General features: G+C 48.6%; 1 protein-coding gene across 3 annotated transcripts; it reads right to left on the reverse strand.

The window, feature by feature from the left end:
* Positions 1-20656: 20656 nt before the first annotated feature.
* SNX19 (sorting nexin 19) lies at positions 20657-60125 on the reverse strand. Of its 3 annotated transcripts, XM_027699327.1 has the most exons (12): positions 58102-60123; positions 57603-57741; positions 56747-56847; positions 56506-56625; positions 56116-56246; positions 54889-54985; positions 54458-54644; positions 52035-52164; positions 41409-41593; positions 40537-40624; positions 39550-39717; positions 20657-20883 (listed from the first exon to the last, which is right to left on the reverse strand). In XM_027699327.1, the coding sequence occupies exons 1-11, from the start codon at positions 59623-59625 to the stop codon at positions 39594-39596; spliced, it is 2826 nt and encodes a 941-aa protein (XP_027555128.1). In that variant the 5' UTR covers positions 59626-60123; the 3' UTR covers positions 20657-20883; positions 39550-39593. The 3 variants fall into 3 exon arrangements, with proteins under 3 accessions (XP_027555128.1, XP_027555127.1, XP_027555129.1); XM_027699326.1 differs by lacking the exon at positions 20657-20883 and having other exon boundaries at positions 34929-39717; XM_027699328.1 differs by lacking the exons at positions 20657-20883; positions 39550-39717; positions 40537-40624; positions 41409-41593 and adding an exon at positions 50048-50264 and having other exon boundaries at positions 58102-60125.
* Positions 60126-63533: the final 3408 nt, after the last annotated feature.

Raw genomic sequence — 63533 nt, forward strand, 5'->3', positions numbered from 1 at the left:
GGAATCTATTGGCCCCTCATTGCAATGCAGAGGCATGAGAAGACATCAGTGACCCCAGCTCAGCCCTGAGGTCTGTCCAGCCTGGGAATACCAGTAATTTTGCATGTTCTGTGGCTTCTTGCCACAAATAAGAGCAATCATGCTTCAGGGGCTGCATTTTCTTCCCATATCTGAGCTGCTTGTGCACATTCCCAAACAAAGCATTACACCATGTGAAAAGAAGGCACAAGCCTCGCAAAGCCCATCCCACTGGCTAAGACAGGAAATATCTCCCATCATCTCAGCTAATCCTCCATCAATACAATAAGAAATTATGTCCAAAAGCCTCCAAAAGATTATTAAGTGAAGAACAAAAACACTGCACCGCCCACCGCGACGGAGCCAAAGGCAATAAAAGGGAAAATACAAAGTGCAGCCAGTGGCTGGAAGGAGGAGGGGGTGAGGAGAAGCAGCAAACAGCCGGGAATGCCTTCAGCAAAGCCCCAGAGATGAAGCACATACGGAATCATGGAATAGGATCAGAGTGGTTTGGCTTGGAAGGGACCTTAAAGATCATCTGCCATGGGCAGGGACACCTTCCACTAGAACAGGTGGCTTCAAACCCCACTTAACCTGGCCTCCAACACTGCCAGGGATGGGGATCCAGCATGTAACAGCTTCACCTCAGCTCCCCAGGAAACAATAGGTCTCCTTTTGCTGCTCCAGTGCATCTGTTTGGCTACAACAAAAGGGTACACAGGCCAGGGTTTGAGTTTATGGCACATCCCAAAACCTGCCTCCAGCTATCACAGAGCTTCTAATAACAGGAGACACGAACAACAAGGTCCTAATGTGCATCTCACCACAAAAACTCTTTGCCCCCTTTTATCAGCACATTCAATCGACAGATGGGTTTTAGCTGCAAAAGATGTGACTTGAAAAGACATTTGCAAATGCTTTGCTGATAACATTCAGCAAACTGATGCTGCTTAGATATTTCAGCACTGGGATGTTAAAAGCTCTGGGTTACCTATGATTATCATAAAATCCCAGAATGGTTTGGGTTGGAAGGGACCTTAAAGCTCATCTCATTCCAATCCCTGCCATGGGCAGGGACACCTTCCACTAGCCCAGGTTGCTCCAAGCCCCGTCCAACCTGGCCTTGGACACTTCCAGGGATGGGGCAGCCCCAGCTTCTCTGGGCAACCTGGGCCAGGGCCTCACCACCCTCACAGGGAAGAATTTCTTCCTGATATTGAACCTAAATTTCCTCTCTTTCAGTTTGATCCCATTCTTCCTTATCCTATCACTACAGTTCCTGATGAAATAATGACATACAAATAATAATCACACATAGCACAGTTAATGCATGCCAGCTCCTTTTAGGAGTAAGGCATTTGGATGCTCAGAACATTATTCCTGAAATATCTTCCCCTGCTCCTCTTCCTTGTGCTCAAGAAGGTCTGTGAACTTAAACACAGCATTTGGATGGACAGCACTGAGGGAAACTAGGCATCTGCTCCAATACCAGACACCAAAACACTGTACCCAGGCTGAATAACTTGTTTTGAAAGGCACAATTCCTCAAGATATTTTCGTGTTTTTTAACAAGTGCATTTAAGGCAAATAGATTTAACTATTGCAAAAGCAGTGGAGAGGAGCCTCCTTCTCTTTGATTCCTCTTGGAGGAAGACTTCCACTTCTAGTGGAAGAGTTCACATATATGATCCCATCATGCTGTTGACACAGGAAATCTTAGTTTGCAGAATTTATCAGGAAGTTATTCTCCCCAAGAAGGTTTAGATTTGATTTATTTCTTTCCGTGTGACATAAAGCCCTCTAATTTACTTCTTGAATTCCCATTTTCAGTTCAAAGCACTGCTTTGAAGTTTCATGTAGAAAACACTCATATTGTCAAGTCCACCCTTACAATTCAGATCTTCCATTTGACCTTCTCGACATCTTGCTCCGTCCTTCCTAACAACCCTTGCCCACCATCTGCCCCCTCTCCCACCATCACAGCCAAGGAGGCTCCTTAGCTGGCAGTGCCAAGTGATGCCAGACCATCCTTGAGCCTCACCCACCTGCACAGCTGTTAAGGACAGGGAATATAAAAAACAGAACATTTTTCTGAGTCCTGTAGCTTGCAAACACCCGTAGATCCCCTTGCACACCTAATATTTCATCAGCACTTCTCTATCTATGTTGGTTTACACTTCTCTTCCTTTAATTCCTTCCAGCAATTCTTCCTTGGCCACAGAGCAGAATTCGGGTTTAGTTGCAAGCTGAGCTCTGCCCTTTGCCAAATCCTAACAGCTAAAGCCAGACCTAATCCCCTGTATAAACAGGCCTGGGAAACAAATATAATTGGGTTTAATTTGTTGTTTGCTGACATTTTTGATAACCAACACAGGCACCCTGGAGGGCACAGTCCCTCCTTGGTGAGCTTTTCACTGCTGTCTCAATTACAGGCAGGGATATTAATTGATCTCCTCACTTCAGGAAAATTGCTTGTGTGTGCTGGAACATGCTGGTTTATAACTGCTTCACAACACCACCAGGTCTTTGTGTTCCTCCAAAACATCTGGGAACACCTATGGATCAGTTTGGGGTCAGTGAAACAGGATAAAATCAGGTTGAGAAATTAAGATATAAGTAAGTAAGTCTGCATGAACCCCACATGACATGTAGACACCTAAATTTGAGCTGACTCCCCCAGAAATCTTCACCCAACTAGACTGGAAGACGACCCAGTTTATTGCATCCCATTTTGCAGTCAGATGTTTGCAGAAACACCTGGGGAGACTCAGGGACCAATTTTCTTGGAGCAAAATAAAAACCTGGCTCTCAATTCTAGCCCGGCCAAGCTCCTGTTGAGTTCATCAATAAAGCTTGGTTGTTTCATTACAGTTCAGCATAACTCACGAATATTTGATAAAGGCTCTGACTGGGCCCCCTCGGTGGGACCACAATTATGCTAATAATGATAATAACAATAGAGGACGTTCTCTCCCAAAGAGTTTGGAGCCGGGAGAGGCAGCCAGACAGGAACAGAGCAAAGGATTATCATTATCACTGCTTTCTGTGACTCAGAGGGGCTCACTCAAAAATCACACACAAATTGCAGGAGTGCTGGGAAGGAGCAATTCCCACACCTCCCATGTGTTATACTTCAGCAGCTCCTCTCCCTGCATCTTCCCCCCCCAGTGGCACCATCTAGGTTTGGAGACTAAAGCTGTCTTTTAGAGGGAAGAGTCCTGCAGCTGCTCACATTATCATCACATCCTCCAGTTTAATAAATCCCCCAGACTCTTGACATCAAAATCTGTTTTATGACAACTCCTGGCTCAGACATCTGAATTTCTGCCCACCGGACACTGCAAACTGTTCTACAACACGTCGTTAAAATCCTGTGGGACACTCAAGTGGTTGCACCAAAACTGAAACACCCAACACGTTCCACCAAAGGTGTTTGCCTTCAACATATTCAACAAATCCTTTACTAGAGTGACCTGTCCCAGATTTTGGGCATGTCTCAGTTTGAGACAATTTGGAGGGGCAGAGGCCTCAAACGGAAGTCTCCTTCCTCCAATTCAATACCCTGCGTTCTCTCCAATAGAGAGAGAGAGACCGAACATGCCCGGATGTAAGTGAAAAAACAACTCTTTGTCAAGAAGAATGCTAAACAACAATACTGATAAAACTGGGTTAAGCCAACCAGAAAAATTCCCAAGCTTCCGCCCCCCAGACCTGCAGGAGATGGCGGCCGGCCTCCCCTCACCCACTGAAACCCGGCCGAGCGGTTCGGAGGGTCAGTGCTGGAGTGGGGCTGCAGTGCTGGAGTGGGGCTGCAGTGCTGGAGTGGGGCTGCAGTGCTGGAGTGGGGCTGCAGTGCTGGAGGGAGGCTGCAGTGCTGGCACTGGCAGGTGGAGCTGGGCTGCGACTGGAAGGACTCACAAGACACCCGCCGGATTCAGCGATGAGACCTGGTCGCTGCAAGTCCGATGGTGGTTGTAGTCCTGATCCGCTAAGGTGGTGGGGGTGCGTAGTAGAAGTCCCGCGGAGTGAGGGAAGAAAACCCGCAACCTACTAAGTGAAGTTCAAGGGTGGTCTTTTACTGGGCTCAAGGTAGGTGGGAGTGCATCTGGTGCCTCCCCTGGGGCGGGGAGTTCTTCGCTGGATGATTAATACTGGATCATGGGATATTTCAAGAGTCTTTGACACCTTCTAAGCACAGATGGATCCAATATGGCCATCGGCAGAGATTAATATCTTAATGTGTGTGAGTTGTCCTGATGTCTTCCGAAGGGGAGTTATCGCAGATGAGTCATTTGTGTAAGGACAAAGAAACAATACCCAGCTCATAGCCTGAGCTGGCAGATGTGCATACCCTCTGAGCCATCAGCCTGCCATTCTTTTCCCACCGGTGGATACATTCCTCTCCTAGGAGAGTACCACCCTTAAGTCCCTCTCCACAGTCTAAATTCGTAGGCATATTTGGAGAAAAGAGAAAAGAAAAGGTGAATACCAGAGTCTTTGTGTAACCCAGGACAGGGTATTATATTCCAACAGTGAATTGCCAAATTTTCCGGTAGGTGGCAAAGAGGGAAGGAACCTTCTCAGTTACAAAACCCGCCACAGGCTCCAAACTGATAGAGTGAGGCATAGGATCCCAATTCCCAAGTCATCTGCTCTCTGAAAAGGTAAGGAGAAAATTGGAGGGTGTGCAAATCCTGATGCTCTGGGTGCTACTGGCTAACCTCATTGCTCGGATCTGCTGAGAGTTCAAATCCCACTGAACTGTATCCTCACCTAAAAGCTTCTCCTACTGTTCAACAGAATAATTTTCTCCTGGTAGGTTTAAGAAGAGGGTGGTTCCCGGTGGAGGCTGCTTCCTATTAAACTGTCAGAGTTATTCCAGGACTTGCAACACTAAAAACAAGTTTGCCTCTTGGGAATTGCTTTTGTTCCAAAGCCTGATGGCTCCTCACAGAGAAGCTTTACCTGTTTAAAGCTCCCAGAGGAATCACTGGAGAGAGGAAAGGTGCCACCATGCAGGGCACACCTTTGTTATTGTCCATCACTCCTGAAGGTGCTTTTGAGTCTAGAGAGAGATTAACATGCACACATTGCCGGCTCTGACACCAAAGTGAATATGCACATATAGCACATTTGAAGACAATCCCCCACCATCCCAACCTGCTCCCAGTGAGAGCTGAAAGCGTGGTTAATGTGGGGTCTGAAGGCTTGAGAGCCCTGTTTATACATCCCAGCAGGACACTTATCTTCTTATTTGCAATACAAAAACCACATGAGACCCAAGCCTAGGTCAGCTTCAAACCCCCCCAGGCACAGCTGTTATTCCTCCTCTGTTTATGCACCTGGTGATTTATGTGCAAACCTTATCCATGACAAATCATATCCAGGGGTTTGTTCCCCACCCAGAAGGGAGGGGGTTTCTCTCCACTGCAGCAACCACCTCAAAAGCTCATCCCATCCTCCAGCAGCACCTTCCAGGCTGGCAGCACTGACACACGTATTCCCTCTTCTACCATCCACAGCCTCAGGGATTATGAAACACTTTGGGTTTGAGTGGGGGTTTTTTTCAGGCCTGGCAAGATTTCACTTAATAAAGTTTGCTGTTTTGGCAGCCAACCATTAACAACTGTTCTGTGTCTGCTTTTCTCCTGCTCACATTTACCTTTTCACAGCAGCCTCCAGACCCAAGTGCTTCTCAAGTTAGGGAAAGGTCCACAACACAATGCCAACAACCTGCAAGTTGAAGATATACAAATTTACTCTTCCCCATCCTCATATCTGGTTACCCAGGAGGAAAGGCAATTAAATTACCTGGTGGAGAATAAATCACCAGAAATAGCCACTAGTCCTTGACATTGACTTGTTTTCCTCTGTGTCACAGCAAGTCCTTGAGTAAATATCAGGCAAAAAACTACATAATTCAAGAATTCAATTTCAGAAGAGTTTCTAGAGTGCCCACAAATAACACAGGGTACAGGGGTTGAGTTTCTTTGCACTGACACTGCCATATGTTTATTTACAAGATGATCACAGAGCAGATTGATGGGAATTGGGCTCTATTTAAGCTGAACTTGCCCCAATTTTCTAACTCTGGATCTATTAAACAGGCTAAACCCTGAAGTAGCACATATTCCATTAACATGGGATCAGAAAAGCCAACAGAAGCATGCATGGGAATTCTGGGTGTTTTTTATTCCCAAACAGCTCACCTGTTGCAATATAAAGCTTAAAATCTCTACACAGGTCTGCAGAAACATGGAGTTGGCACACAGGCTAATTTTAAACTGTCTGAAACAGGGAAAGGCATCATTAGAGGGACCTGGGAGCCACCTCTGCTTATTATTAATGGTTATTGATCTCCTATTCTGTGCCCAGTTGCTTCTCACCTACCAAGACTGGCAAAAAAAGATCTCCCACATTGGATACAGCACTTGAAGAGATTCAGAACATGACTGTGATAAAGCAGAAGTAACAACAAAAGTGACCCACCAGCTGTTTCTCTGTGATACTTTTCCAAAACAATGCTCATTTTTACACAACCACCCACATCCAGAGCACTCTCCCCTCTCACCACTTTGGCCAGACAGCATCACACACCAGTTAATATCCTACAGCCCATTTCTTGCAGGAATCACTGATTTTTCCATTAATAGAGGAAACCTAAACACCCACATTGTACCATTTTGCCCACTCCCTGTCTGTGGTCAATGATGTTCTGCTTTCCACTCCTGCAACCCTTCCCAGCACAGCCTGGGCAGGCTCAGATGTGCAATGCCAGTTTCTCCACTGGTCAGCCAAGCTCTTCATATCCATGTGGCAGCAATTAAAGGATGACCTCCATTTGGCCTCTGTTCCTTTGCTCCCCTTCTCACCCTTTTATTTCCATGTTAGCAGCATCTCTCCAAGGAGAGTCTCTCTGAGTTTTCTCTCTGGCTACCCCTTCCACACATGCAGACATTTTTTTGTGCCAGTAATCCCCACAAATCTCCCCTCAGTGCCATCCCAGCTGGCCTTTTCAAACCTCCTGCCTCCATCCCATCATCATCCTGCAGTGATCCAAGAGCCCTTTCTCCTGGGGTCGTACACATGGTCCATATCCCACTCTAATATCTCCCAGAGGTTTCCTCCGGGAGGTTTCTATAGGACAAGGGGGAATGGTTTAAAATTGAAATAAAAGAGGTTCAGGTGAGATATTAGAAAGAAATTCTTCCCTATGAGGGTGGTGAGGCCCTGGCACAGAGAAGCTGTGGTTGCCCCATTCCTGGAAGTGTTCAAGGCCAGGCTGGATGGGCCTTGGAGCAACCTGGTCTAGTAGAAGGTGTCCCTGCCCATGGCAGGGGGTTGGAACAAGATGATCTTTAAGGTCTCTTCCAACCCAAACCAGTCTGGGATTCTCTGATTCCTGAGCCTGGAGGTTGATACACCCTTCATCCTCCCACTATGCCACTGCAGAAAAGCTTTCTTGCCCCTCTTTCCCTTTCTCCCTGCCCCTGGACTCTGTGCTATGTACAGTTCCTCACCTCACGGCGATGATTTTCCTGCCTGGAAACAGAAAATTTCTGCACCATTCCCCTTGGGACAAACACCTCAGGTAACTCTAGAAGAACAAATCCCCCCAACAACAGTATTGACTCAACACAAAAGCACAACGACACTTAGCCAAGGAGAACAGGGGTATAGCCACAGCTCCAAGGTATTCCAGCCACCAGAGCAAGCATTCTGTACTTGAGAGGAAGCCGTGGGATTTATTTGTATCACTCAATGATGAAATCCAACAGTAACTAAGGAGGATGTTAAGCCACAGCCAGTAAATGAGGTCTTTTGAAATCAGCAAGCCCAGAGAACTCGTATTTGAGATTTAAAAGGGACCTGGCCAGGGAGTGCTCTGGATCATTAATGTTGACTTTTAATAAGTCTTTGGAACACTGAAAGCTGGAAGAAAGCTTATGTTGTGTCAGAGTTTTAAGAGGATAGAAACAGGATGACCCACATAATTACCCACCTGTGACCCTGACTCCTATCCCAGGTGAAATAATGGAACAGCTATACAAGAACTTCATTAATAAAGCATTAAAGGAGGGTAACAGCAAATGCCAACAGCTTGGGTTTATAGGAAGCAGATTTGTCACTAAATTGAGAAATTGTTTTGGAGCTGAATATGTTTCTTAAGCGTGTGGGCTGGAGTAAAAAGAGTACAGAGCTTATACAATGTAAAGCCAACTGAGGCCTTACAATAAGCTCAGCCTTCCTCTCCCTGTAGAAGGGCTACCAAAGCAGTTACAGAATCCCAGCAAGCCAGGAAATTGTGGGGTAAGGTGGGCAAGTGATCCTTGAGTCACCACATATTATGGGAAGACACAATTGTATGAGGAAAGGGAAAGGAACAGCCACAGCAGGAATTTCCCCTGTGTCAAGTGCACAGCATATCACTCCCTGCTCTGGATTTCCTTGGCTCAATACTTCCACCACTGAGAAGCCCATTATCTTTAAATAGTTTTGTTTTCACTGCAACCTCAACATGACATTCATTAAAAGTTCATTTATTTTTATCAAAATTCATGAAGTGAAGCATGAGGATGAACATCAGGGATGCTTCTAGGTATACAAAGCTGTGATCCTCTGAAACAGCAGCAAGAGCCAGGACAGAACAGGAAGGGTTTGGGTTCTTGCCCAAGGGTAAGAGGAGAAATGTGGGGGGAAAAAAAACTGCTGTTTGTGTCACCTTCCGGAGTGAAGCAATGAGTGATGAACAGCCAAAAATGCTTAATGCTTGTGGGTTCCACGTTACCCAGAGGATGCACCTCATCCCCACCAGCATCACAACCCTGCTCAAGGCAGAGCAGCAGTCCTTGCCTGGGAGGTCAGTTATATTGTGACCTTCATGAAAAAGCCAGTTTTCCAACCCAGAAGCCAAAAATCTCCAGCCACAACCCTTGATTTGCACCAGCTTGGGATTCCCTGCCAGCTCCAGATGGGGCAGCAGAAGTTGGGGAGAAAGGCCATTTTTCACTCTAAAATTGCTAATGCACAGAATTCATGTTGGATATCACATCCCCTGCCAGACGTGGGGCACCCTGGGCATTCCAGGGACAGAAAGAGGGGTGGGAATTATTTCAAAATCCCCCTGATGGTCATTGCTGAGCCTTTATGACTTCATCCCAGTAACTGTTCTGGTTTTGAGAGTCAAGAACAACACAAATTTTTCCATATCTTGTGGTTTTTGGAGGGTGTGAATGAATTTTCCTGCTGTGAGTTACTTAGGTATCGGCAAACCCCACCCAGCAGTGGTGAAGCCATTGAACAATACAAAAACCCCTTGGTGGAGATGTGGCAGGCTCACCAGGATGACACATCAGGAGGTCCTAAGTGTTAAAAACCATCAAGAATTGCAGATACTTCTCATGGTTATGTTAAGTCTGCTCAGAGATGTTACCTAAACTCAGAACTTGCGGAAAATTACCTTCCCTTTCTACATTTGGTTTCATACCTTGTACACATTCATGAATACAAAATGCCAAAAGACAACAGACTTGTGCCCTTTCAGACCATCAGAAATGAAGTAACCCCCCAAATCCCTCAGAAAAATAGCTTGTTGATATGTCAACAAAAAAAAAAATGCCATTGTTGTCTCCCACCACCATGTTGTCTCTTCCTAAAGTTATATCTCAGCAGGAGCTTTAAACTGAAGGACAGGAGTTGGACTTGATGGTCTTTGTGGGTCCAACTCAGGATATTTCGTGATTTTATGATGCTATGAACTGATCTTTGTGAGTTCTCAGGGTTGGAAGAAGCAGGCAGGGCACAGTGAAGGGCGGATCCCAAAGCCTGAATGCTTCCCAAAGGCAAACTTGTGACCATGGTGGTGAAGGCTACTGTACTCCAAAAACATCTCTGTTTTTCCGTTTGTGCTTCTCAGCTCTGCTAAAGCCCACAAAAAGATGTGGAGCTGCTGAGGAGGCCATGGAGATGCTCCAAAGACTGGAGCCCCTCTGCTCTGGAGCCAGGCTGGGAGAGCTGGAGGTGTTCCCATGGAGAAGGGAAGGCTCTGGGAGACCTGATGGCCCCTTCCAGGGCCTAAAGGGGCTCCAGGAGAGCTGGAGAGGGACTTTGGACAAGGGCCTGGAGGGACAGGACAAGGAGGAATGGCTTCCCACTGCCAGAGGGCAGGGTTAGATGGGATATTGGGAAGGAATTGTTGGCTGTGAGGGTGGTGAGGCCCCGGCACAGGTTGCCCAGAGAAGCTGTGACTGCCCCATCCCTGGAGGTGTCCAAGGCCAGGTTGGAGCAAGCTGGTCTAGTGGAAGGTGTCCCTGCCATGGCAGAGAGTTGGATGGTCTTTAAGGTCCCTTCCAATCCAAACTATTCTGAGATTCTATAATTCTGCAAAAAACACACAAAAAGCCTCCGTTTTACTCACTGGCCTTTTGAATCCAGTTCCTCCATGAAAAAGTGCAGGAAGAACAGGAAGAGGAGGAGAGACCTCATTTAAAACTATACAAGGGGAAATTGCAAAAAATTACCTAAACCTTTAGGACCATATTTATATTTTGATTTCATGTAATATTACTTCCTGGTTTCCAGCACATATTCCCTGGGCGTCCCCTATCAAATATCAGGCAGTATTAAATCACTGATCCCTGATCCCCGTAGCTCTCAGAAAAACATCTGTACTAATTTGTTGGTTTTCCTTAACACAAGGGCCAGCTGAACTCCTCCAGGGCTCAGCCAAGTGAGATCGCTGACAGATGCAGGAGTGCAAAGATTTTTCCTTTATTAAAAATAAGGTTCCACACTCCAAGCCCTGAGCTTGTCATTTGCCAAAGTGCTGAAATGACACGCGGCAACCTTGATCCAACACTGTTGTGGAAACAAAAACAGGGTCTTACCTAATGCAAATGATTCCTGACAGCACAGCCAAAGTGGCCCTGGCCAACAAGGTGAGGGGTCTGGCAGTGGGATATAGCCCTTTTCTGCTCAGGGTCTCTGAAGTGTCTCAAAGGGAAAGAGTTATTTAAGTTCATCGACCTGGGAACGCAGCAGATCTGGCTCCTTGCTCACCACTTTGAGGAGCTTGACTCTATTTAGGACAAGCTTTGCTGCAGCAGCTCAGCACGAAGCTGCTTTAACAGGGACAGAAGTTCAGGTAGGGCAAAATCATCAAGGACTGGTGGAATAAACACCAAAGCTCCCGAGGGATGAATCAGCACCATCTTTGGTGTGCAGCTCCCAACACCTTCCAAGGCTTTTGCACATACGTTAAACTCATGGCACAGGCGTCCCAGGTAACCTAGAGGAGCACATGGAATTAAGAGTAGCCTTCCCTTGAAACAGAGTAGTTTTCCTAAGAAAACTTTCCAAGTTCAGAACAGTCCCAAGTAACAACACAAGACCTTGTTTTACTCCTTGTCTGGTGGGCTCTGTGATATGGACGCTTCTCATGTGCAGAACTTACACATATCATACAAGATGAAGAGGTATCAGAGGATGCCCTTGAATTAATGGGAATATTATCTGAGTGCAATCCAGCTGCCAGGGAAAGACCTACTTGCATGAATAACCTCAGCCATGTGTTTCACCCCAAAAGACTCACCACAGATCTTGTCAGCACCATATCTCAGCACAGGACTGACTCACACTCTGTGCCAGTGCTGGTGGTTCCCAGCATTCATTTCCCTGCAGGAAATTCTCTCCCCAAGGATGACCCAGTGAAAATGCAGGAAACCCCACAAACCCACATCCCTCCTGCAGCAGCCTGGGGATGAATCCCAGCCAGGGGCACAGGGCAGCCCATTGACAGGCTGTATCTGCTTCCAATAAACTTTTATAGCCTGTCAATGCGCTGAATCCTGTGCAGTAAAATTGGTGTCAGAAAAAAAGTCTTGCAGTGCCAGTGTCTTTTTATTTTTTTCCTCCTCTTTTTAATTTGAGGACAGCTGGGAGGGACTGATTCAGAGGCCAAGTTCATAAGATTATTTTTTTTGAGGGGGAGAAAAAAATGACTTTAAATTACAGTGGGAATTTTCAGAACCTCCTTCTGGGGAGAGGAGCCATTTTCAAAAATGACTTCATTTCCAGAGCTGGCTTTCCTCCCATTATTTGAACAAGCAAGGAAAAAAGAGTTCAGAAAGTAGATGAAGGTTTCAAATTTGGCTTGACTGGTTTCAAATTTAACGGTCATAAACTAGCCTTTAGAATTCCAGGCAAATTTTAGGATGGTTTCTCTTATCAGGCTGTCAGTCCTGAACCTCAGCCCACTGAGCAGAGATGACCCTGCACAGCATTGCCGTCAGGAGGCATTTGACACACAGCCAAGGAACCTGAGGACCTTCAGCTGGCAGATCTGTGCATTTAACCCTGCAAAGCTTTTCCTGGGCTTTTATAAGGGATAAGGTGTGAAAGCCTTGCTTTGCATCCCTTCCCTGGGATGCATTTTTGTGGCAGTCGTTAAGGGCCATATTTAGCCAGCTTAAATCCGTTTCAAGTTCCTGTCCCAGTGAAATGAGGAGCAGGGGACATTTAGGAGCAATTCAGACTCCAGTAAAGCACCAGCTGGAGACACTGAGACCAAGGAGACTTTCAAGCTGTAAAATCTCTTTATTCCCAACTTTTAAAATGCAGATAACATTGTTTTCTTAACGAGCACATTAGAAGATAAATATCCTGCCAGTAGTTAATAGGCTCCTTGTCTCCCAGGATTTGCAGCCCAACTCCCAATCCCACCGGGGACTGTTTAGGGCAGTTTCCACCCTGGCTCGCGGGTGTTTGTAATTCTTGGTTATCAGGAAAAGCTTTTCTTGGGAGGAGTAGGGCTTTGATAAAGCTCCTACAAAAAGCTGTAAGCAGGAGGAATTTTCCCGGCTTGGATTGTCAGTCACCCCAAGATTTGCTGATCCATGAGCCTTGGAGGGAACTGTAAATTCCATGTCCCAGCATATGGCTGAGTGAGGGAGGTTCCCCACATAGGGTGCAAGCAGCTGGAGCTACAGACAGATGTTCCCCACAGCAGTGACTGATGGTTCTCTCCCCTAGATGTCAACTTTCACTAGAGTTTTAGAAAAGATAAGTCAGTAATGATCACTGTTTAAATGACTCTTGGCAGGGAGAACAACACCAAGAGCCTTTATGAAGAGCTGCTCTTTGTCAGAATAGCACAACCCGTTAATTTTATTTATTTTGTTTCCATACTATATGTTGTCTCAGGGGTGGGTTGGGGGATGCATGGCGGGGAAGAACTGCTTTCTGAGTCTTTTAGACTAGATGTTAATGTCCAAGATGTGGTGGAGTGGCTGCTGGAGTTCCACAGCTTCATCTCTTGATATCACATCCTCAATTTTAAAGTGGTTGGGTTATTTTTATTTCTGGTGAAAGGGGTGATTGACAGCTGTGTTTGAATGGCCACAGGAAAGAAGGAAAGCTGCTCTGCTCTGACAGAGGGACCAGCTGACTGACCGCACTGAAGGGGCTGATGGGTGGTCTCTGTCCAGCCTGGTTTCCCACAGCATCCCACAGAGCAGCTCCTTGGAGAGCTCTGCCAGCAATCCTGCTGGTCATAAATCCAATTACGTAACATAGTCAATGCCTGTTCTCCAGGTGGCACCACAAGGAGAGAAAGCAAAGACAGCAAGCTGATGACAGAAACCTGACTCCAAATTTCTCATGACTTCAGGAGTCATTCATTCCTGCTTTCCTGCTTACCCTGGATGTCTCCTACCTCTTTGGACTTCAACCTCTTCAGTACACAAAGGTTTGCATGGCAGCAAATACCAATTTTGATCCAAAATAAGTATATTTAAGTCAGCATTTCCCTTTGTAAGGAGCAGGAGAGTAGACACAGTGAAAGGGCACTGGAACTGCAGTGAGGAGAGCAGGTTTTGGGGAATTTGGGTTTAAACCTGTCCCATGTGACCTCTAAAAGCCCACACTTTCCCCCTCAGCCTCCCCATCTGCAGGGAGATCATGGAATTCCAGATAACAGATTGCCAGCCTGCCCTACCAAGTGGTGAGAATTAACTGGTGCCTGTCCAGCTCGTTGGGAGCCTGGGATGACAGGTAGTACAAAACTGCAAACCCTATTATGTCATCCCACCATCCCCTTGGCCAAAAACCTGCCTTTGCAGAGAAGATCCAGACACCAAACACGTTATTAAGTGAGGATGTCTGACAGTAGTTCAGCTACGTAGAGATGTTAAATAGCAATAATAATGAAACTCTGCTCAGCATTTGAGGATGCTGTACATCTTCAAAGTACTTCACCAAAACATTAACTGATTATACCCAGAATAAATTGCTCACAGCTGTTGGAGATCCACGAGGTATTCAAAGAAATGGCTGGAACATCATCTATCCTGGATAGATGCACGTACTGCAGAGTAATCAAGAGCTCAAAGGAAACAACTTGCAGGGAGTTCAGCTTTTAGTGCTCTTCTGTACACCTCAAAATATGGTTTATTGTTAGAGAAAGCAGCACAGACCTGAGCTCCCTCCTCTCAATGCAGAAGAAAAGTTGTGACAGAGCCAAAGCCTTTATTTAAAGTCCAATGTCATCCTGTGAAAACTCCTATTCAACCCCATCTTTGCAGAAATAGCCCCATGCCAGACAGCTTAAAGCATCTCTACAGTGTTGAGACACAACCAAGATATGGCTCTTCTGTAATAAACACAGCAGACCCCTCCAGCAACCCCTTCTGCACTTGTCTGTCTTAATTTGAGTGTGGATTTCACTACTGCAGTTCCACACTATGTCAAAGAATTAAGGCTGCCCCAACCAGTTCCCATCCATGGCTCATAAAAACATCCCAGCTCAACTCTCCCATCCCAAACTATTCAGCTGGGAAAAAGCCCTTGCAGGTGCCCAGCAAAAAGCTCGAAGCTGCAAGTGCCAGGTACCACAAACACCCTCAAAAGAGCACCGGAGCACTTGCACCTTAAATAAACCCAGAAGGATTATTTCCACACACAATTGCTGGCTGGCTTTCCAACACTGGAGCAAGTTCCTGGGCTGTTCCTACCCAGACACATGCCTGGAAAGACACAAGGAAGGACCTGGCATCTGCAATAGCCATTAAGGTATAGAATGAGGTTTGTTCCCAGAGCTGCAGCCTCAGTTACAGGCACAGCTGGTCACTGCTCACTCCTGACCCACTTTGTGGTTTGCCCACATTCTCCCATGGTCCCTGAGGGCAAAGCTCAGAAGAAAACAAGCCTGGGAAGCCCAAAACCAACCACCTATTTAACACCACTTGACCACAGCATTAGGCTTGGCCTGTTTAGTCTGTCTCTTCCAAAAACAAGGCAGGTCACCCAGCACAGCAGCAACACCTGATCCCTGATCCCCTTGCAGCATGAACACCAAATTCCTGATGTCCTCACAGCAGAAGTACAGCAAATCAGGGCAGATGTGCTGTAAAATAACAGGAGAAAGGATGGAACATGCCCAAGGGTGAGAGTGAAGGGCACGTAGATCATCACCCTTGGTAAAACCTGCAGCAACCAGAACAAATCAAAACTGAGGGCTCCGCCAGAACTTAATTTTGGGGGATGAGGGCAGCAAAGGACAGAAAGACTGCAATGTTGCAGTGGAGAGATCAGGTGAGATGCAGTTCAGAAATAGGTCAGGACTAACATACAGGCCCAAAACAGGAGCTTTCCACATGCCAAAGGCCAAGATCAAGGCAGAGCAGCCAAACCTGCATCTGCACAGGGAGCTTCTATCAGGCAACAGAGAAGCCAAGCCTTGCTGGGAAAGGGGAACACAAAGCAAGAGTGAAGACACACTGACACATCCAGAGGAAAGCAAAGCAGCCCCTCATTTTCTTTAATATTAAAGCTCAGTGTGCATGCTCTCACAGGAGTTTTGGTTTCAGCTTTCCCCACATTTGCAGGCCGTGTCCTGCCACACATCATCACCATCTCCACAGAATCCTGAGGTGAATGCCTTAAAAATGGAAACCCCAGCATCCTCCAGGGATCCCTTGGAGACAGCAACCTAGCAAAGGATGAGTTATTTAAAAGCAGTAGCCTGTGATTCTTTGCCAAACCCTCCTCACCTGAAGAAAGCACCATAATACATTTCTTTGTTTGCCCCCAGTTCACCCACTCAGAAGCAGCGGGGGGGCTTGTTTTGCAAACCGCAATTTAGAAGGGGGTCTATGTGGTTTTTGAGTGATTTAGGCTCTACAAGAAGGGAATCACACCCTTAGTGTGCTACAGCTTAACTTGGTCTATGTGGATTATTTTAAGGAAACTTTTAACACACAGCTCAAACCAATTTGAGATAGGGGCTCAAGGGCTTGAACATGAAATAGGGGCTGAAAAGGCCATCCCTACCCCATGCATGGCAGAAAATATCCTCAGAAAATCACACCAGCTTGAGGTATCAGGTCTGGTCTGATAACAGGAGACATTGCTACACTGGAAAACATGCTGCAAGGGGCACTGAAGATGTTGGTCCAAGACTCAGCTTCCTGTGCAGCTCTGTCACTCAGGATCTGCAGCATAAAACCTAAGGCACGTTGTCAGTAGGTTGCATTCAAGTCTGAAAGCACAGCTTAAAGATCTCTGTGTGGGCCATCAGAGTGGGAGGAGCCAAGACCTACTGGGAATCAGCCCTGGAGTGGATTGGCAGAGCTACACGAGAGCTCTCAGGGTGGGTATGAGCCATGCCCAGCACCCAGTGATGGTCAGAAAAAGGCAGATTTGAGGAGCTTCTTGTGGCCACCCCTCACCCCAAGTGCCGCAGGAGGGTCTGTGCACCAATGTGGGAGGAGAAACATGGAAGGGCAAAGCACACACACCACCTGCTCAGGCTGTGCCTGCATCCAGGCAGCTCTGTCAGCCTCTCACTTGGAAAAAAAAGCAACCACAAATAGAGTTTCTCCCATCCAAGCCTCTCTCCTTCCCCTTCTGAGCTCATTCATGGCTCAGGCTCCGGGACAGCTGCCAGGTTGCCAAGTCCCCCCAGATCCCAGAGCAACACGATCAGGATGATGGCAGGGCCAGCTGCTGGAAATCACTGCAAGATCCAAACAACTAAAGGCCATGCAGGGGAAAACAATAAACCACCAGAAAACCCCTCACTCCTTTCCCTCTGCCTAGACATTGTGGGCTCGTTGTTACCACTATCCTTAAATGGCCAAATGAGCCCTGGCCAAATTGGCAACTGGTAATGAGTTTTTAAAAATATTTTTAAAATACGCTGTGTGGGGACTGAATAGCCCAGGGAACAGGCAGTGGATTTTTTTCACATTTAAGTGATTGTTTTGAATGCAGCTCAGGTCAATAGAAGTGACCTTGGCCAGGACCAGTGCCAGGTGACTCCAGTGTGAAATTCCCTCCTCCAAGCATCATCAGGAGTTCGTGGAATGGCAGAAAGGTGAGCTGTGTGCCTAAAGGATCTGCTAGTCCTGGTTTAACAGGGCTCATACATTTCCATATAGGCTCTGCTTGTAAGAGCTGCCCAACTCAGCAGGCTTAACTCAAAGGCAGAATCCCCTCCCTACAAGAAAAAAATCCCTTTCTACCTGCAGAATTACTGTCTCCTGCAACAAAACTCTCCAAAGTAATTTTAAAACTTTAAAATTTTGTTTAAATTAGAGCACACTAAAGCAAGCAACAACGTCCCTGTGTAAATAATGGGAAGCACGTGTCTTCCCATGGTGGTTTGCATAGTGGGCTACCAAATGTCCTCAGCTGACACCAAACATCAGCCAAGGGACATGAAGAGGATGGAGAGGAGAAGGATGCCTGCTCTCTGAACACATGGGGACCAGGAACAACACAGCTCAGTGAGGAAGATGGGATTTTGGGACACAAATCGCCACAGGACCCCCACTGACAGCAGCTGGGCTGGGACTCTGGCTTGTTCTTCCCAAAAAACAAGGGCAGGGGAGGGAGCCAACCAAAAATATTCATTTTAGTTCCAAAAGTATCGGGGATACTCCTTGGGGGGAACAGAGGACAGGTTGGGATGGGCCTTGGATGCCATAAACACTGGTGTGCTGGTTTAAAGGTAAACTGGCAGAAGAAAGGAACCCAACTCAAAAGAGATTATAAGTCAGAGTTACAATTTAATAACAATAATACAATAAATACAATTATATGGACAAACAATTGGTTTTAACCCAGAAAACTCAGATGTATAACTCAGCACCCTGGGGCACGAACAGAGTGGTGTTCATTGGCCCCTGTGCTGAGCTCCACATAGTCCCCCTGAGTCCAAAGGAAAAGGGGAGGAAAACCTGCTGGTCGAGAGTGCTGGTCACAGTCCAGTCAAGGGTGCTGGTTGCAGTCTGGTCGAGGTTCTGGTCCTCCTCTGGATCCAACGAATGGGGCCAGAAGTCCCAAGACCCCAAGATTATATGGGGCCAGAAGTCCCAAGACCCCAAGATTATATACCCTCAGGATCGAGTGGGAATGTCCAGTACCTCCCCCAGGGCGGGGAGTTCCACAAAGGGTGATTGTGAGTTGTGAGATATTTTTGGAATCCTTGATGGCCCATTAGCAGACATGACCCCTCACGCTGGGTGTGGAGGTGCTAATGACTCCCTGGAGGGGAGTTATCACACCTGAGTCATTGGTGTGAGGATAGGAACATCCTCCTATCTCAAAGGCTTTTTAAACACCCAACTTATAGCCTGAGGGGTCAGGTGTCCTCTGGGCAGCTGCTGCAAATGGTCTGTTGTTAACAGTTCCTGGGAAATGACATAGAGGATGTAGAATACACAGTTTGGGTATATATTATACCCACACAGTGATGAACTGGTCCTGGCTGCTCTAACTAGGACAACTGGTGATGGTGACAAAGGACAGCTGAGGAAGAGCAGCAGCACTCAGGCAGTGAAGAACATGATATTTTACCAGCATATCACCCTACTCCAGCTCCACAGCCTTCCAGGCAGGGCTTTCCAGCTCCTGTTTCCAGCAAGCAGGATGGGAACTTGCAGCTGACTTGAATTTCAAGCCAGAACTGTGGGATAATGTTGTTGTCCCCCTTTCCTCTGCTCTCTGTCAGGGCTGTCCACAGTGGCAAAGCTATTCTCTCTACATTCCACTGCTTCCACGCCAAGACACACAAGTCCGGGAATTTCCTCTCAAGATTTTAGGTGCCTCTGGGGTGGGAAGGGGGTCAGACTAACCTGCCACTCTGCACCACCAGCCCCACAGGCACCCAGATATATCCTGAGCATCAGGACGCTTAGGAAAAGCCCCCCCACACCCTCCATGCTGTGCCAGCTCCACAGAAATAGAACCCCAACCTGTCAGCTCTGTTCAGCTTTGCTCCCAGCACATTGGATGAGGCAAAACCAAAGGTGCTGCTCCCCATTACAAACCTGGAAATAAGGAAAATAAACCAGAGGGGATACAGTTCTAATCTGGGCTTGTCATCAATGTGCCTCCTGAGCTGTTTTCCACCACCATGTCCCCAGTGCACTGCAGTGTATATGTGCAGAGTGTTTCTCCAGCACTGAATCCTCTCCAGTTTCACTCCCCTTTTAGGGCAGCACATTAACCTTAGTGTGTGGCCATCCAAAACACCCTGTTCCTTGTGGTGTTCCATGAGGGAGTGGAAGGATCTGCACCTTTGCTCTTCAAGAGACTTGGTTTTTCAGAGGAGCAATCACTGCATGTGTAGTCCAGCAAACCCGTGGGCTCCCACATCTCAGCACATTAACAGTTGACTAGTTCATTATTAGAGAGTCTGGTCCAGCTGAACTCCTCCCTGCCTGCCCTCTGCCTTTCAGATAGAGGGAGAGTTCCCTATGGAGAAGTCTCTCACCTACAGCAAAGGAGAGCCCGAGGGTTTGTCATTTTTGGTGGGAACAGGAGCCACTACAACCTCTCACTGAAATTGCTCTTCTTCACCCAGCTTTCATCAGAAGCATCCTGACAGCTTGTTACCCTCATTGCATCCCACAAGCTCACCCCCACTGTCTGCAGGTGCATGAAAAGCCTTTTTCTGCCTAAACACCACTCCTGGGCAACTGGCTTCTTTCTCTTCCATTCCTTTATCCTCTAAGGCTTTGCTGTGTGCATGGAAGACAGGACAGATGTCCAGGCTGCTGCAGTCCGGGGTGCCCTGAGGGACAGGAATTGCAGGATGAGGTAAGGCAGGAGGAAGTGGGTGCTCAAGGCTGAAAGGAAGGACAGCTGTGGCTGTTCCCAGGATCTGGAGCAAGTTAATTGATAAATACCAGAGCTGGACCGGAAGAAAAGCTGGGCACTCACAGCCAAGAGAGCTGAACTGCTTTGGAAGAAACCCTGGCCTCTGTTGGGCAATCTCTATGGAAGACACTTACTGTGCTCCAAGAGCAAAAGGCAAATTAGGGATAAGTAAATGCACACCCCCTCACTCAGTCATGCACAGCCCTCCAGCTTCCCACCTCCCAAAAAACAGCCTCCAACAGCCAGCCCACAGCTCATCCTGTGCAGCTGCCTGTGAGGAGCTCAGTGTGAGAAACAGCAAGATTCCAGCCTTTCCAGGGCTCGGGGAAGTCCAATGCACACACCATCTTGTACAGCCAGGGCCTGTAACTCCCAGTGCCTGACAGTCTTTGAGACTTCAGGGGAGGGTCAGCAGCAACCGGGACCTCAAGCTTTCTTTACAAGGCAACATTAAATACACAGCCAACCGCTCAGTAAATAAAAACTGCAAACCCTTTATTTGGAACATTTACAACAGTCAGCAATACAACCTTGTGCTTCTTTGGACTCTTACAGTTATAATTCAATAAAAGAAAACTCCAGTTGGTTCCCACCACCCATGAGTTCAGCCAAATCCTATCCTGTCACACAAGCAGCAACTCAGACCCAGCCAGGACTTCCTCTGTTGCCATGTAGTAGCTCAGGATGCTCTGTTACAGAAAGGATCTGGAAACAGGGAAAAGGAAAAGTATAAGCCTTCAGAAAAATATAACACAGTCACATCCTCCTTGCTGCTCCTCAAGCCTTTAATGTCCTCAGTCACTGCAAGCTTCTTACTGCAAAGAGAACATCAAACACACCAAGACAGCTACTTTTCTCATCCCTTCCCTAGGAAACTCAGCCCCCCTCGGCCTGATTTATACAACTTCGTGCCCTCACACACCTGTGAGGACAGGTTAATTGGAGCCACAAGCTTAACCTCCTTCTCTCCTGCAGGTGGGACAGTTCAGTTTACTTTGTCCTCCTCCTCCTCGTTTCCCAAACAGTCAGAGATGGCCCAGGGAACTGTTTTTGAGATGCACTTTAAAGCCTTTGTGGGTGACTGATACTGGAAGATCTGGGAAGCCCTGTATTTTTCCACTTTATCTAAAAAGCTTCATAAGGCTTAGAGAGAATTACTGAGCAAGAGAACTCCTCTGAGCCACACGTGCACCCAAACCACCTGTACATTAAGCTTCCCTTTTTGCATGTGCTGACACATCCACAAAATTACAGATTTAATTAACAAACATCACTGCTGTGCCCTTCCAGATGATAGAAACCCTCTCTGTGTACGCACACGCAAAACCCTTGTGCACACCCTTGTGTGCACATGATCTGTGCTCCATTTGTGTTTGGCTTGGCTGCACAGCCTGTGCTCCGTGGGCTCAGCCAGGAGATATCCAGGCTAAGATAAACACCAGGCAGCTGCTGGGAGCCAGGGATACTTTGGTGATTAACAGCTGTGTGGGGTTTACAACAGAGCCCCCCAACCTCTGTGAGCCCTCCAGAACAGCCTGTTTCATTTCAGCTTTCTGTTTGTCAGGAGAAGGCTGGGAGAGATCAGAGGAGATTGTCTGCGAAAATCACAGGTGGGAAACCTGATGAGGAGAAGCTGTTGCCTAAAATCCCGTCCGTTTCCTAGCACTCTGGCTTTGCCCAGCGCCTCATGTGTAGCCACAACCGTGAATGTGATTTTTTCAAGGTTACTTGAATCTATTAAGCTCTTTAGAGAGTGGCCAAAGGAGGGCAACAAAGATGGTCAAGGGCCTTGAGGGGAAGCCGTGTGAGGAGCAGCTGAGGGGCACTTCAGCTTTGAGGAGACTGAGGGGAGACCTCATTGCAGTTACATTTTCCATGGGAGGGGAAGAGGAGGGGCAGGCACTGAGCTCTACTCTGTGGGGACCAGGGACAGGACCCCAGGGAATGGCCTGAAGTTGTGTCAGGGGAGGTTTAGGTTGGAGATTAGAAAAAGTTTCTTCCCCCAGAGGCTGGTTGGGCACTGAACAGGCTCCCAGGGCAGTGGTCATGGCCCCAAGGCTGCAAGAGCTCAAGGAGCATTTGAATGATCCTCTGGGGCACAGGGTGTGACTCTTGGGGATGGTCCTGTGCAGGAACAAGAGTTGAATTCGATGATCCTTGTGGGTCCCTTCCAACTCAGCATATACTGTGATTTTGTGAATCCATGAACGAATAGCAAAAAGCTTCTGGAGCAGCCTGTTCTCTCCTGGTTTAACATAACCAAATATTTCAGAAAAAGGTCCTGTAAGTGTTCCATTTGTGGCTCTTGACAAATGGGCTCTTCCAGTGCGGACAAGCAGCGACAGGCTTGTCCTGGAAGAGGAGAAGCTGGGAAAAGGAGATGGACCTGGGCTTTAGAATAAGAATGGAGCTTATGGGGATATATGGGGAAGATATATGGGGAATATGTGGGAAAGACAAAAAACAATATTATTACCCCTTCATACCAAGAAGGAACAGGATCATAGATTCCCAGAATGGTTTGTGTTGGGAGGGATCTTAAAGATAACATAGTTGCACCCCCTGCCATGGGCAGGGACACCTTGCTCAAAGCCCCATCCAACCTGGCCTTGGACACACCTTAGGCCTTGATGCCTAATGACTGTAGCTGATCATGTCCAAAGAGCACCAGGAAATTCCCAGTCTGACTTTGCCACAGCTAAGGCAGGACTGCTGAATGGAAACCCATCCCAGCAGCCCAGGATGCCTTATGCACCATTCCAGAGCCAAAGACGTTTTGAAGTGAAAGTTGCTCACAACGCGACTGTAAAAACAAAGTCTGGGGATTAGTTAATAATGTGTGGCCTGAGAAAACAAACACATCTCCCCATAAAGACCCTGGTTCAAATGAACTGGGGCTGTCGTCATTAAAACCCACCATCTGCATGTCTGTTTTCCACTGGGTCTAGTGTGAATTTAAAGGGAGAAATAGTCCTCTCAATATCATCCTTCAGGGCACTTCGAAATCCAGATGTAGCTGAAAGATGCTGTGGCTTGGACTCATCCCTGCATCCCATTTATATTGAAACTAAACATAGGGAGCTGCAAGCCCTCAAGCTTTTATCTAGGAAGCCTTTGTTGAAGGCAACAGCTCCTTGTCTTCAAAATGCTGAAGGATCTAGATCTGGATCTCTACTCCTCCTTTCCCTCTTCCCCACTCCCAGCTCTCTCCCTGCCCCACACCTGAAAAACCAGGTCCAGTACTAACCCACCTGAGCTCAGGGGGAGTGGAGGCCTCCCTGGCTCGGCTCAGGTTGCCCTTTCATGCCTAATTGCGGCTTATCAAGGACCAAAGTCTAATAATGGAAAAAGGAGAGCTCCCTCTGACAGCTTAACTGATGGGTGTAATTAGGGACTGGCCCACACAGCTTTTCATTAGTGCACGGCACAGCATAGGAATTATTATGGCTGTTGTGGAGGAGTCCAGGAAAATGGCATCTCCCCCAGCCTCCAGCAAGGAAAAGGGGAACAGAGAGGCATGGTACAACCACGATGCTCTCTGTCCTCAGGGATTCATAGCTGGCTATCAGGGTGTGTTTCCAGTGCATCCTGGGTACATCCAAGCACATTTTGGTTTCATTGCATGTGGTACATTCTGAATTTTTTAAATTTCTGCAGCACCCTGATCACCAGTGTCTGAGTCTCTGAGTCTGGAGTCTGTGCTTCCTTCTCTCCAGGCACTTCCTTCTCTCTAGAAGAGCCTGACCCTCTCTTTCCTGACCCCACAGGTTGCTGGTTTTGGCTGTGGTTCCCTCTCCAGCCCTCCTGAATGCTGAGATGTCCTCCCTCAGTTGTCATTGCTGGGTACCTGAGGTGTCTGTATCACTTCCTCTGCTTTCCTTCCTGAAATATTAAAAATATTTTCTTACATAGCAAAACACAGCCATACTAAGAAATACACTACTTTTCTAGGTAGAAACAAAGTCCCCTGTCTCCCTTCCTCCCTCTGCCTTTCCAAGCAGAACTGGGTTCTCTCTCCTACGTTTCAAACAAGATTTGGGATTTGTTAGTTTGATTCTGCAGCTTCAAGCTTTCTTACTCCTGGGCAATGTCTGCCCTTCTTGTGGCTGCTTTATAGAAGAACTTGTGATTCTAAATGGCAAAGTGAAGGAAAAGGAAGTAAACTGGATATTGTGCCAGAATCACTCCTGGCACTCCTCCCATTTCTATTTTCCCTTACTTCATAAAGCTGGAATAAATCAAAGTGAGCAACATACCAGTGAACTGATGAAAGGATAGCAGAATCAGCACTCTGGTCCCTTGTACTGGTATAAAAAAGGTGTACTCCCAGTTTGTCTGAATTACAAGTGGTGGGGAAGGAGAATAGCCCTGGAGTGTTTATTAGCAGTCATAACCTTAATCAAATAACACTCAAGGATATGTAAAGGAATCTGTTCCACTGCAGCCTCCCAAGCCAAATAAAGGAGTAAATGGGACTTCTATCAAAAATCCCTTTTAAAACTCATGCATGTTGGGCTCTTAAAAAAAAAATTTCTCCCAATGTCTTGGGGAACAGCCAAAGCTCCAGAGGAGCCACCCTGGATGAAGCCAGGGTGCCAAGGACTCAGGCTCTGTGGGAACGATCTCCAGCACTGGAGAGAAGTGATGGGCCAGGGTGATCCTGCCTGCTTGGAGGAGGATGTAGAGGATGAAAAGGATGCTCTCCAGAAGCATCAAGGTCAGGTTGGACAGGGCTTGGAGCAACCTGTCCCTGCCCAAGGCAGGGTGTTGGAATGAGGTGATCTTTAAGGCCCCTTCCAGCCCAAAAAATTCCAGGATTCCATGATTATATGATCACTGGCCTTACAGGCATCTCCTAACTCAAAGATCTCCATCTGCCTATTTCCCTTTGCATGGCAGGAGCCTCATTCACTCCCTCTCCCCATCTGTGGGGCTGCTTCAGTCAAGGTTTATATTATTATGTAGAACTACTTGGGGGAAAAAAAAGGAAAGAAAAGAAACAGACTCTGTGTAATAGAGGTACATGTAAATAATCACTGCCCTAATCCCCTCTGACAATGAAAGATATCCAACCAGAAAATGTTCGAGCCTGTAACTCAACCTGAAATTTAAGCACAAGGAAGTCATGTCAAAAGGAGACTTGGGTTCCCATAAAAGCCTCTCTACTTCCAGACCCTGGGCCCCTTAGCCAAAAAAACAGAGCAAACTTCCAGACATAACATCTGAGAAGTGCAGGCCTCACAAAGGGAGTCTCTAACCTCTGACAGAGAGACAACCACCAGGAAAACAAGTGGAGCAAAGGAAGCCTTTGAGCCCAGATAAAGGACCTGCCACAGAATGGGGGCACAGTTTCCATCAGGGATCAAGCAGGCAGTGGTACACTACCCCAGGAGGGCTAGTGAAAGCCTTCTCAGGGGAGTAATTCCAAACCAGACTGGATAAAGCCCTGGAGAAAATTTGTGGCTGGAGTCTGTTCTCCTTCACTCTTGTGCAACAGCCCTGAAGAATGACAGAAGAAACTGGCTTGGTGTAGGAAGAGGAGCCCCTGGGCAGAGAGAGGGGGATTAAATAACCTAATTGTGGTTTCAGTTCTCTGGCTCCATCACTTCTATCCCACTAAGGACACACAGAGTGTGAGGTCCCCCAGCATGGCACGGGCAGGGCTGAAAATCCTCCTGAAAGCAGCACATGTCACCTGGGGAAGGGAAGACACCTCCATTGGAGAGATTGTGAGGACACCTCTGTGTGAGGACACCTGGGGTGAACACCTCCTCTGCAGTCAGTGATGATACCGAAAAGAAGGATTATGGTCAAATTTCAGGCTACTTTTAAGAGTAGAAGACCAGCCCATGACCCAGCCTTTGGTTTTTCAACAAAGGAAGAGAACCCCTAGGACAGCATCGTCTTTTCCAGGACTGGCAGCCATACTGCTCCATTCCATGTCACCACTCACCTTGCCTTGCCTGCCTGACCTCAGCAGCTTCCCATGGACTGCCAGAAACCTAGATCCTATTCTTCCAGCCATGAAGCACCTGCCCAGAGTGTTTCAGAGTCCCCCCTTACAGCAGTGTTCCACAGTCCATCAGAAAGATCCCTTGGGGGTGTGATTATTGCTCTAGAGGAACCCCAAACCTAAAAAAAGAAGAGCTGCCTCCATAGCACATACAGAGGGGAGGGGATGTGGGAACAGCATCATTCAATGAGAACAGGTAACTTAAAATCCCAGAATGGTTTGGGTTGGAAGGGACCTTAAAGCTCATCTCATTCCAACCCGTGCCATGGGCAAGGACACCTTCCACTATCCCAGGTTGCTCCAAGCCCCATCCAACCTGGCCTTGGACACTTCCAGGGATGGGGCAGCCACAGCTTCTCTGGGCAATCCCTGCCAGGGCCTCACCACTCTCACAGGGAAGAACTTCCTCCTAATACCTAAACTTGCTGATACCGGAATTTGTTAATACCAAATTTGCTCACCTTGGTTTCTCCTGTTATCTCAAATTCATGGTCCCTGTTTAGCTCAGACCCCCACCAATGCAGGATGAGCTACTGGAGCACCAGCTTGTGCTCCCAGTGCCTCCATGGCCCTAACAGGTACTGCTGGCACACTGCACCCTCTGCCTACACAGAAAGCAGCATCACCCTGATGAAAAAGGAATGTCTAGAGGAAAGTGTTGGGAAAACAAGGAGCAGCCTGCAGAGAACAAAAGCTCCTCAACTGCAGGACTCCAGAGTGTGCCAGGAGCAGTGCTGGCTGCACTTCACCCCTCTTTATCCCAAGCCTCCAGACACAAGACTCCACTGGTGTTGAATTCCCGCCGCATGTGACAGGATCTCTCCCCTGATACACCAGGAAGTCCCTCTCTGCTTGTTGGGAATTTTCCAATATGATGGTTTCTCATTGGAAAATGCTGATACACTGAAATCAAAGCCTGTGGTGGGAACGTACCAGTTGCAGGGAATCTTTCATGAGAAACTTTTCTTCAAGCCCAGGCTGGAGCTTGAGAAGTGTGAGCAAGGGCTCTCTGCATCCCACATCCCCATCACCTGGCAGAGCTGGTGGTCCCCTGGGATGGGGACAGCCCCACCCCTCTCTGTATTTCCTTCTCCTCCTCTCCCCACCCCAGGACCCTTCACTGTGAGGTTCACGGCTCTGCAGACTGATTTTATCCCTTATAGATGCTGTAACCCCCAGGGACATAGACCCTTCACCCTGCAGGCAGGACGTTATTTCGGAACATGGGAAGTGCAGGGGGGATGTGAAGCCACACTCGTTTCTCTTCAAGATCACTTGTCCACCAGATTTTCCTGAGGAAATCTGAGCAGAGCCTTGGGATCACCCTGAAGGAAACAGGCTCAAATCTGGGAGAAGCTCCCATCCAGGAGCTGGGCTCTGGCCTGCACAGAGTTTGCAGGATGCTGTGGTGGCACGAGGTTCACGAGTGTCCCCTGTCAACAGTGGCTTTCCTTTTTCCCTCGCAGGCTTTGCGGTGGCTGAGACAACAGCACCATCTTGTGCCTCTGCTTGGTCTGGGGAAAGATTTTAGTGACAATCCCAAAGCTCCCTCTCGTGGATCCTGCAGCCAGCAGGTCACACCAGCCCAGATGCTCCTCTGCACATCCGAAGTTGCACATCAAGGCCAGGTTGGATCCCCATGGCAGGTGGTGGAACGAGATGAGGTTTAAGGTCCCTTTCTGGGATTCCATGATCCCTTGAATTGGAAAGTTCAGAGCAGGTGTGAGGGCAAAGCAGACCTTGCACTTTGCCTGCTCTCCAAATCAAAGTGAAGAAACCACTCCTGGGCATGGCAGGATGTGGCATGTTCATGCCCTGATCAACCACAACACCCGAGGTCCACACAAGGACATTGTGCAGGCAAAGGTTTATCCTGTGGGTGGGGAAGTCTGTATCTGACAGCTCAAACCTGCCCCTGAGGATCACAGCACATTATTTTAGGAGCTACCAGGTGTCACTAATTTTGTTCCCCAAAAACATCTGAAGGGCTCGGGTCCTTCTAGAGGTGTTTGAAGACAAGGGAGGTATCTCCACCTATGACCTGCAGAGTTGGGCCCACAGGCACTCAAGTGACAGGCAGCATAACTTAAACTGAAACTTTTTTGGAAGTTTAAGGTTGTTGCAGGAGGATGCTCCCTGCAAACACTGTCGGTGCCTGCCAGGCTTTCCACACCTCCAGGGTCAGAGCTGGCACTTTAACTGGATTCGGCGCAGCACCAGCGGTTATTTGCTCATACAAAAGTGTCCCTAGTCTTTTCCAAGTCATTTCTACCCCTTCTGCAACCATTTTCTAATTTCACATCGTGATGAAATTGGGTCCTTCTGAAGTTTTTCCCCCAGAAGAATCAAGATTGCAAAATCTCTCAGTGCCATCTCATCTGCCAGTGCTTGTGCTGCACTCCAGGCTAAACGCAGCTGCTGCCAAGCAGAAGAGATAAACTTTTCCTTAAAGACAATACAATCCACAGACCAAACATAAAGAGCTTTTTAAAGGGTATTAGTAGCTTTAGAGGGAGCTTTAGCTCTGTGTTTGCCACCTGAGTGAAGCAATGAGTGTAGCCCTACTCTCTCATGCTGATCTCACACCCTGATGTCTCAAGGTACCTGATGTGTCCTCCTCTCTCCCACCCACAGAATTTTCCTCTCAAGACACAATAAAGAAGTGCAGATTTCACACAGAATCACAGAACCATTGAACTTGGAAGAGACCTTCAAAGATCAAGTCCAAACACCAACCCAGCACCACCATAACCACCTCTAAACCATCAAGGGCCACATCCAGAAGCCTTTTGAAGACTTCCAGAGACTGATTCCATCACCTCTCTGGGCAACTTATTCCAAGTTCAGCCTTCCCCGTGTCCCTCACCATGCACGCTGAACCTTCCAGGGAATATCAGGCCTGCCAGCCTTGTTGTTGTTCACTATCGATGAGATAATGTCTCTTAAATCTGGATCCCTGACACGAAAGTGTCCAACCCCCTTTTGCCTGTGGCTGCGTTCCAGTTTCAGGACAGAAATGACCAGGAGAAATATGAGAAGTTAGTGACATTCTTGGCTTGGGAATCGTCAGCCTGGCATGGAAAGGAATGTGATCAGAAAGAGACATTGCAGTGGTTATTTTCAAGGCCTTGCTGTGTGAAGCACTTTCATCCATGCTGTTCTAAAGTAGCTTTTGGGCTCCAGGTGAACCTTGGGGGTAGAACAGGTTATTTTTTGTTGGATCAAGAACAACCTTTAAAAAGGAATTGCGGCACATTGTGGCTATTTATACCCTGGATGCTGTTTTCCTCAAGATGGACAGGAATGTATCCTGCTTTTCCGGGCAGGTGCTGGCGGGAATATTGCCAAGTAACATTGTGAGTGCCTGCCTTGAGGGATAGGGGGCGTTTCAGATGGGGCTGCTTTGGAGATGCACATGAATCTGGGATAAAGCTTCTGGAACATGCAAGGATGTGTTTGAGCTGAAGTGTGTTGGGAGTGACAGCCATAAAAGCTAGTTTATTAGAATTCACTTGCACGGACAAAAGGAAAAGCTTAATGGAGCTTGATGGAGTGTCGGGAGCCCAGAGCAGCCTTGGTTCAATAAAAGCACATTGGCTTTTGAGATAGTGATGAAGTGCAGCCCTGGGAAGGCTCCTCACATGCCAGGAAAGCTCCAGGCGCTTTGTCTTCATCACTTTGTCACAAAAGGAGCAACAAGAAACAATCTCCATCCTCTTAGAGTTACTCAATTGTTCCAATGGCAACTTCCTCTCCCAAGGCCACATCCAGAGGAGCAGGTGAGGTGATCTGGGTGAGAAATAAAGCATGCTGTTTGTGCTGGTGGCTGGAGCATGTGCATGGTGATGGTAAGGGAGGAATACAAGAATTTTTATTGGCCTAATCACTCAAAAATGTGAGTGAAATTTGAAATCCCCACCAGCACAGGAGCACATGCTTGTCACACAGACAAATTCCCCAGTGGCCCCAACTATACAGGAGGCAGATAAGCATCAGAGCATCTGTGGAGGAGAGGAGACTACCCAGAGCTAATGCTCTAAAAGGGGCTGCAAACATGAGCAAACTAGAGAATATGTTGCAGACAGAGGATCCAGCAGCATTTTTTGCAACAAACATGTCACGAGTGCCATCAGATGGAGGCCACTTGCTGGCAGCAAGAGGGGAGGTCAGGACCATGTGTCCTGCATGCTGTACCAGCCAGACATGGAGAGGATGAGCCCCCAACCTCATAACCTGATATTAATTAACACCAGCTCAGCTTCCACAGCTCTTTCTCCCCATCCTGTACTGCGAGAGCTCCTGAGGCACATAGGAATGGCATTACTTATAGAATCCTAGAACAGTTTGGGTTGGAAGGGACCTTAAAGATCACTTCGTTCCACCCTCTGCCATGGGTAGGGACACCTTCCACCAGGCCAGGTAAGGGGAATTCTAGTCCTTCTAGTGGAATTCTAGTGGACTTCTCCAAGAGAAGCGGCTCATAGCTGCCTTCACATGGATGCCACCACCTCACAGCCATCAAGTGAAGCTATTAAATACCAAGCACTTCCCATGAGGCTGACATTTTTAATCCCCACTCTGCATTCTCTTTTCACACACTGGTGACTGAGGCCTTTCCCCACTGTGAGGGCTTTTCCGTTCTTCCTCATTTCTCCAGCCTTATTGCTCCCTGCCACTCGCAGCTGAGAATTAAAAGACATAATAAAGAGCCCTTGAACCGGACGGCGGGGTGAGGGGTTGAAAAAAAAAAAAATCAGGTCCGTTGTTTGAGGCAGGGATTCATCTGCCTCTCCCTGTGGAGATGAAGAGGCCCTTTCACCCCAGCAACCAGAAGGTTGAAGCTGGATATGTGCTCACCAGTGTGGCCGTGGCTGGGAGCTGCCAGCCCGGGGGCTGACAGCAGTGACATTTCTACCTCAGATTAGAGGGGATGGTGCAAAAACGCATTAGAGTTGCTGGGGAGACTGTCCCTTCATAAGGCTTCACGCCTGGGAGTGGGCTGGGGTAGCTATGAAACGGGACCACAGCGTGGCTTCAACCCTCTTTGCAGATTAAGGTTAATCAGAGCCTCACCAGCCCACCGTGCTGTCCCAGCAGAGTCCAGACCGGCTGGAGGTGGGAGACCAGTGCTTCCAATATCCCCACCCAGTGCCCCTGCTTTGTTCTCTGCTTCTGCCCAGTGACTTTCATTACAAATATCCTGTTATTATGGAGGGAGAGAGAGGGGGGAGAGGGCCCACACAAAGAGAAAGAAAAGGCTGCCTGCTAGAAACCCAGTAATTACAGGGCTTTGGCTTTCCTGGAGGAGGATTCATTCTGATTCGACATGGCTGTGGTTCACACATACGGCTCCCTCTGGGGGTAGGCTCCTGGTTTGATTTCATTATCAGGTACCAGGGGAACTTTTGCCCCAAAATGAGTTCCCAAAAGGGGATAGTTCCACTTTTATTAGTTGCTTTGAAAGCAGTTTTGCTGTTGCCCCCAGAAGCCTCCACGTTCACTTGGCCAAGGGATGGGAGAGCACAAGTGCCACGAGTTGGGCTGTCAGAGCAGCCTTGTTACGGTCAAAATGTATGGAAAAACTTCTTATAGAATCCCAGACTGGTTTGGGTTGGAAGGGACCTTCAAGATCATCTTGTTCCAGGCCCCTGCCATGGGCAGGGACACCTTCCACTAGATCAGGTTGCTCCAAGCCCTGTCCAACTTAGCCTTGGACACTTCCAGGGATGGGAATCCACATCTCTCTGGTCTGTTATTGATATGCAGTCACCACCTATTTTAGTAAAATCTGGTTGAAATAACCCTTCGAATGTCTCCTAACCCCACACATGTGAAGACTCTGTTCTCACATTGGTTATAAAGATAAGTCAAATCCCTGTTTGTCCTTTTACAAGGCAGGTAAAACATAACTCAGGTATAATTGTGTGCAGGTAAAGTCTCACAGGACCCAAACTTGACTTTTCTGTATTCATTCTTAAGTGTTGCGTGATTTTTTTCAGTTCAAGCTCAGCACCCAGAACATTCAGTGTCAGGACTTCTGCACAGCTCTGGGTCAAGTACCAACCCCATTTTACACCTGGGTGAAACAATGGCTCAGATTAACCAGGCCAAGTTCATGCTGGAAATCTGAGAAAAGAACAAGCCAAACTGCCTCTTCCCTGCTCAAAAAGCATGTTAGACACCCTCTCCCCCTCCCTAATGCATCTTTACATATTGTACACAAACCTGAAAAGGGGCCTGTTTGGGGCAATTTTACACCATTCCTCTGGGAAATGTATTTCAGAGTTGGTTTTTCATCTCCCCTGGTGATTTGCCAACAACTCTAGGACATTTGTAGGACACCTCACAGCAGCAGGGCTGATGATGAGGCAGAAAACTCAACAGGAAAGATGTTTCTGCACATGGACCTTTAGGCAAGTTACCTCGATCCTTTGTGGTTTTATGATGTGCACAAGACAAGGACCAGCACATGAATTCACTGCAGTCTCAGAGGGTAGTGTAGTCATTGGATGACAAATACTAAGAAACCTCCTGTCATGGACAGTGCCCCAAAGTACCAGAAGTCACTTCAATCCCTGTAAGCTCACAAACTCCACATGTACTTGTGTGCTTCCAGGTGTCCGGATCCATTAGTCTTGGAATGAATGCAAAGGGCAGAGTTGGACTGAAGTTTGGGTTTCAGGCAACTCTGATCTGCTACTAAAAAATCGTAGAATGGTTTGGGTTGGAAGGGATGTTAAAGCCCATCTCATTCCACTCCCTGCCATGGGCAGGGACACCTTCCCCTAGACCAAGGTGGAGGTCGCTTCAAGTCTTGTCCCAGCTGGCCTTGGACACTTCCAGGGATGGGGCAGCCACAGCTTCTCTGAGCAACCTGTGCCAGGGCCTCCCCACCCTCACAGGGAAGAATTTCTCCCCTCTATCCAATCTAAATCTACCCTTCTTCGGCTTAAGACCAATCCCCCTTGTCCTTTCCCTACGTATCCTTATAAAAAGCCCCTCTTCAGTCTTCTTCTAAAATCACTTAGGTGAGCACTGGAACTGAGTCCCAGGTTTATGGTTTGGCTTCTCGTAAAGACAGGCCCACTCACAAAACTCAGCCCCAAGCTCAGCATTTGGTTTCCAAACATGCTGAACGTTGCTTTGGTTCTCTCTCTTAATTCCCATCATCTTTCTCTTCCTCTCTTTATTTACTTCTTAGTTTCCCTGGGTCTTAATTTCCTGCCCCTTCAGCCCTCCTGTGCCCAATCCCTGCCTACATGGGATTGACTCCACAGCTTTTCCCGCTTCAGGGAAAGGTCAGGGATGAAGGTTGGCGTGGGGAGAAGAAAGGCAGGAGCAGACAGACAGGGAGCTCTCATAAAGGTCTGGCTGTGAAGCCTCTCTGAGAGAATGCCACTTGGGGAGGCTGTAACAGCTTTAATCTGCAATACACGGGGATTAAAAGACTAGTTCTCACAGGACAAAAGGGAACGGAAGGAGCAGAACAAGGGGAGAATGAAGCTGCAAGGGGAGGAAGGGAGAAAGTTAAAGAGCTCAGCTCTAAAGAGCATCGGGGTTTAAAGAGCTCCAGTTGGAGCGTAAAAAATGTGAAGTGGCCTGCACAGAAAAGGGGCTTTGGCCAATGGCTCTGCTTTGCTTCTTTACACTAAGCACACACACTTCAGGCTGCTTCAATCAAGGTAATTTGGGATGTTTGGCTTTGTTCATTTTCAGGGGCAAAGGAGTAGGAGGGGGAAGCAGAAGGTTAATGAGGCTCCACCAGATGCAACACTCAAAAGGAGCAGTGGCCATTCTGTGTTTTAAACAGCGGCTTATGGCTTTGATCCTCACCCCTCCTGTCCCTCAAACCCCCCTTGTCCTTGAGGGCCATGGAAGAGTGAAGGGGTCTGGGAACAGGAAGGAAGTACGTGGAATTGTGGGACACCCTCCTCAAGTGCTGCTTGAGCAGCCTTTTCACCCCTCCACGAGGCCTGGAGATGGAGAGTGTGACTGAAAAGGTAAGGAAAGAAGGAGACTTGAAATGCTTTCCGAAAGAAAAGAAAAGAAAAAAACCAAAACCTCAATGCATCAATTGCAGGAGATGTAAAGGCCAAGGAGCCACCAACGTGGCCAAGCATCTGCGCTCCAACAGGGAAACCTGGCACTCCAAAACTGCTTGGAGCATTGCTCAAGTATTGCAGGAAATGGGGCTTCTTAGGGCTGGGTAACCTCAAACCAAGGACTGCTTTGCCAGATTAGCAAGGTTTGGACATGGCCAATATCCTTGTAAATAATATAGTATATTCTTCTCAAAGACAGGAGGATTTTTTCAGTTTAGTCTTCAAAAACTTTTGAAGAAATGGCAGCAGAGGAAGGTGAGATACCACCCATGAGTCCAGAGTTCCTCCCATGAACACACACCCGAGCCTAAGGCACTCAGAGAGGAGAGAAGCAGGTTTCCAGCAGACACAGGACTGTAACATGTTCTCTCATCTTTGATGTGATCCATCTTCCCGGCTTCACAGGCTTCCAAGCCAGGAGAGATGCTTCAGGCACAGTCAAATGTCTAAGGCAGGTTTTCCAGGCTATTTCAGCAGCTCAGCAGAGCTGAGGGCTGGTGGTGCTCTGTGCACAAATTCTACTCAGAGGGGAAAAAGGAAAGACTTTGTAACATAGTAAGCAAGTTCCAGGCAGGAATCTGAGTGCAGCACATCCAGCGGAGACAGGGGCTCGAATGGCATTAAGGTAGGAAGAATATAATTACCTGACCTGGCCTGTGGCCAGGATAAAGGTATTAATTTATTTCAACAAAACCACAAGTGCCAAACCCTGGATTTTACATTTAAACCCAGATGATAGCAAATCACAGCACCCTGATTCTATTCTTCCAACTTTTGGCTGGAAGGGACAGTCTTCCTGATAGGTTTTCATCCCTAATGCCTACCTTGAGAGCTCACCCTCAGCTTCATTTGGGAAGATCGAGCCATCCCAGTAGCTATGGATCTCCAAGGCAATCCCTGCACCTTGCAGGACAGAGGAACATCTTCCCAGTCCCCACAATCGCCTGCAGGAGGTGAAGCCACACTCGGTGTCAAATTCAGCCCCAAGTTCAATCTGGTATTAATTATCCCCTGCTCTGATGAGATAAATGCTTAATCCTCTGGCTGTTGACACTGGAAATGGCCCAATCCACCCCGGGGTAGATATTATCCCAGGGAACTAGGCTTCAGCCACGATTCCCACATCATGTGCTGTACAAATGTTCACTGGCTTGCAGGGAATGGATTCCATGGGGTGCACAGGATCCTTCTGTGGCACAGCTAATCCACAATAATACATGACCCAAGCATTGACTGTATCAGGTTTTTCTTCCTCCCTCTATTTTTTTTCCTTCAACATACTATTTCAAATTTCACATGGAATTTCTCCTTTTCAGACATTCCCTACCTCCTTAGAGCTTACCAGCTTTCCTGCTCCAAAGGGAACTTCCTAAGCTCCACTGCCCAAGGGACGTGGAGATGGGTCTGCACAGTCCCTGCTTCTCTGGGAGTCTTTCTCTGTCTTCCAGGAGAAAGGCAACAGATCTCCACATGGCTTCCCTGGTTTCACATCCCCTGGCAAGGCTAAACCAAGGAGTTTGTGTTGCAGGGAGAAAGCAGGAATGCTGATGCTGCCAGAGGTGGGACATTGTCCTGATTCCTGATGAAGCTGTTAAGGACTGTGGTCTTTCCCATGTCTGAGCATGTGTGTGCCAGGAAGGAAAACCACTGTGTGCCAGGAAGAAAAACTACTGTCCCACACTCACTGTCACCTGTCCTGCATTTTGTGACACCTGGGAGATGCTTGTCCCCACCTTCCCACTGCCACTTGGCCTTTCTGGCCTCTCCCCTACTTGCTCTTTTCTTCACAAGGGCTGCCTTAGAGACAGTTGCTGATCAAAGGCAAATTTCAAACCCAGACAAAGAAATAAGTTTGAAATAAAATATCATTGCACACAGGTACTTGGGAGTGCAGGTTTGCTTCCCATTCAACAACAAAACAGTTTTTCGAGACAATTTTACACAGATTCCAACAGCACGACCATACACAGCTGATACAAAGGGCTGAATATAGGAAATACAATGGGGAGTCAGTGCATGGTGGGACTTTTCCCCCTAAAGACACAATTAAACAACCAAGCTTTGTCTCAACACAGGAATGTTTAGCTTAGAGTGGTGCCCTGAAGTTCTTACCATTGTATTCTGTTATCCACAGGAGCAGCTCCTGCTTCCAAGGAGCTTCCAGTCAACTAGGGGGAAACTGAGGCAGGGGGAAATAAATTCTTTCCTCAATGCCACAAAACCAGCACGAGATGAGATGGAAGAGGATCACACACATGCAGAGGGACCCTGGAGAGCTGTCCCCCACCGGAAGCATGTGCTGCTCTGTACGTAACGTGACACAAGGCTGCAACTCTTTATTGAGATCAAACCTGGCTGCTCTCCCCACCCTCCCTTTAGCAAGAGGTGGCTGGAGTGTTCTGCAAATTCCTTCTACAAATTCCTGCAGAAAAAGGGAATACGACACACACAGAGTGAGTTGAAGTTATTCTGTCAACCTTGCTTGTTTTACCAAAGCAGTTTTTCTAGTCTTAGTCCAATGGAAATAAACTTCCAGCCCATCTGAATGCAGAAGTTTGCCTTTGCCATCGTTGTGCTCAATTTAATCCCAAAATTACAGTGAGGCAAAGAACTAGCAGGAGAAAAAAGCTGAGCTTTTTATTGGATTTTTTTTATTCCTTAACAACAAGATCCAGAGAGGGGCTACTTGCTCCTGGGCAACTTCACCTCAGCTGTGAGACCAGACCAAGGAGGGAATGGGAGATTGAAGCCCAGCCAGTGAGAGCATGAGAAAGAGCTCAGCCTAAACGAGACAAGAAAGGGGGTTCTGGAGATTAAAACAAAGATCTCGCAATCCAAACTCCTGGGTCTGTTTCCAACTCCAACACTGACTTCAAAGTGCATGTAAGTAAATCTACTTCATCTCTCTCTGCCCCAGCTCCTCCCATGTAAATAAACACAGAGGGGGATGTTGCTGCTGGTACAACCCCAAATCATGGCTGCACCATCCCAGCGAAGCACCAGCTCCCAAACTGGCAGTACCCACAAATTATTTCCTGAATATTCAGTCATTTGCATAATTGCAGAGATGAGGTTTAACAGCAGGGATAACTTGGGCTTCCTAGCAAAGGAGAAGCATCAGCTCATTCTTCCAGTGCCACATCCAGTGTGTAAGGACTGTGCTAGACTTTTGCCCTGACCTGGAGCTGGCAGTGCATAATTTCCAGTCCTTAATATTATCCCTAATTAATGACAGAGCAGGGTCCTGGAACTCCAAACCATACAATTAATTAGGAAGCAATAGCAAACAAGCACACCAAGAGCATCTGGGAAGGCACCAAGCACAACAGGTGCCGATGGCTCCTGCTCCCACTCCTGACAGCTGGGGCAGTAAATGGAAGCAGCAGGAAAAAGAAGGGAAACAAGAGCCTGGCAGTGAAAGACAGGGTGAAGCAGCTGCTCTCCAAGTAGGTATTTAAGGATATATTTGAGCCTTCCTTCCCAAGAATCTCTGCTTTGGGACTATCCCAAAGCATTCTCCAACTCTTTGCCTAATGCACTTTACACCTCCCTCCTTTTCCAAGCAAGTGGCCAATCTACCATCTCCAAAGTGTTACTGCTGAGAAACGGCTCTGATAAAGTGATGCAAAACTGCTTTGCTTCATTATATTGGATTTTGCCTAATCTTGGCATGTCCTTAGAGCTCCTTAAAAATATATTTGCAGACAGCAAGCCAATCCCTTCCTGTATTTTCACAAAACACACAGAAGCAGAAAGCAGCTCACACTGCTGTGGGTCCATTATTAAGCAGCTCTTCTGGGAAGAGCAGAACAGGCATGTTGGAGTTACATTGCCTTCCCTCCAAATGTGCCATGGAGCATCCAGCTCCAAGGAACAGCAGGCAGTCTCTTCCCACCTGGTATTCCATGATTCTATGAGATGAAATGCCTCATGTGGTACTGTAACAGACAGTAGCTGTGATCCTGCATGATTCCCTCTCCTTTGATCTGTAGAGAATGCCTTGATCAGCCACATCCAGCACTGCTCAGATCATATGTCTCCCAGAAATACACCAAAAAAGGTCATCAATCCAGTCTGTTGGTGCATTTCTGCCCTTTTGTACTGAGACCTGAGCAGCATTAGCTCACAAACCACTCAAGTCTTGGACAACCTGGGGAAGCAGCTGCCAAATCCATGTCCATTCTGTGCCAGGTAGGACATGGTGACCTGACGAGCTTCCCAGAGCCCTCTGCACAGAACTATTGCACAGCAAACCAAAGCAGGTGACACAGAATCAACACCGGAGCTCAGGTGGTACTCTCAAGCCCTTTGCTGTGATCTGACCCACTGGCTGTTCATCCCGGGCTCCAACATGTTCCCTCCTCTTCCAGAGCTTCCTGTGACAAGCACTTTTGTGTGGGAGCTGATTTCCTTGCTGTGTCACACATGGGTCAACTTCTTTTCTCCTGTGCCTTCCAGGTGACAGCCCCAGGGACTAAAAGGTGACTCAGAAAGGGAATCCTACAGTCTAGCCAAGCTGCCATTCCTCCTTAGCCTGAGGAGAGTTCTCTTTCCCAGGATCACAGTCCACCTGCATCCTACTGCATCCTACTGCATCTGCATCAGGCAGATGATGGAGAGCTAAACCATGTCAGAGCAGTGACAGTGGGAAGCAGCTGATCTTTGTCACTAAGGCAGGACAGCAGCTTTGATTCCTGCACTGCTCTAACCTCCCAGGTATTTGGGCAGCTGGACACTGACTTCAGGACTATCACCACAACTCCACACTCCATTCCCTCCCCATCTTTCTTCTAGTAACACCAACTGGGCACTGCAGGCACAAGGCAGGATGATTAGAGAGCAGGGACAGCATTTCCCCTCCCTTCACCTTCCTGCAGGAACAACAAGATCCCATCACATCAAGTCTCTCTGTGCCAGTGCCAGGTGAAGCCCGATGCCACAAAAGCAAATCTTATGTGCTGTCTCTGCCTTCAGATGTTACAGTTGTTCAGAAATATGGGGCAAGACTACAGGGTTTGTGAGCAGCCTGAATATCCTTCTCCAACTGCTCAGGCATCTTCATTCCAGGCTCTCCATCAGGTCAGCAATGGAACAGATACACAGTAGATGTTCAGTCCCTGACACTGGCTTTAATCCACCACCTGGCCGGAAGAGAGAAGCCTGGAAGTAGCTTCCTTTAGCACTGGCTGGAAAAATTCTGTACAAGAAGCTCCCAGACATGTTTAGTAAACACTGAAAATCAAATCATCCCAAGGCCTGTGGCTGCTTCTCTCCCCCACTGCTGGCTCAACCAGTCCTAGCTAAAGTGCTTTGTCCAGTCCACCATAGGCAGACGGTGCCGCAGCTGCAGCCTTGGGCTCCTCACTGGAGCCCTTCAGGACCAAGAACTCCAGCAGAATGTCCAAGAGGCAGAAAACCAGGTGCCTGAAAGAGAGAGAAGACAAAGCTTAGGCTGGTCAGGGCACAGGAGGCAAAGCTCACACAAGGAAGGTGTGTTCTGACTGCCATCAGGGGAAAGAGGAATGATCTCAGATCCTGGAAGAAATGTTTTAAGGGATGATTCAGCTTTTATTTTACCTCCCCCAAACCAGCGGGCGTTGAAGCTGCTGAGCAGCACAGAAAACACAAACACACCTCCTGGAAGGGGGTGGCACATGTGTTTCACAGGATCACTGAGGTTGGAAAAGACCTCTGGGATCATCGAGTCCAACCTTTGACTGAACACCACCTTGACCACTGAGTGCCATGTCCAGTCATTTCCTAAACCAGGAATGGGGACTTCAGCACATCCCCAGACAGCCCCTTCCAATGTTTAACAACCCATTCAGTGAAGAAATTCCTCCTGATGTCCAGTCTGACCCTCATTTTTCTGCAGTCTATTACCAAACCCTTGCTTTCCAAACTCACAGCGCTGGGCATAGACAAAAATACTCCCCTACACGGATCTGCAGCTCCTCCAAAAACAAACTAAACTAAGATTTGTCTTACTTCCCTGACATCCCCTAACTAAGCAGGCCCAACAACATAATTAACATGACTCAATAACCTCTAGCCAGACCAAGGTCCTGGACATGCACCCTCATCACAAACAAGCCAGATGCCCTCTAATACTGCAAGTCTGGGATAATGAGCCGGATAAGTTTTGTGCCAAGCAGCTGGAAGCAGGAATTGCATGGCAAAGCCCTGAGCCCAGCTCACAGACCCCATGAGAGGCCATCAGGGTAAAGACTAAAATCCACATACCTGTTTATCACAGGCTGGCTCAGGGACTCCAGCACCAGCTTCCAACTCATCCGACACTTGCTGGTCCCAAGGATTTCTTGGATCACATCTGTAAAGAGACAGTGCTTTAGGAACTGCACATTTCCACAGGTCAGTCTTCTCCTGGTGGGTGCTGAATCGCAGCTTGCGATGGTGCTCTGAGCCCAAGGCATCTCATGCCCAGCATCACCGTGACAGGGAACAGCCAGGGACAGGAAAGGGTTCCAGGCTGGAAGGGCACATACTGGCAGTGCTTTTTGATTACCAAAGGATAGTGAGGGACCCTTACACTGCAGCAAGGAGTTAAAAGTTCAGACTGCACTCACATGGATTAGTCAGCAGGTGCTTTAATGCTTAAGGTCCCCAAGTCAAACTTCAAGAGAGGGAAATCCAGTGCAACTGGGCTCGGGATTTCAGTCCACTGGAAAAGCCGCAGGCTTTGCCTAGTGACTCTTCTCTGCCATGGGACCCTTTGGCAGCAGGTGGGAGCACAGTGTGCCTCTGGTTTTCCTAAGCCCTGCCTTGGGTGAGGTGGCTTGGCAGGAACTGCATCACTACTCTAAGCATGGAATTGTGGCCAGTCCCCATGTGGGAATCACCAAGACACCCGTCCTTCCTCTCTGAGCTGTGCTGCTCCCCAAATACTTACGCAAACTATCCAGAACTGGGAAACTGATTTTTGCTTGCAGGAAACCATTCAAACTTCAAGGGTCATGAACTTTTCCTAGTGCCTTGGCACAAGCAAACTCCATCTCAGTGTTTAACCACATTTCCACAGATTCCATTGCACTGGAGGGTTCTCCAGCCACTTTTCTTTCCCAAGGGCAAGTGACAAGTCCCTGGGACACACTTACTAGGCAAAATCCCCATCAGGCTCTGCAGGGCCTGATCTGCTGTTGCCTTCTTCTGCTCCTCTGTCCTGGGGGGTTTAGGCACTGCTGGTAAAACTCCTCCAGGCCAGATGGATTCCTGGAGCAACTGGAGGTACTGGACCCAACGCTGGGTGCAGGTCAGGTTAAACATCTGCACTTCCAGCCACCTGTGGGCACAGGGAGACAGAGAAAGGTTAGAAAAAGTCAGGCGTGGGACCAAGTCAGGCTATTTCTGCCCATCAGGGGCCCTGGAAGGGTTAAATCAGCTTGCTGCGTTTGTTAACGTGCAGTTTTCAAGTCTGCACAGCAAATATTAAGCATTAATTAGCTGAGTTTCCCATGCACCAGAAGTAGGATATGATCCCTTTGTTATGGACAAACACGTGTGTAAAGTCACAGGGGAAAAGCAAAGGCCATGAAAAGCTCCATCATCCTGCTAATCACAGGAACCCAAGTGAATCACTGATTCCTAACGGAAGCAAAGCTAAGGGATACAACTGGCCTGAAGCTCCTAAGTTATCTCCATGCAGAACCCAATACAGAGATGGAAAAACTGGTGTTTTAACTAAAAACAACACCCAGGAAAGACTGGAAGGACATAAGCATGTTCTGGCAGCCACTGTTTCTCTCATCAGTCCCTCTGCCACCAAGACTGTCAAGGATGTCTTGCCTGGAGACCAAAATACACGCTCCAAGGATGGCAAGTCATGAATATCCTACTGCTTTGCTCTCCTCTTGGCCCTCTGCTTTCCTACTCTTCACACCTGCTCCATCTACTGATGGCAAGCAGTGGAATCATAGAATCACAGAATGGTTTGGGTTTGGGACCTTAAAGACCATCTTGTTCCGCCCCCTGCCATGGGCAGGGACACCTTCCACTAAACCACATTCCTCCAAGCCCAACCTGGCCTTGAACACTTCCAGGGATGGGGCAGCCACAGCTTCTGTGAGCAACCTGTGCCAGGGTCTCACCACCCTTATAAGTAAAGAATTTCTTCGTTCTCATCCAAAATCCAACAGAATTGCTGGTGGGCCCTCCTGCTGGGTCAGGACTGTGTCCTTTATACACTAACAACCTGCAGATCCTGAAATGCTGCTCCACAAAACAGGTTGGAGGCATTTGCAGCTGCACCGGGTTTGTCCCCACCAGACAAGTGCTGGGAGAGTTTCTAAATCAACCATATGGACTCTCTTTCCTGGACGTGAAATCCCTTCCAATGTAACAGCAAAAGTCAGAGCTGTCAGTCAGAACCTGCCACTGCCTGAAATCTTTCAGAATTAGGAGAGGCTGTGGATGAATCCCTGATGCCACAGGGTTTCCCTGTGGTCCCCTGGTTTAGCAGGACTTGGTGATGAGAGCCCAGTGCCACTGTCCTTGTCGACAGGAGGCTTTGGAGCAAAGACGGGAATACCGGCACAGTGCTGGGGTAGGGAAAAGGCTTGTGATTTTGCCAGTACTTCAAGATTCCCAGAGCAGAGGAGTCAGCCACCAGGGCCAGGAGACCCATTCCTCTTGGCAGCTGGTGTTCGTGCTTGCAATTCCGTCACCACTATTCCCCAGCAGCTCCCAGTCCATCCAAGAGCACAGGCCCTGCCAAGGCAAACTTTATTTAACCTGTGCTCTGCCAGACTGTCTGCATTCTTCCCAGGCGAGCCATTCAGGCCAAGGGTGTCTTTACTTGGGCTAATGTGAGTGGAGAGTCAGGAATAGCAGCACCTAAAGGTAACCAGGGCAAAGGAAGCAGGTTGTCATCAGGGACAGTGCGGCAACGTGACGTTCCCTTCGTCAGCAGGAAATGAGGTGCCAAGCTGCAAGTCTTGAGGGACGAACACCCAAGAAATGTCCATTAAAAATCTGAAAAGGAGCCTTGGTGCAGCAGGAAGGCCTGGTATTCTCAGATTAAGGTCCTACTGGAGCATGGGCAATGATCCTGGTGATCCCACTAATGGGAAGACACATTCTTTATGCTCAGCCTCACCAGGGACCACACGTACTGGTGTTGCTACAAGATAATGCCAGAGATCCAAAGCTTCCACCTGTCTTAGAGGACAAAGTGTCCCAGTCCTGCCTGGGAAAGGCCATGTTGGAAATACAATTAAAATTGTTTTAATCTCCAGCCATCAGCAGATTTTAACACTCTGGATCGTGTTAAACCCTCCAGCCATTCCTAACTAAATCAAAGTGTTAAACTGTGACTTTCCCAGGGCTAAGAGCTTTCATTAACATAGTTTTTTATTAACATGTTTTTCTACACAGCCTGCTTTCCTGGCTGAGAAAACATGTGACAAGCAACAGAAATTCAGAGCCTTGGGGAGAGAGCTGCAAACAGTCAACCTGCACCAAGGAGGTCAGACTGAACATTGACTTGAACCTCATTACAGCAACAGCCACTTTCCAGCATTAAAAAGGTTGAAGAACGCAAAGAATGAGCTTTCTTTTCCTTAGAAACATTCCTAAACCAGGAAAAAATCAAGAAAATACTGAGCAGAGAGAAAGCTGAACCTTAAGACAGCACATGTTTCCAGGCAGCTCAAGGGCAAGCTGAGAACTGATAAATGCTGGAAGGTCCCACACAAACAACATCACATTTTCAGCCCATTTATTTCCATAAAACCACCACAATTAGGCATCGAGACCTATAAGTAACACCAATAAATCTCATCATATGTGCACATACTGTGATTAGGTGAGTGCTCACAGGTCTTGCATCCCACAGTTGTGAAACACCATTGATGGATTTTCTTCCTTAGTCTGGCAGCTTCCACTTTGGGAAGCAAAGGGCAGGATCTGGGAATGGCTCCATGGGTCTTGCACCAATAAATGCCACAGCTCCATGCAAGTTCCTGAGAAGAGGTCAACTTGCCCCATCACATGGTGCTCAGACAACTGATGAAGAAGCACCCAAACGCACAAAGTATACAATAAAAGAAGGAATTAAACAGGAAAAGGGACAAGAAAGAAGGAGAAAACAAAACTGGGTGCACATGACACAAAGACTAAAGCAACTCTGCTCTGGGTCCCCTTTTGCTAGTCTACCAGGGTGTGGAGCCATTCCAAAAGCACCGGGAGAACTGTCCAGACTGGTCTATCTGGCTCTAAATCCTCCCTGGGAGAGCAGCTGATGCTCTCAGATGCTTCAAAAGAAAATATCCAAACCTGCCACAAAGAGTTTTCCAACCTCCTCTCAACCTGAATGTGTTAAAGTCACCACCGACACCCATTTGGAGGGAATAACATTCCATTTGCACAACATGCACGGGGGAGCACCAGGAGCATTTAAACTGTGAGGAGCAAAATAACTCATAGAATCATGGAATATCATGAATTGCAAGGGACCCACAAGGATCATTGTGTCCAGTTCCTGGCCCTGCCCAGGACACCCCAAGAATCCCACCTCAACTCCCACTATTGTTGTTGCAGCTCAGGGAGGGTCACACCAATGTTATTGAAAATTCCTACCTGAGTAAACCCCAGAAAATGGCAAACTGATTTTTCCACCACGCAGACTTGCTGCACCAGGATGGGGATTAACAGCACAGGAACTCCAAAGATCTGCTGGTTCAAAGCTGACCTTCGCCAGCAGGTCACAGATGATTTTTTGTGCTATTAAAGGCCTGAGCATTTGAGATCCATGTGCCACATTGAAAGCACACACAGGCTGTTCCCAGGTAGAAATAAATCCACCAAGAAACACAAATAGACCTATCTTTTTTTATTTTTGGGTGGCTGATGGGTTACTATTTCCATTCTGCTATTTCATGAAGAAATAGCCTTAATAAGAAAGATAGAAAAAACACACCTATCACTGAGCCATCTCCTTACACTTCAGCTGAGACCAGAAATAGATAAAGTGACCTCCTGGGCTCAGACATTTGAATGCTTTGATAATGCCCAATGCAAAGAGACAGATTCCAAAGGCTATGGGGTCCTGGAAGATAATCTGGAGGTGCATAACTTGCCCATGTTGTAAGGGACCTCTGTTGGAAATAGCTGCTGGTGGGGGAATGAAATGGCTGCTAAAAAAGAGCCAAATTAATGCCGTGGCTTAAGATGGAACTCCAAAGTCAGCCGAGGGGATCCATTAAGACTGGAACACCCTGGGAATGAAAAACAAGGCCTGGCAAGGAACATACCTGGGCCTTCCTTCAGCACCTTGATGCAACAAAGGCTGCTAAGAAGGAGCAGCCTATGGAAAAGGCAGACTGGGAGTCAGGGACAGGCAAGGCACAGCATCTGGGATCAGTTTTACCTGGCTGGATGCACTCACTGAAGTGGACTATCCAGAGGGTTCACCTGCAGATGGAGGGAGCTCAGCAAAGAAAGGTTGGCTAGGTTGGATTTGCTTAGTCTGAAAAATAAAGATGGACCACAAATGGCCAAAGACATACAGTACCCCAAATTTACTAGAAGCTGGTCAAACTCTGCTTTTCTCATCCATCAAGGTGAGGATAAGAACTGAGATCACTTGAGCTAAGGAACAGTCAAGTCAAATTTGCTGATTATAATTAAAATCTGAAGCTATAGCAATTATGATTTCCCCGAAACTGGGGATTTTAAGGATTTAGACAAACATTTTAAGGATTTAGACCACATTAGGAAAAAGACAAAAATGAGAGAGCCCCTCTGCATTAGCTGTATAAATACAAACAGCTCCATAAATATACATGAGCTGTGTGTAAGAGTAGCAAGTCCTGCTCAACATTGACCACCCCAGAACAAGGCTCCCCTTTCCCTGAGGAATTCAGCATGGCTATCCAGGAGCTCAAAAAAGGCCCATGAGACTAAGGTAGTGAAAACAATTGAAGAAAAAGACAACATCTGGAAACCACAAGTCATGCGAACATGACTCTTCCTGAAATCAAGAAAGGCTGGTGCTTAAATCACCAGACCAAATCACAGAATATCCAAATTCCTCCCCAAACTGTGCCTTGAACCACAAGAATATCTTTGACTCAAGAGCTCAAGAGGAGCAACATTTCAATGCTGTGACTGCAAAACCTTTCTGAGGAAAGCCTGTAAAAATGAAGCAGCAGCTGCAGTGGGCACAGTTAGAATTGAGAAACATAAATGGACACTTTTTGCCCCCAGGCTCAGCTTTGAGCACCTGCTACCTGAGCCTAAATACACCTTCTCCAGACAGCCACCAGCAGAGATGTGCAGCAGGCTCAGCTCAACACCTTCAAAGCAACCCCACACTTGTCCAGGTAAATCCTACACCAAGGAAGGAAATAGGAAAGAAAAGAAAAAACCCTCCATAAATCCAAGAACACAAAGCATCCTGAGTCTTTTTAAACTTCTGGCCAATGACACATGATGCGCAAAGTGAACTATCCTTCTTTTCTTACTAAAAATGTTCCTCTCCTGCTGCCCTATCGTGGTTACAGTTGTGAACAGCCCATCCTATACCCAGCTGAACACAGAGTGATGAAGTGTTCAAGTAGGAGGCCGAGTGCCTTCCCTCAAACTGGGTGTCTTGCCAGGCTCCCTCTCCCCATTTCTGCACTGAGGGAAGCAAAAAACAAACCCAGCTGCAGGAAGTTCACACTGGTGGCATCTGCATCCATCATTCCTTAATCAGAATTACCCAGGCCAGACAACCTGGGCAGAGGGATTTTCCTACCTGCAGAAGCCCTGGGAGATGTGGGTGTGCAGGACATCTTATTGTGGGGCAGAGAGGAGAAAAAACATATTTCCTACACTAAGGAATCATTACCCCCTGTAGGCATGAAACCACACCTCGGTGCTGGGATTTCTCTGCCATTTTATGTGTTGCTCCCTCAAAACACACCTGCTGCTAAAAGAAATCATGGAAACACACAAGACTCCAATGTCTTCACCCAAACTGCTCTGGTTTTGCTTTTATCCACTTGGATCTCCCTATGATGCTTTGGGGCTCAGGGAAGGGGGGGGAAAATATGTGGTTAAAAAAAATCCAAACCTCTTTGATTTTTCACAAAGCATCCTGGCTTTTGATAAGATCTTCATCGAGCATTTATTGAGCCAATTAAGCCTCAGGGAGAAGCCAGGCTGTCTCAGCCAGGCCTGTCTCAGAGCAATTGCTTCATTAGCCCACTTCAGAATGAAAATACATAAAGCTACTAATAACCCTTCAAAAACCAGGGCAAATTAAAACCAACAAGGACACATTCATTTCTCTCCATCCTTTTCCTCTTTGCTCTATCTGAAACAGGAATTTGTTGTGTTTTTTTAAATCTAGAAAAAAAGTTGGCACATGCAACTGTTGAAACAGAATCCGAGTTAAAGTAATGTTGCAATTGTTATCAAAGCACAGAGTGCTTGCTTCATTCTAGTGGCTGTTTTTGGAAGAATGCTGCTTCTAGAAGAGGGAAAAAAATTTTGTTTGGGACAGAGATTCGAAGCCAGATCCAAAATTTCCAGGTGGCTGGAGACAGCTGAATCAAGGCCCACTTCCAAGCTGATTTGTATTTACTTTACATATACACACGAAGACACACACAGTCCTGAAATCGCTGTTCCTGACATACCACAGGCCTGTGATTCCTGCTACTACTTACAAAGCAAATAGCCAAATCCAGAGAGGAAGATTAAGATACCATGAGGTTGGTTCCCCTATTTACTAGGTCTGGTGCTGATTTTTTGGCTTGGTTTTTAGGGACAAGGACTTTGTTGCCACGAACCTGGGCCTGCCAGCACAGCCCCTCCACGTGCAGTCCTCCCCAACACGCCCAAATCAACTCCCCCTGGTAACAACCAGAAGAATTAGTGGATTTAGTTGCTCCAGTTGCATTCATATTGCAGTTCTGGCTGCTTGTTTCTGCCACCAAAACTCCGAGATGCTGCCCAAGGCTGGAGTGGGAAGCTACTGCTCCACAAAGCCAAAGGAAAGTGGGACAAGCCACGGCTTTAGCATAAACCTTCCTGGCTTCTCCTGGCACCTGCAGAGCATGAGTCAACCCTTGGATTTAATGCCTTTTAAAGATAATGCAGGGAGGAAAGAGGTAGCCTCCACAGGGAATGTCTGTCCACACACAGCCATATCCTACCCCAGGGCACCACCTCTGCTGGGTGACATGTATAGCCCAGCTTTGGGTTGATCCCCACTCCAGCACCAAGATGAGGCCTGGGGCACCATCTTGGCTGTCAAATGTGGTCCCTGCATGGCTCCAGGGCTGGGCAGAATTCCCTGATATGGGCATTGTGCTCCCAGCACTCCCATCCCACAAGTGCTGCCCGAGCACACAGGCTGACTAAGGGACATTGAAGAGGGTCAGACACTGGCAGCACTTTGAAGTCAAGAGAATCAAGGTGGCTGCCAAGGGTCTTCGTGCCAGTTCTTTTGGCACAGAGATCAAGGAAGAAGAAGAGAAAATCAGATAAAAAGCATGTAGCAGGCAGCTCCCTGAAGCTACAGAGCTCACTGACTTAACAGCGGTAGTTGCACAAGTGTCTGTGACACCTGGGCTGACAGTGACAGGCCAGAAGAGCTCCAAAGCCAAGGTGACAGAACTTGCAAGAATGCTCTCAAAAGCCTTATGGTCACCTGCAGTCAGTCTCAAAGCATCCCTGGCTGTCCACCTACAGCTCACAAGGACTGGAACATCACCTCCCCAAACCTGCCCGCTGAGGGATGAGGGGACAGGGGACAAAGCCTGGAGCAGCAGTGGAATCACCCAAAGCAAAGAGCAGAGCCAAGCAGCGGTGAGCTCCTGGGTAAGACAGGGATGATTTGCATTTATTTTAAGTCACGTCAGTGGAACATGACACTATCAAAGCTGTCTGAGTAGTTCTACACGCTCCTTTCAGAAACAGGCACTTCCGAGCCCAGCACGGCCTCTGTGCCCCAGCCCCGCTCAGGTTTCAGGGGACAGACAGCCAGGGTGAGCCAAGACACTTTACCCCACTCAGTGGTTTGCACTCTATGGCTTTCTGTTGTGCTGCACAGGAAAGAGCTAGGAAAAGCTTACAGACCTGTATCTGCACCTCAAACACTCCCAGATCCATCCCTGGGATGCTGGCACTCTGCTGGGGCTCCTGTCTGGAAAGTGGAGCAGAGGGAGCAGGAGAGCAGCAAGCTGGTGGCTGTCCCTTGTCTCCACTGCTGTCCCGAGCTCCTCATGGCACTGGCAGACCCCTGACCCAGTGGGGCCAGACTGAGGGCAGGGTGTGGGGTCACAGCCACAGCATGGTTTGCGTGCTCGTCATGTATTTTTAACACCTCTTTGACTCACAAGGCTCTAAAAAGCACCCAGATTCTCCAAATGCTTTTGAGCTCTTCCACCAAACACCCCTGGAGCCCAGAATACCCCCATGTAGTCCACTTTGCAAACAGGTTCCTGTTGCAGCCTCCCAAGGGAAGAGAGGAGATGTGCCTTTCCAGCCCGTGGGAGGGGAGCAAGAGCTGGACAGGGGAAGGGAGCGGAGCTGGAAAGGGGCAGTGGGTTTGTTTACAGGCACAGACCCAGCACACAGAGAGAGGCTGCTGGAAGCAGTCCTTGGCCCCAGGGTCATTCCCACCCCCAGAGAGCCTCTCAGCCCGCCCGCCTCCCCTCCACCCGCCTCTCCTTTCGGCTCCTAAAAAGGATCCCTCCCTGTTACATAATGGGGTAAGTGGATCGGGCCTCGCACACACGGCCTCCCTTTACTTAACAATACCTTTTTCGGTCATGGAGCCTTCCTCTCCCCCTGCCATCCAACTGACACTCAGGGGAGATGGATAGTGCCTGGCTCCAGCTATTCCAGCTACGGAAGGAGGGGAAAGAGGAGTGTGGTGGGATGCTCCATGCAGAGAATGGTGAACAGAGCAGGTAGGGAGATCCCAGAATGGACACCGGGGTCACAGCAATCACTTGATGTCACTGTGAAAAAGACCCCAAGGGAGAGGGGGACTGGCTCTTGGGAGAAACTGGTTCTTGTTCTTGGTATGCTTTTTGTTGGTTCGCGGGTATTTCTATCACTCTGCACTGAATGTGCCCCATGCCAGAGCAGAATCATCTTGCAGCTGCAAGGAGGCAGCAGGAGCAGCACCTACTCACCAAACACAAACTGGCAGAGGAGCACCTAGCAGCAATCCCCTTCCTAACACTCAAAACACTTCCAGGGCACCTCCTTTCTGCCCCATACCACCTCACCCACTGACAGGAACCGGAAAGGAGCATCTCTTGAAGGGATGATGCCCACATCTACTTTTTTCCCTGCAGCAATCCATGAGCAACACCATCCTCCTGGCAACAAGTCAGTTCCCACTGTGCAAGTCCCTTCCCTGTCTCCTTCACATCAGACCTGTGGACTGTTGACTGTCCCAGAACAAGAGCAGAGTCAACCTCAACATGTGGATTTCAGCATGGACACAGGGTTTGTTCAAGGGGTTGTATTTGCACCCTGGTGACACCGAGAAGCCACCATATCACCTCCAGGCAAAGCTCTGCCTGCAGTGGGTTTACCCACACCTGTTGAAGCAGAGCAGCTACAAACACACTCCCTTCACTCTGCTCCACCAGCACAACTCACAGAGCTCCTGCACCTTTCAGAGCCAGGCATGTGCTGTGTGTATCCCAGCTTTCTAGTGGAAAATACCAATGCCACACATGGGTGCTGCAGGTTCCCTGGGTGACCAGGACACAGCTTAACAGGAGGTGATGACGTGCCTGTTCAAGCTCTCATACCTCTCTGCTTACACACAGGGATTGGGTTCCAGCTCATTTCGCAAGAGACCAGATCCCATTTTGGAAAAATGGCAGCAACGCCCACCTCCTGCCGCCCAAGGGAACAGACCCAGGAGTGAAGGCAGCAGTGCCTGACCTCAAAGCACTTTGGCAACCTCTACTGAATGCAGTTTAAGTTACCAGCTCAGTTATAATGTGCTGCCCTGCACATTCTGATGCCAACTCTGGATGCCTGCAAGAGCGGGAAAAGCTCTGCTCCAAGATTCTCCCAAGCCCAAGGCCTTCAGGGCTCTAAAGAACAACATCCTCAGCTAGTGATAGCCACCAACCTACACCAGAAAATAGGAATGCTCTGTTTGTGTGTCTTGGCCTAGAGCCTTACCACCCAGAGGCACTGGCCCCAGGACAGTTTGGCAAGTCCATCCTAGGTGGAAAGGAAGCCTGTTCCCACTCCATGTGCATGTCCCTGCCCCAGGCACAGGCACTGCTGGCCCAGGGCAGAGCAGGGGGTGCAGCAGTGAGAGCAGAGGCCCTGGCAGGCCACACTCTGAGCTGTTTTTGACAAGCTGCTGTTCCCTCGGCCTGTTTACTCTCCTTTTGTAGACAGAACAAGCTGAGCCACTGGGCAGTGAGACCAGGAGGCCGGTTCTCTCTAGAGAGCCAAGGAGCTGGGCACTGTTGCCTTTTCATGAGGCAAGACTCCCATTCCCAGGGCTGGATCCTTCCTTTCCCTGTTATTAAGGGATAGCAAGCTGCCTGCTACAGTTGCATCCTTGCTCACAGGGAAAACAGCTCATAGTGCAAATCTCCAAGAGGTTTCTTTTACACAGCACCTTCTTTACAGAACCTTGTTTGATGCTCAGAAAACATTTACCCACACTCAGGCATGAGCTCCACTTAAGACTGTGACTCCAAAGGGAATTTACCCTCCCAGAGCTGCCAAGTTGCTCATTCAGGCCTTACCTTTGAACAAGGGTCCCAAAGAGCAGGTTGAAGACCTTCTGAATGTTCTCTGTGCACAGCCAGCTCCAGTGATCCACCAGCACCAGGCGAAGCACATCCAGGGCCAGATCAGCTAAAGCTGTCTCAGAGTCTGCCAGGAGGAAGAGGAGGGTCAGATGAAGAAACCAACTCAGTGCCTGAGCAAAGCTGGTGAAAAGCATCATCCCAAACTCACTCTTTCCTCCCAGTCTGGCACTTTGTGCCACGCACAGATGACCTGCTGCAGCTCAGCCAGTCCGGGGAGCCTGCCCTTACCACTCTTTCACTTCTACTTCCATACAAGCAGCCTTAATCTCCCCACAAAGGGCCACACCAAACCAGAACGTGGTTGCTCTGAGGGCTCAGTTCCTTCTCAGTTGAAGAGAGGATGACAATGTGCCCAAAACAGGTGAGAATGAAAGTAGTCACTGTAGCTAGAGAAAGGTATACTGCTGAAGACTATTTTCCTGGTCTTCCCCATCACTTTCCCCTCTTCCAAGAGTTTTCCAGGCACAAGGCTCCAGTGGGTGGCTGCTTTCTCATCTGTTTTTGGCACACTGCCATCCCTATATGTGGACTGATAGTTGATAAACCCTCTGTTTCACTGAAAAGGAACTGAGCCCAAAAAAGGGGAGAAAGCAGGCAGTGATTGCAGCCAGCAAAAGCTACACTGCTGAGGACTATTTTCCTGGTCTTCAGGAAAATTTTCTGCTCTTCCGAGAGTTTCCCAGGCACAAGGGTCTAGATGGTGGCTGCAGGCTGCCATCGTGTGGCAGATCCCAATCTCTGCAGGAAGGTGGATAAACCACATCTAGATAAACCAGACGTATGTTAAAACACAAACCCATACACGTCCTCACATACCCCTGCTGACACAAGCCTGGGACAGCACAACCTCTCTCTGATCTTCAGGAGCACATCAAAACCTTCAGTGTAAACACTTTCTACTTGCTGGAGAATTACTTTTGGCCCCAAAGCACTTGAGGTGTTGTCCTGAACAGGCTCATTAATGTGCCACAAACCTGCCCGGGGCAGCCACTCCTAGGCCAGCGCCCCGACCTGAGCCTAATGCCAGGTTGGCCAGGTGAGATCAGGTGCAGCAGCTTTTCCTAATGTGGATTCCCTGATGCCTCATCTTCCAACGACTCTGCCTATAGAGAATTTACACACACAACCTACTGCTGAAAATAAAGGGAAGAGGGATTCTGGACCTTCTCCTTCCCTCCTCTTCCTCTCCCCACTGAGTATGTGCAGGACTAATTAACTCCAGGCCACTTCACTTGGAAAAGACAGGCCACTTGGCCCTCTTGCTCTGGGCCACGTCTAAGCTATTCCTCACTTGCTTTGCCCTTTGAGACTTGACTTTCCAGTGCAGAGCCAGAAGCAGGCTGTCCAGCTTCCCCATAACCTCATAGAGGGACCATCCTCAGCAAGCTCCGTTTATTCCTGGAGCATTCAAGTCCTCTTCCTCAGAGAGATGCTGGCCAACCTCTTCCCAGAAGTCACTCCATGAGCAGACAGGGACACAAGGCTGCCTTTTTATCCAGCTGCTCCAGACGTTTGTTCCCCTCGCCCTGCCAGCCCAGCCTGAAACATCCCAGACCTGCAGGCATTTGCCATCACTGACAATCCATCTCCCTCAGAGTTCAGGGAACTTGGTGCACAGCCCTGGCCTCCAGTTCCAGTCCTGCCTCCCCAAAACCACGTGTTCCAAGATTATAGGCAAAGCTGGTAGCACAAGCTGAGTTTCAGAACACCAGACCCATCCTGTCACAAGCACATGTCAGAGTTTGCCCAACTTGAAACACTGGAAAGAAATTTTGGGGAAGTTCCAGCTGATACAGCTCAGCAATTCCAAGAAAAAGATTAGAGAACATATTTTCGCTTGTGTTCAAGATAATCTTGTAACTGTTTTGAGAAGCTGTGGCACCCCTGTGCTTCAGAGGAGGGATCTAGAATCAGAAAGGGAACATCATTCCTTGAACTAGGATTACATTTTTGCTACTCCCATCAAATCTATCCAAATTTGATCTCAAAAGGTCCTTTTATAGTGCATGGACATATCAAGGCTAATTTGAGGCTACCAAGAAACTGTAATTTGGCCATTTTTCAGTTTCCAGGAACTTGATTTTATAACATTGCCAGTTTATGCACTGTGTCCTTAAAAAACTTATTTGTGCAGTGACTGTGCTGAGTCCACAAAGGTGAAGATCCAAGAGGAGCCAAGACCCAATTTGCTTTCAACAAAGCCCAGAGCAATCACCAAACAGGACTGGAAAGACTCAGTTTGCTTTCCCTTCAATCAAGGGCAAGAAGAACAGGTCCTGAAAACCCTGTAAATTGATTGGAGCTGTTGTGGTCCCAAGGGAGAGAAATTAAAGCAGTAACAGAGGGGCTGAGCTCACCAGAGTCCGTGTCCAGATGTGTTCCCTGCTCCGGTGTGTTCAGCCCATCCGCATCCTCCTGCATAGAGCTTCCCTTAGGTTCTCTGCCTCCCTCGCCTTCAGGAGCTTTGCTAGGGATTGCTTCCAGCAGCTTCTCCTGCTTCTGGATGAAGGATTCCATAGCAGCCAGCGACAGGGTGCCAGAGACCTACAAAAGCCATGCTGTATTAATACCACACAGGCCTGGATCCCACTGATCAGACAACCACCCACCTCCTTGTCTGCACTTGGTGTAGCCAACAACACATCCAGGTTTGCTTACTGTCCACCTGGCACATGGGAACAAGGCTGCAGCAACCACAACCCTCGTGCACATGGATTATTCCAAGCCAGCACCCAAACAGGGCAGTGATTGGGATCGTGAAAGGATTCCAGGAGGGATATGAACTTACAGAGCTGCCCTCCCTGATGGAGTACACTATCCTGTCATGAGCTTCACTCACACTCAGCACTGGAGTGATTTTACTAGATGAGAACCTCAGCCTGGACCTGAAAAGCAGAGACACGGCACAGTCAGTGCAAGTTGTGAGTGATGAGTTTTCCAGCCTCCACCAAGACCAAGGACCAGCCTCAGCCATGACCCAGGACCAGTTATCTTTGCCCAGTGCCACATCCAAGCTAGAAAGTCTGATTAGACCTAAAGTGGTTCAAAACCAGCACCTGCGCCCAGGATAACTAAGAGGTAGCAGTAAAACCAGGCAAAAAAAGCATTAAAGCATTTTTCCTGACCTACACCTGAGCCAAGGCTTTCCAACATTCCAAACACAGACAGGTGTGTTACACGGAAGCTGACAGGCAGATGTAGGCAGATGTCAGTAAGGTGTGAACATTCCAGCATACTCAGGGAAGTGTTCAGAAAAGCCTCTGAGATGAAACATACTCAGCAGGATTGTGAAATCCAATCATAAAGACACACAGAAAGGAGAGTATGAAAGGATGCTCAGGATTATGGGACAAATCATAAAATAACGTGTCTATCATTAAGGAATGTCCTTTTCAGCCAAGATGTTTCCAAACTTGTACTTTTTTTGTTTGTCTTTTTGTTCAAAGCAGCTTTTTCCAGCAACACATCACTTTTTGGGAAGAAAAACCACTATTCGTGCAGAAACCTTCCCTTCTTCAGTGAGGGAAGAATCACTAATGAGCACAATGAGGTTTGGCACTGCCAGCAGCACCAATAAACACTTGGTGAGCAATACACATGCAATGACCTTCAATATTACTCCTAAATAAACATTCAAATGTGTTTTCTGCAAGGCCACTGTGTGGAACACATGGGAGAGGCAGGAGGGAACCTTCAGGTAGATAATTTATAGCTGCATTTTCCAGTTACTCATGACATATATGGGTCATGCATATGTTTAAGGTTAAAAAGGAATTCCCCAGGAGCAACAGCGTCTCTGCTGGCAAATGGCAGCACATAACAGCTCCCCTGGAAAGAAAACCACCTTCTGTGGAAACCTGAGCATTCCTGGGAAATCCTTTGGATAACAACAAGGGAAGAAGAAAGTAATTTGGTTAAAGTACAACAACACATAAAGCACCAGGTCAGTTCTTCCCCACAATGGGCTTAGTTTATGCATTAATTCCTTATTCTGCAAAGCTGGAGAAGCCCTTACTTGGTCGCCTTCTTCCCATCTGCCTGGGACTTTCCATCCACTTCAGACTCGCTCAGATCCTCCGTGGGGCTCTGGGGCTCTGACCTGGGGAACGCCGTCTTCAGAGTGTCCACAATAGCATTGACAACGATCTGCAAGGCCAGCAGTGCCATTAATTATTGAATAGATCCTTACTCCTTAAAGATATTAAGTTTTCAAATTTGCACTGTATTTTCTATTAAACCCCAGGTTCTTTGAGATGGGGTCTGAACCTCCCCAGCTTTATGGCTTTCTGAGCAAGCTGAGCCCAGCTACAGAATGTTGGAGTTTTTTGGCTCCTCATAGACGCTGAAGCCTAAGAGGGATGTCCAGGTGGAAGGGGCTCAGGTAACCAGTCTCCTGCTTTCCTACCTTGTCTATCCTGGAGACAACAAAGGGCTTCTTGACAAATGCGATCCTGGCGTCCGTGTTGAGGGCAAGAAATTCCTGCACCTCCTCACTGTTGGCAATTTCAGGGACTGCACACAATTGCTGCAAGGAGAGATGGAAATTCAGGGCTTTCTGGAGTCAACTTCCCAGCTTGATCATGTAATGTAGAAGAGATCTGATGTCACATCTGCTTTTAGCTCACAGGGGCACACAAATATCTCACCTTTAAGAAGGATTCCAGCAGACTTTTCCTGGCTTCCACTTTATCACTGTCCATGTTTCCAAAGGGGAGATCAGGGAACAGTTTCTTTGGGCCTTTGATGTCTACAAAGGAAACAAAGCCATGAGCAAGTTCGAGAAAACCGGAAAAAAATTAATCTTAATTTAAAAGATTTTAAAATCCAAGATTAAAAATTAAGATTTTAAAATCTAAATACAGATTTTAGTCTGTATTAAAACCTTAATGCTCTCATAGTTAAGACTATCACCACACACTGCCCAAGGCAAGACACCCCTCAAACCAGGGTTGTTGAATCAGACCTTCAATCCACATGGAATCTGTGTTCTACTGGATTCCACATCTTCCATGCCTTTAAAGTTAAAAAGCAGTAAGAACACCAGTCTAGCACAAGGACTCTAAATTGCTCCAAGATCCCGAATATTCTCAACAAAGCAGTTTTGTAGTCAATCTGTCAGAACCAAGGAATTATGTTGGAACATGCTAAACTCCATGGAGCTTTATATAGAAGTAGCATTAGAAGAAATACTGTTTTCTTCCTAAAAAAAGCTCATGTTTGACACATATTTCTACTTTCTTCTATGCAAACAAGATTCTTTCAGACACCACTGTTTCCACCCATTGTTAAGGTGCAAAGCTACAAAACTGGGTTTTGTGATCAAAAAAAAAAGAATATTTTGAAACACCAGAATTTGGGCCAAAAGAGATAAACCCTCCAGCCAGCTCTGCACGAAACAACAGAGATGTGGGCACAGGCAGGGCAGAAAACCCTCAGAGCTGAGGAGCACGGAATGGGATGAGAGGGAGAGGATTTACTCCAAGAGCTAATGCAAGCACTGACTTTTGAGGAACTTGCGGAGCTCCGGTTTCTCCTCCAGCCGGGTCTGCAGGTTGAGGAACTCCCGGTAGCGGCGGTTCACGGTGTGATAAGCCACCTGCTGAAGGCTCCCTGCACCCTCACCCTCCAGGACTGTCTCATACTGAGGAGGAAGGCAACAGGAATAATCCTTACACATCCCCAAAACAATCCCAATGCGCTGCTGGCCCCACAATTCCCAGGACCCTTCCATCCTCGCATTAATCCTTCCCTGAAGATGAAGGAACCCATCCCGATGGAACAACTGGCAAAAAAAGAACACAAAAGACTCTATCAGCCTCATGTGACCCTTGGCTGAAAGTGGGAACTCCTATCCCACACCCTGTGCCTGATGTTCCCTCACTGCCAGACAAAATTTGTTGTGGAGACACTCACAGAGCAAATCCTCACCTCCAAACACCAACCAGTGCTCCAGTCAGGGCAGGGATTTGGGAAAAGAGGTAAGTGCCAGGGGAGCCCTTACCTTGACAGTGTACAGGGTATATGGATGGAAGCCAGTCCCACTGTGCTCCCGGGCAGTGATGGTCCCAGTTATCCGCAGGTTCTGGATCACGACCGGCCCGTCAGGGCTGCTCAGGGGCTCAAAGCTGAAGGTGCTCATGGAAGCTGTTGGGGAGGATGAGAGCAGAGGCAGGGACTGCCCGGCCTCTGGGGGGATATGTGGTAGGCCCTCTGCTGCCCCCAGATCTCTCCCCAGAACAGAGGGTCTCTGCGAGGAGAACTTCCTGGGGACTGCTGGGCTTTCCTCCTCCTTCTCCACCACCGGCTCAATCTGGATGTCAGGGCAGGAGCTCAAGGCAGAGGTGGAAAGCAGCCCAACATCTGAGCTGGGGGCAGGGCCCTCCTCCAGGTCTCCCGTTCCATCTTCCAAAGAGGCCAGGCCCTCTGGCACAGAGGGATCCTGGTGGGGCTCAGCAAGGAGCTCCCCAGTGGGGGATGGTGCCAACAGGTCCGTGTCCTGGCCCACACTGGGCGTGGAGGATTCCAGCTCCAAACCCTCACAGGGGAAGAGGGATCCCAGGGCTTGGGGGTGCAGGAAAGGCTCCTCTGTGTGGCACGACCTGCTTATCTCCTCTCCCTCCTCACCAGCAGTCCCTGCCTCTCTCCTGAGCCCCTCCACAGCCCTCGGGGAGGGGGGTAGCCCGGCAGGAGCCATATCCATCTGTGCTGGGAAGGGCAAGGAATCTGGCACTGGGGGTGCAGTGTGGGGCTTCCCACCGCGGGGCTTCTTGGAGAACATCCCGATGAGCAGCAGATTGATCCAGTCGGGATCAGACATCTTCCTGACGGCCGGCAGCAGCACATTGCAGGCCACCAGCTCCACCACCACGAAGCGTCCCGTCCGCGTTTCCAGGTGTGGCCACGGCACCAACGCCTGCAGCAGCGTCTCCACGGCCGCGCGGGCACATCCCACCTCGGCCGCGGGGCTGAGCAGGGCAGGATGCTGCCCTGCCAGCCGGCTGTACTCCCGCCACATCGTCCCACCGCCTTTGGGGTCGTTCCTCAGGGCGTCCCGTGCCCGCAGGAAGCTCTGGAGGTGTTGCCCGCAGAGCAGGAGCAGGCGGCGGGCCAGGGCTCGGCGGTCCACCCGCGCCATGCGCCGCCGCAGCTCTGCAGCCAGGCCCACCATAGCCCTCTCCACCTCGGCCTCGAAGGCCGGCTCCCTGCTCACCGTGCGGTACCACGAGGCCACGAAATCCCGCACCACCTTACGGATGGTGCTGGCGATCTCCCGCTCCAGCCGCGCCTCGTCCGCGGGGCAGCCGGGCGGAGCCCGCAGGGAGCTCACGAAGCGCTCCAGGCGCAGCCGGCGGCCACGGGGAACCAGGGCCGGGGGGCCCAGCCAGCCCCCCAGCACCGCCAGGGCCCCGCACAGCAGCCCCAGCGCCCGCAGGTCCAGCAGCAGCTGCAGAGCCAGCAGCCAGCCCAGCGCGACCACCAGGGCCAGCAGCGGCCGGCGGGACCCCGAGGGGCCCTGGCCCGGCATGGTTGGGTGGGCAGATGGGCTGCCAAGCGCCAAACACCCGAGCTGGTCAACGAGAGATAGGGCTTGGCACAGCTCGACCCCGTACCGGGTCTCGTCAGGGACCCCCCCAGCCCGGGCTCCTTGAGGGGGTACTGGGGCTCAACTGAGCAGGACGCTCAGCAGGCACTGGAGTTCATCGGGGAGCCCCAGCCCGGGCTCTTCACTGGGGCTCATGGAACACAACAGTCCAGGCCCCCTGACTGGGTACCAGGGCTCAACCACCCGGGACCCTCACTGGGGCTTGTCAAGGACCCCCAGACCGGTCCCTTCACCGGACCCCGGGGCTCCTCAGGCCCCCACCGCCCAGGCCCCTTCAGCCGGTACCGACAACATAAAACCTCACAGCCCCGGCGCTGCCGAGTCAACACCGCCACACCGAGACCCCCGGCCCCGACTCACCGCCCCGGGCCCACCGGTGGCACCACCCGCTACTTCCGCTTCCGTCCCGGCGCTCCCCACAGCGCCCCCTGGCGGCGCGGAGGACTCACGGGAGTTCTCGCAACCGAGTCGTTGAGATTTAAAAATGAAAAATTAAAAAAATAATTTTGTAAGACTTCGCAGCAGCGCGAAATACGTTTTCACCTCCAGACGTTTTATTTTAGATGCGTTAGGAAAAGTGTATAAACGCAATCAATTCGTCTTTTATTTATCCTTATTGTTATTATTCATATGGATGAGAAATACAATTAAAAAAATTAAATTTATTTAATTCATTAAAATTTATTATGCACGTGTTAAAACTAAAATAAAGGAAAACCTAAAACTATTATCAAGCTCATGAAAAAACTATTATTCAGCCAAAACGTATTAAAACTAAATAAAGCAAAATAATGTCTTTTTCTACTATTGCTGGAAGAGTTTTGGGAAGGTGTTACTGCAAATTTTGATTGTTCTTAATGATGATGTTTGTGTTTGGTGCTGAGAAACTCCTTAGCTACAACTTAAACAAACCTGCCAGGGATTTTCTGCTTCTTCTCTGTGTGTGGTTGTGGCTCTTGGGTTTGTATTTAGAGCAAAAAATAAACTACAAACGGGAGGGAGAAGTTGCTCTGGCCCGTGGGATTGGGGATTGGATGGGATTTGGGAGCTACAGATGCCTGGGAAGGAGAGCAGGATGTGAAATTGCTGATTTGTAGTGGAGAATTTGGCAATGCTATAATAATTGCCCCAAATATGTAATTTTTGAGAGTGTCTTTTAGCTGTATGTGAGTGGTACAGAAGGATAAGGTAGCAAAGAAAACTTTGTTTAATGAAAACCTTATTTTTGAATCAAAACCTTTGCATTTGAATCAAAGGTTTCCTGGTCTTTTTTCCAAAGGGTGGTGTCTTTAGGCTTTCAAAGGGGTTCTTTGCACCCTGAATCCTCTGGGAAGTAGAGCTGTGATGCTGGTGTGGTATATCACTGGAATTCCTGCACATCCAAGGGTAGTTTTGGGTGCTGGAGTTGCTTATGTGCAGGTTGTGCTGTGCCCCTCATGGTCTGGGTGCTGCCACCCCTATTTTAGTGTATTATGGTGTAAATACTTATGTTAGACAAGTCCCAGTACCTGGTATCCTGTGCCAGGTGGGTGTGCATAAATGCCGAAGCAGGTTTGGGGTTCTTTTGGAAGCAAAATGTATCTTATAAACTGTTTCTGCCTCCAAGGTTTGCTCCAAAATATACACAGAGAAGGGAGAGCTTGAGTTTTTGGGGTTACAAAGCCGCGCAGCAGAGCCTGGTTTATCCTGCTCCAGGATTAAGCCTCCAAGAGATTTAAAACCTTCTTTTCTGCTGGATCTCACTGTGCTGATCATGTTGTATTTAAAACATTGTGCCTCGGTTTCCCTTCGCCTCCAGCCTTTTCCAGATGTTTCCCTTCACTCTTTGAGAGATATTTTGGACTTGCTATGAGTTTTTGATGGGCTGAGCGGCCTTACCTGTATAACAGGGTACCAGAGCTGGAGAATGCTGACCTGCCAGAGTAATGCCAAGACTTTTTAATCGTGATGCCAGAGGTGACAAACATCCCTGTCCCTCCAGTGGCTTTTATATTGAAGGTGGGAGGGGGCAGAGGGGTCCTTGGGCAGGTAGTAACTCTTCTATGCTGTGTAACTGCAGAAAAAGGGACCCGCTGGCAGCTGTTGCTCCTGAGCTTAACTGGGATGTGAGGACAATCAAGATTTGAATTTATAATAGGTATAAACCAGGAATCTGAAAGCTTGTTCTTCTTGGAGAAATGCATAACACAGCACAAGAAACAAGCAGCCTCCCTGATATCGGGAGCCCTTTGCCCCAGCAAAGAAAGCCCGTAGCCTGGGTGTCTCAGGTGCAGTTGGGGGGCCTCCCAGGGCACTCCACGGGCAGCAAGACCTTTCTGTCCTGGCCCCTTTTGCCTGGGAGGAATCTTCATCCGTATTCAATTTTGGGAGGTAGACTTGCAATTTGGGCGAGAACCACCAATTAACACCTAATTAAGCATAACAATCATTCACATATCTGAATCAGCTCACTAATCAATACCTAATTACACACATTAATGAGTCACATATGCAAACTAGGCACCTAAGGTAAGGGAGGCAGCAGGCAAAGCAAGGCAAGGGAGGGATCACTAAGGGAAGAAAAAAAAGGGGTAGGCAAGTTGAGGAGGAGAATGGGTATGAAAGGCAATGCAAGGAAGGGAGAGGTGGGCAGAGAGAGGCAAGGCAAGGCTAGGCAAGGCAAGGCGAGGCAGCGAAGTGGAAGGCCATTCCCTTAAGAGTTGGACTTGAGAGTCCTTGTTAGTCCCTTGCAGCTCAGACTATTCTGTGAAATGTGTGAAGGCGAGAGCAAGTCCAGTGAGAGCTATGCAAGACGAGGAGAAGCAGGGGTGGGCAAGACAAGGCAAGTCAAAGGAGGGGAAGACAAGGCAAGACCAGGCCAGGCAAGCAAGGGGTAGGCAAGACAGCAAGGCAGGGGATGGGTATGCAAGGCAATTCAAGGCAAGGAAAGGGAGCAGAAGGTAAGGCAAGTCATGAGAGGGGCAAGTAAGGCAAGGCAACACAGGAGCAGGTAATGCAAGGCTTGCAAAACAAGGTAGGTAGCGGTGGTCAAAGAAAGGCAATCAAAGCAGGGGAGAGGAAGGCAGGGTAAGGCAAGGTATGGGTAGGCAAAGCAAGGAGAGGTAGCGGTGCCGATGGAGTGTCCTGGCTGGCCCACCAACTGCACCACAAAGCCAAAGCTTCCAGGCTTTCTTTGCTGGGGATAAGGCCTGTTGTTTGCTTTTTTCAGAACTGTCTACGGACTGCCAGCCTGACTCCAAAAATTGCATACAAACAAGGAGTCCTCCCACACCAAAGGTGCCAGACAAGAAAGCTCTGGCTGACCATGGAGTGCCCAGGTAGGCCCACATACTGCACCTCAAAGCCAAAGCTCCCAGGCTTTCTGTCCTGGGCAAAGGGCTGCTGATCCCTTTGGTCAGCCCCGGGACGCCGCTTCCGGCGCCCCCCGCCCCAAACCCCATACAAATGAAGATTCCTCCCAGGGAAAATGGGCCAGCACAGAAAGCTCTGGCTGCCGACGTAGTGCCGGTGAAGGGTTATGGTTAGTGTTAGGGTTGGGTTTAGTACTGCAGGAGGGACCCGGCATTCCCGGGGCTCCCTCCGGGTCCCCCCGCGCCTCGTTCCGGTACCGCCACGCTCACCCTTGTCCCGCAGCTCCCGCAGGTAGGACGCGGCCACGCCGCGCCACTCTAGCCCGCGCCGCTCCCGCCCCCTCCACGCCGCTGCAACCCCCTCCATTCCGCTCCAGCCCCCTCCACGCCGCTCCAACCCCCTCCATTCCGCTCCAACCCCCTCCATTCCGCTCCAACCCCCTCCATTCCGTTCCAGCCCCCGCCGTCACCCCCCGCAGC

Source organism: Neopelma chrysocephalum, unplaced genomic scaffold (genome assembly GCF_003984885.1).
Source record: "Neopelma chrysocephalum unplaced genomic scaffold, ASM398488v2 Primary Assembly neopelma1_138, whole genome shotgun sequence".
In the NCBI taxonomy this organism is placed as follows: Eukaryota; Metazoa; Chordata; class Aves; order Passeriformes; family Pipridae; genus Neopelma; species Neopelma chrysocephalum.

Excerpts from the sequence above, each read along its gene's own strand:
- SNX19 (XM_027699327.1), bottom strand. The coding sequence starts at position 59,625 with ATGCCGGGCCAGGGCCCCTCGGGGTCCCGCCGGCCGCTGCTGGCCCTG. Across the intron at positions 52,165-54,457 it reads ACATCTGGACACGGACTCTG|ACTCTGAGACAGCTTTAGCT; the intron begins GTGAGCTCAGCC and ends TCCTCCTGGCAG. Across the intron at positions 41,594-52,034 it reads TTTGGGACCCTTGTTCAAAG|GTGGCTGGAAGTGCAGATGT; the intron begins GTAAGGCCTGAA and ends CTGTGCCCACAG.